This window comes from Carettochelys insculpta, chromosome 2 (assembly GCF_033958435.1).
Source record: "Carettochelys insculpta isolate YL-2023 chromosome 2, ASM3395843v1, whole genome shotgun sequence".
Classification (NCBI taxonomy): domain Eukaryota; kingdom Metazoa; phylum Chordata; order Testudines; family Carettochelyidae; genus Carettochelys; species Carettochelys insculpta.
The window spans coordinates 139,996,504-140,068,592 of NC_134138.1; positions in this window are offsets into that span (position 1 = coordinate 139,996,504).

Below are 72,089 nucleotides of genomic sequence, written 5' to 3' on the forward strand. Positions count from 1 at the left end.
GTGGTTGTTAGCTGAAGAAATAGGAGGTAAATTCAGACTAGAAATAAGGTGCAGATTTTTAACAGTGAGAGTAATAAATCATTGGAACAACTAACCTAGGGGTCCAGTGTGTTCTCCATCATTTGAAGTCTTTAAATCTTTAAATTAAAGACTAGACGTGTTTCTTAAAGATATGCTACAGCTGGAACAGCAGTTACAGGCTTGATCCAGAAATTAATGGGTAAGGATTGCCCAAGGCTAGGTAGATTAATGCAAGAGGTCAGGTTATATCAACCTTCAATATATGACTATATGAATAACTTATAATGTTCTTTTTGCATGAAAATAGATTTTTATTTCCTAGAAAAACCTGTTCTTTCAACCAGCTTAATTTTTAATCAAACGTAATATAAAATTTCATAATATTGCAGGCCGATTTTTGGACATTAACTATCTACCATGACCTCTGGAGAGATTTCAGTGAATAGTACTGAGTTCCCAGTAAAGTTAGAAGAACTTTTGAGATTCTAGTGGTGAAATCCGCACAGAAATCAACCAAACAATTGCCAGGAATTCATGCCAAGACTTAAGTACATAGTGGCTGTGTGTTCACTTTTCCCCTTCTTTGAGGGCGGCATGATAATCAGATTGATAGGAGATTACTAATGAAGTGCTGTGATGCATATGGGCTAATTCTCCCACACTGCAACTTCAAAGTGTCAGCTTTGGGGAGTAAAGGCACTTTGAAGTAGTGCCAGCATTTGGAAGTGCCCACGGCTATGCAGCATGCCGGTGCTACAAAGTTTGACACTTCAAAGTTGCCGCGGGGGAGAATATGCCGAATGAAGTTCTGCATATGCCTCCCAGCACTTCATTAGTAATCTTCCATCACCCTGATTACCATGCCCCCTTCGAAGAAGGGGGGCAAGTGCAGATGTAGCCAATATGTTATTCAGCAGACTACAAAGATGCAACATACCTATAAAACATTATTGGTACCTAGTGATAGTGATGTGAACCAGATAAATCAATAGTAAGGGAAATTTTGAACTCAAAGTTTCAATAACAATGTATATAGTTTGGATGCATTAAGGTTCTTCCAAGGATTCATTAAAATAATTCTCTCAACTGTGACTAACTTTTTATGTATGGAACATTCACTGTTTTAGAAGGTGGAGCATATTCTGCTGACCTTAAGCAAAAAAGTAGCCTCAGTGAAGTCTGAAGGACAATTCACAGAGGTAATAAAATCTGGCCAAGTGGATGTATCATCTAAATGCACATGAAATTTCCTGGCTTCTTTTGAATTTGTATGTGCACTGTAGAAATAAAATATTGATTAATTAAAAAATATAAATGTAACATACAAGATTTGGAGGTTTCTGTATGCCCCATATAACCAATCAGAATCTAATTTTATGAAATAATAGGTCCATCATGCAAGATAATCTGTTTTTCTCACTCACTGAAATTTGTTCAAATTGAGGATTCTCAGCACATACAAGGAAGGGCTTACTACCACACAGGATTTAATTTTAATACAGTAAAGTCCTTCTCAGATCTGAATATTGTGGTTTATTGTGGAACTTTTACTTGGGTCAGTGGGCATTTGCTCAAAGCCATTCTATTAGTAAGAATTGCACTTATCCAAAATCTAACTCTTAATATTACTATACTATGGATGTCTTCCTGTATTTCTGTTTGTATACTGTCCGAGTAAGGTTGCTTAGCAATGTTATAATTATCTGCTATAGGCCAATAATTTTAGTTTGGTACTTGGGTTGCTAGGTTAATTAAAGAAAAAAGTAAGATTCCACCTCCCTGCACTCCTCAGTATCAAGAAGTTGCTGTATCTAGGATATAAAATTACACTGAGATATTCCTAGTCTGAAATGGGTTGTAAATCAACCTCCTGTAATGTGAATATTTTATAGCAGGCATTTGCAAACTAAAAGCCTGACATTTATATAGTAATACATGCATAATTTCCCTCTCGTATGTCACAATCTTGAGATGAAAGTAATTTTAAAACACAAGGTCATAGAAATATCTGCCAATGTCACTAAAATAAATAAATAAAATAAATTACTAACTACATAATAAAAGGGAAAGGCTAAGAACAATCACAGGAAACAATCTTCTGTTCTGGAAAACATTTCACATCAATGTTCATCTTCACATAGCAGCAGGGAAAGAAGGGGTAATAATCCCTGTTGTAAGATAAAGATAAATTCAAGGTAGACAAATTGTTTCATTGATTTACTGATTCCTATTGTTCACTGGTCAACAAAACAGTTGGAACCATTCTTGCGGGACTGTGATATTTCCTGTACCTGATAAATGATACGACCAAGACATCCTCATTCTCAGCAGGAAAAACAGTGAAAAAATTGTCGGCATGATCTACATACAAGTTGTCAACAGCATCTGGCTTGCTGTGCAGAAGAATGATGGGCAACAGATGTTTTGAGAAGTGTTGCCATCTGCCCTATCTCACTATATATACCTTGTGAAGCAATATGTTTGAATGGCTACAACAGATATAGCTCTTCTACAAACACAATAACTTTCTCCATTTCAACATTACTTTGAGTTCTTGTTAGAGAATAGTTATTTCCATCCTCATGGAAAACGAAGGGAGAACAACTTAGTCTGAATATTGAAGAATGAGCTTTTATGGCTTGGTCAGCAGTGACTGTGTCCCCTTAGCTTGGTTAAACCTCCTTTCAGATTCTAAACATCTTTTGACTTTTATAGTGAACACAACTTGCAGAATACGTAATATTAGCGAGAAGAGCCATTTTTTTCAAATTCAGTTACAAAATCAATGTTTCAAGAGCTGAAGTGCATGTGAGTATGAGAAAGTCCTTAGTAAATAACTTCAAACTGTACTTTTTGACACCCCTATTTGAAAGAACAGCACACACATTGATTTGTACCAGTTAGTTAAGTTACCACCATCTGCAGGCTTAACCCTCCTCAGCTCCAAACCACTCCCCATTCCCAGGATTAACCTGCCTCAGTCCCAGACTGTGCCCCCCTCATCCCCAGGATTAACCTGCCTCAGCACATGCTACTCCTCTGCAGCCGCCACCTCCCCTCTGCTGCTCCCCGCTGCCTCCTCCTCCTCTGCAGAGCTGCATGGTTCTGGCAGGGGCAGGCTCAGTTGAGCCTCCCCCGTGGCTTTTCTGTGGGCTTAGCACTAGCACTTCCCTCCCATGAAGTGTGGGCAGCTCCCTGCCCTGCTGCAGCTTTCTTCTCCCCACAGCACCTGGCTGCTCAGAGACTCTGGATGCTGGCGCCACTTAAACAAGCAAACAAATTAAAAAAAAAACTAATACTCGGTTTAACAGTGGACAAATGAATTTATTTATTTATTTATTTGTTTGTTTTTGTTTAAGTAGCGGCAGCATCTGGAGCTGTAAGTGGAGTCAGCAGCAGCAGCACTCAGAGCCACAAGTGGCTCTTTAAGGAACCGCATGCATCTCCAGAGCTGCAGCTTGCTGATCCCTGGACTAAATGGTACGTCCAAATTGTGTCTAATTCTGGAACTGACTCCTAAGAGTCGAATGACATTGTGGTTAATACAGAATATCTAACTGCATTGTCAGTGGGCTCTGTTAAGTTTGCTTGTTTCTGTTTTCAGAAGAAATTCCTTTTTCTTTTCACCCCAATCAAGTGTTCCAAACATTCAGCATTGTTATAATCTATTTAAAGGTAGAAATGCCCACACTTTGTGTGTATATTGCTACCGAGTGAGATAAACAACAAACTTCAAGGACAACTTACATATTGAGTCATACATCTGGACACGCAGCTCCTATTTTTCAATTATAATGCGAAAGACACAAGGGGAAGGAACCACCTAGCATGATTGGCTCCTCACTTTATTTAATTATCTCTTTAACCCCTACCTTTATTTAAAATTCCTCTGAGAAACTAATTCATAATACTTTTTTTACCGTGTAACAGTTACGCAGTTCTGTGCATTAACAGCCTTCTGTGATTATTGCAGCTTTAATGTCTTCAAATAAAAATGATTGAACATTAAATAAAAAAGCCCACAAAGCCAGGATATGCTCTTTAAAGTACAGATTTAGGTCATCTGTATGGCCTGATGATTTTGGCAATATGTTTGACGCTCAATAAAAGGTTTAATACTTTGCCTGGACTTCCGCAAAATAAAGAATGGTCAAATGATCTGTAACATGAACTATTTACAGTTAAAAAACTGTATGGAGTTCAAAGGTGGTGTGTTTTGTTTTGTCCCTCCTTCAGTAGGCATACCCATAACACCACATCTTCAAAACAGTCTTCAAGACATGCAGAAAGGCAATGGTATATGACTGTTATTGATTGATAGATCATTTTATAAAAATAAGATTAAAAAGTGCAATAGATGCCTCCTAAAGTCACAAAGAGGTTTGATCTAGTATGCCAAGTTCTGCTTTAATGAATTTTTGGTGTTGTTTGTTTTCACTAGGAACAGAAATAGTAGATTAGGGATGATCTACCTTCCTGACTAGTAGAATGCATGAATAAAGCTAATCATCCTTTTCCCTTCATCCAAAAGGACAATTTTAATTTTATAGGTTCCAAAAGTCAGAAGGAAACTAACTGTAAAAGGAAATAATGATGCAGGTTGAGTATGGTTTTGGTGGGGAACAACAAAATTATTGTAAAATAAAGATAAAATTGTCTTGAGGATGGTAATCCTAGATGAGAGCTGTTTATTCAAATTTATGAAAATGTTGCTTATGTGCAATATATGAGCATAACCTTCTTCATATTACATTAGCTAGCCCATATAGCAGCAAGCAAAGTGAAGAGCATGTCATCAAAAAAAAAAACCGAATACAAAATGATCATCCTCATATGTCTGAAGTGATATTTAAGTAATAACTAATCACTAGAAATGGAAAAGCACCTGACATCTACTTAGATTTCAATCTGTGGGCAGGTTCCTTTACGGGCTGTGTATTGGCTGTATGTCAACCACATAGGATTGTGCCAAGGAAGGTCAGCCAATTACAGGTCACCCGTATGGGATACAATCTGAAGACCTCTAGAAAATGATTTTTTTGAGTGTTGGGAAGACTCAGCCTGTTTTGTGAAACAGTTCTGCATAATTCATTTCAAGAAGTTTTAAAATTAAATACAGAGTGGTATATGGGGAAGATAGAAAAATGTGTGTGCTATTATTGAACATAATGACACAGGAAGATTATTGATGGTTCTATAATGTAAAGTAAAATGATGCACAGAGTGAACAATGTTTAACGAAGGAATTTTTTATTGGGGCATTCTTATTGCTTGTTTTTTCTTTATAGTGGAATCAAGCAAACTTTGAAGATAAATTTAATTTAATCTTTACCACCAGATTCTCACATTAGAGATCAAAGCTCTTCTTTCTCTAGCATCGAATTCAATTTGCGTTGCAAAAATACATATAAAAGTAACATTTGGACTCAGAGAATTTTTAATAAAACAGGTAGCTAATATTTCAGCACCACAAAATTGGAGACCAGATTGCAAATTATGTCTTGGCTCATTTTCGTTTTAATTAAAAGTATCTGAACAGCAGATATTTTCCTTAAGCTATGTACACAATATCTCTCAAAAATGTGCATGATTCCATTTTCATTTTACTTATCGTTTTCTCTCAAAATTTAAGGTGTATATTGGTGAAGAGATAAAACTGCGAGAGAGACAGCTGCAAGTACACCAGCAATGACCTTTGAAGTTAATTTTGAAGTTGGGGCTATTTCAAAGTAGCATGCAGGGGGAGGGATAGCTCAGTGGCTTAACCATTAGCCTGCTAAACCCAGGGTTGTGAGTTCCATGTGTGTTTAGGGATCTGGGGCAAATAGTTTAAAAAACAAAAAAGAGATGGTGCTCGGTCCTGCCTGGGGAAGGAGTGGGAGCGTTGAATATGCCCCAGCCCTCATATACCAGGCTCCCACAGGGCCATTGGACAGGAGGTAAGTGAGGTGGGGCCAGTCAAATGTGCCCCAGCCCCTCAGGTTGGGACACAGGACTCATGGGCAATTGCCATCCAGGAGCCATTCCAGTCCTTTCTGGGACCAGCCTGTAGCTGTGAAGGGACAGGAGTCTGCCTCCACATCCCTGGTGGGCCTGATGTCCCTGATGATCAAGGGACAAGGAGGTGGCTGCCAAATGTGTGATCATGCAGGAGATGACTGCTGTGCTCCAGAATTAGCTGGTGATGGAGCAGGAGGTGTGGGTGGTTGACAGCCTCAAAACCCTAATCCAGGCTGTTGCCACCAGTCTTGTCCAACCTCCTACTCTCTCACCAACCCTCCATGCAGCAGTCCACCACCTGCCTCAAGCAGCCCACTGGTTCATGGCCTGAAGTGCTCCCCACAGCCTGTGGGATGGCTGAGCCTACAGCACCCCCATGGTCCTGGCCCTACACCAGGGGCAGTAGAGACATTCCCAGCCCTCAACTCCAGTGGATGGAAGAGCCCTCCCTCACCTCAGACCCCACCTCCAAGTTCGTTCCCTACTCCAGCCCCATGCATCCCTCATGTTTATAATTTCCCCCTTGTAAATAGGTTCAAACATTGTTTAGTTGCTGTTTTTTTAATACAAAAAATGTTTATTATGATAAACCTCAGTAAAAGTTACTGTTCTAACCCTAATCCTGAGTCCCTAGTGCACAGGGGGGGTGAGGGAGTAGTAGGAGGTAGTAGGGTGTGTGTGTGTGGTGGGTGTGTGTTGTGGGGGTTCAGGAAGTGTTGGGAGCCTACAGGCAAAGGCCTCACACAGGACCTCCCAGACCCTCACACCATCCCTTCAGGCCTGGTGGCACAGAGCAGCAGGCAGCTGCTCATAACTGGCCCCAGGGTTCTCAGCCCAGCCCTGCATAAAGGGCTTCTGTCTGCTCTCCACGATATTGTGGAAAGCACAGCAGGTGGCAGCCACTGTGGGCACATTTGGGAGAATGACTTCCTGCCTCTGAGGAGGCAGCAAAACATCCCCTTTAACCTCCCAAATGCCTGCTGAATGGTGGTCCAAGCATGATTGAGGTGACTGTTAAAAAGGTCTTGGGATGGGATGGTGCGTCCTGTGTAGGGCCGCATGATCCATAGATGCAGTGGGTATGCAGAGTCAGCCACTATACTGGGGGGGCATAGTGATGTCCCCTGGCGGGAATGTCTGTGAGGGAAAATAGATGCCCTTGTCCATCTGGCATCCCAGCCACAAATTGTGAAACACTGAGGCTTCATAGGCCTTGCCCAACCATCCCACACAGGCCAATGAAGTAGCCCCATGCATCGACCAGGGCATAGAGAACCATGAAGTGGTACCCCTTCCTATTCACAGAGATGCCTGTGCTGTGGTCTGCGGCCCAGATTGTGATGTGTGTTCTATCCATCATGCTGAAACAGTTTGGGAACTCCAAATCTGCAAATCTGGTGAGGGCAACATCCAGGTCCCTGATGCTGATGACACGGTGGGGGAGCATGTTATTTATTGCTCGGATGACCTGCATGGGGCGTAAGACAGACTTGTCCATGAATACCAGGCTGGATGGCCCCCTTTCTCCCCTTCCAGGCAGGGCTGCCTTCCCTGCTTCCCTTGCCCAGTAGCCCCCTCCCCATGGTGGCTCTGTGGTCTGAGCCAGGCTTATTTTGAGCAGGACTGCCCCGATGGTGGCCTTGCCCACCCCAACTGATGGACCATGGACTGGGGGCTGTCTGGGGTGGCCAGCTTCCACTGTGCTATTGTCACCCTCTTATGTGACTTAGACAAATAGGAAGACTGGGCTGCAAGAAATCCGATGAGGTTAAATAAGGACAAGTGCAGAATCCTTCACTTGGGCCGGAAGAATCCCGAGCATTGTTACAGGCTGGGGTCCGACTGGCTCGGTAGCAGTTCTGCAGAAAAGGACCTGGGAGTTATAGTGGATGAGAAGCTGGACATGAGTCAACAGTGTGCCATTGTAGCCAAGAAAGCTAATGGCATATTCGGTTGCATCAAGAGGAGCATTGTCAGTAGATCCAAAGAAGTGATTGTTCCTCTTTGTTCGGCTTTGGTGAGGCTGCATCTGGAGTACAGTATCCAGTTCTGGGCCCCCGATTATAGAAAGGATGTGGATACACTGGAGAGGGTCCAGCGGAGGGCAACCAAAATAAATAGGGGGCTGGAGCATATGACTTATAAAGGAAGGTTGAGGGAATTGGGACTGTTTAGTCTGTAGAAGAGAAGACTGAAGAGGGACTTGATAACAGCCTTCAACTTACTGAAGGGAGGTTGCAAAGAGGCAGGAGAGAGGCTGTTCACAGTGGTCACAGATGGCAGAACATGGAACAATGGTCTCAAGTTGCAGTTTGGAAGGTCCAGGTTGAACATTAGGAAAAACTTTTTTCACTAGGAGGGTGGTGAAGCATTGGAATGGTCTACCCAGGGAAGTAGTGGAGTCTCCATCCCTGGAGGTGTTTAAGTCTCACCTTGACAAAGCCCTAGCTGGGCTGATCTGATGGGTTTGGTCCCTCTTAGAGCAGGCGGCTGGACTCAATGGCTTTTTTAGGTCTCTTCCAGCTCTATTGTTCTATGATTCTATGATTCTGCACAGGGAGCACAGGCCACATTCTTGTGCTGTGGTGCTGGAAGACTGGGGTGAGCCAGTGGCAGAGCTCCTGCAAAGTCTGCCTAGTCATGATGGAGTTTCTCAACCACCACTTGTAGTCCCAGTCCCCCAGGAGTAGTAGTAGCAGTTTCACCATTCTGTGCTGGTTGGGAAGGCCCATCAGCTCTGGATCACCAGGGGTCAGGGACAATGCAGCAGAACCCAGCCCAGAGCCCTCAGGATGTGGCCGATGTGACCGGCCCTGCCACGCTGCTGGAACACAGCAGCAAGCGCCATGGCCAGCAGGCTGGCCACAGTGAAGAGAAGATCTCCTTGGGAGAGCAGCTGGCAGGGCATCTTGTTCCTGGCTAGATCTACTCCCTAGTATATGGTCTGTCCTGCTGTCTGCAGCCTGGCAGCCCTGAGCTTGTGCAGGTGGGGGGTGTTGGAAGGGGCTCTTTAAGGGACCAGCTGGATGAAAGCCAAGAAGAGCTTGCCAGCCATGTGACCCCCATCTGCATAGTTTCTTGGCCTACTATTTTGAAATACAGGCTATAGATATGTAGAGGTTTCCTTTCAAAACACAGGGCACTATTTTGAAATAAGGGCTGGGGGCTTTGTGTGTGTGGACACACAACTTCTAAGTCTGTTATTTCAAAGTTGGACTTCGAAATAAACAACTTTGAAGCTACTGTGCAGTGTAGACATGGCCTATCAATAGCATGGCCCTTACATTTCCTGTGTAGGGCACTGAGGGGGGAAATCACAATTTCCTGGTGGGGTGCTGTGTGCATCACAAAATTAGCTCACTATAGCTCAGGCTGCACGATGTCTGCAGCAATACTCCAGCAGCCACTCCCTAAGCCAGAAGCCATGCTGCAGGCAGCCAGACTCCCCTGGATCCTCCAGGATATCCCCCTCAAGAGGTTTTAGGACCCACTCCAGGCTTCAAAAAAGCTGGTGCCATCCTGGTTTGGCACCAAACTGAAAGAACTCCTTGCCCTCTGAGGCTGTCCTTCTGGACCTTGCAGCAAAGCACCACAATGCCCTGGGCTATTCCAACCTTGTAGGAACCCTAGCAGAGACCAGGTACCCCTCCCACTCCCTGGAACAGGTGTGGGCTAAGGTAAAGGAGTTCTGCCATACCTGGGATGTGAGGTGGAGATGGAGGGAGTGACAGTCACTTGCCCCTATTATAATCATAGAATCCTAAAGCTGGAAGGGACCTCAGGAGGTCATCAAGTCCAGCTCCCTGCTTCAAGCAGGATCAACCCCACCTAAGCCACCCCAGCCAGGACTTTGTCAAGCCAGGACTTAAAACCTCTAGGAATGTAGATCCCAACAACACTCTAGGCAACGCATTCCAGTGCTTCAACACTCTCCTGGTGAAGTAGTTTTTTTCTAATATCCAACCTACTCCTCTTCTTCTGTAACTTCAGATAATTGTTTCTTGTTCTGTTATGTGTCACCACTGAGAACAGTTTCTCTCCATCCTCTTTAGAGCTCCCCTTCAGGAAGATGAAGGCTGCTATTAAATCACCCCTCAGTCTCTTCTTCTGTAACCTAAATAAGCCCAGGTCTCTCAGCCTCTCCTCATAGGTTATGTGCTCCTGCCCCTTAATCATTTTTGCTGCCTTCTGCTGAACCTGCTTCAGCACATCCACATCCTTCCCATATGGGTGGAGCCCAAAACTGGACTCAATATTCCAGATATGGCTTCTCCAGTGCCAAATAGAGAGGAACAGCAACCTTTCTAGATCTGCTTGAAATGCTCCTCATAATGCATCCCAATATGCCATCAGCCTTCTTGGCTACAAGGGCACACTGTTTACTCATACCCAGTCTTTCATTCACCATAATCCCTAGGTCCCTTTCTGCTGTACAGCTGCTTATCCAGTCAGTCCTCAGCTTATAATAGTGGTTGGGATTCTTCCATCCAAAGTACAGGACTCTACACTTCTCCTTGTTCCGTATCAGATTTCTTTTGGCACAATCTGCTAATTTATCCAGGTCACTTTGGCTCCTATCTCTATCCTCCAATGCATCTACCTCTCCCCCAGCTTGGTGTCATCCACAAACTTGCTGAGGGTGCAATCCAGTCCCTCATCCAGATAATTAAGGAAGATGTTGAACAACACTGGCCCCAGAGCCGAGTCTTGGGACACTCCACCTGAAACCAACCGCCATCCAAATATTGAGCCATTGACCACTACCTGTTCGGCCTGAGCATCAAGCCGGCTTTCTCTCCATTTTATAGTCCATGTATCCAATCCATACTTGCTTAATTTATGGGCAAGAATGTTATGGGAAGCTGTATCAAAAGCTTTGCTGAAGACGAGGTATACACATCTGCTGGGTGAAGACAGCACCCCCTACATGGCCATTCTTGACACCAGGTAGGAGGCCCACCCACTCCAGCAGAAGCAGGAGCTGGAGCCAGGGCAGACGGCTGCTACTCTGGAGCCTCAGGGGAAGGCTGAGTCTGACCCCAACTCAACTGAGGCGACCCTCATAATTGCTCAGGTCCCTTGAGCACAGTAATTTCCAGGGCATCACTTGAACTGTTCAGGGAACCAACAGGTGAGTATCCCATGGGAACACACCTTGGGTCAGGAGTGGGGGACAGCTGCCTCTGCCATGGTGGGGTGTAGGCCAGCCACAGAGGCAGCACCCTCCCCAGTGGACAGTGCTATGGGCCACAAGTGTGTACATGGGGAAGGCTGCCCTGCATCTGGCTCACTCACTGGCCATGCTGGGACTCCTGCACACTCAGGCCTCAGGCACCCTCTGGACTAGTAGATCATCAGACTGGTGGTCCGGGGGCGTGGGGAGAGGGCAGAATGGTTGGCCCTGTCCCATGCAGCAGGGCCCGCCTTGTATGGCATACAAGGCTGTGCAGCACTGCTTGCGGTGAGTGGGGGGGGTTGAGCCATTGGGGGCTGTGTTGTGAGAAGGACTCACTGTGTTCCCCTTTCTCCTTACATCTGACTCGTCAGAAGGCCAAGCCAGGCCCCCTGACCCCACATGCTGCCATGGTCAGCCAGCCCCATTGCAGGACTGGTGCCAGCCAGCTTCGGAGCATCCCTCAAGAGGTTGTTGACACCACCACCCAATGGGCAGTGCTGCTTCTGCAGGGCCTGCTTCAGGGTGGATAACAATGTCCTGGGGGTCTACACGAACACCTTGTATCAGCAAAATGAGGTCATGAACTGGTGAGTGCCAGGTGAGGAGGTGTTGTGGGTGTGGGAGTAGGAGTGATGGATGAGGTCCTGGGCTGAACTGATGGCCAACCTGGCCACAGTCACCAGCGTCCAGTGGGCCTGATCAGCCAAGCCACCCGTGGTCACTCCCCACCCCTCCCGCTGCCCCCACTCTGTCTGTCCTTCCCCTGGTCCTTCATCTGGTGGGGTGGATTATGACTGCAGCTGCCCCCAGGTTCCTCTGCCATGCCTACCTCCTGTCCTTCAAGCCCCCTGCCATGCCAACTGATCTGGTCCTTCAAGAACCTCCACACCATACCCACTGAGCCCATCCTTTAAGCCCCCCTGCCATACATGCCAAGCCTGAGCCTGCAGAACCCTCTCACCACCATACCTCCCTGTGCACCCAGCCCCAGCCCAGACCAGCCCTGATGGGGACCCCAAACCTGGAGTAGGAGGGTATCCCACAGCTGCCATGGCGCAGGGCTCCCCACCCCTCACAGGGCTAATGCCCCCCCATGTACAAAGGTCCCCCCACTGTATATAATTACCTTGTCTTGTACAATATAAATAGTTTTTGTTCACAAATATTTATTTCTTCATATATTCTTAAGTTAAGTTGTTCAGTGAAATGTTACTGGTTTAGCACTCTGGTTTATATGCTGGGCACACATTGGTCTGGGGCATGGATTGCACCAAAGCAGTACAGGAAACCCAGTCTTGATGAAGCCAGCCACATCTCTGACACAGCAGGCTATCAGTAACTTCCTCAAGAGCAGGGAGTTACTGATAGCCTCACTGACTTGCAAGAAGAGGGGACTGAATGCATATGTGACAGACTGCGAGAAGTGGGGCTTGGGTTCTGAAGGGATCTCCAGCCCCCACCCAGCCTCCACGTAGCCCTTCCCAGGCAGCAGGTCTGTGTGATGGTGGGACAACATGGTCTGTCAGGAATAGGGCTCCACCTTTAAGCCCTATGCACACCCCAAGGATCTCCCCCTCTCCCTCCGTGTGAGTCCCAGAGATGAAGAGTGCCTTACCTGCATAAGCACAGCCCAGACGGTGGACCTGCCCACCCTGAATTGATTCCTGACAGCTGTCTGGGGTGGTGAATTTCAGTAATGGGATGGCCATTTGTTGTTCATGTGATGGACACCTGGATGAAGCAGCAAGCCAGGGACAGAGCTAAAGAAATATTGCTTTGCACATTCTAAAGTTCTGCACACATCACTGATCATTCCACTTGCCCATGATGAGGTGGTTCCACCAGCTGGGTGGTGTGCAGGCAGCCAAAACAGGTGGACGACAGCTGCTGCAAAGATCTTCATCAGATGCTGCAGCTCTTCCTGAGCCCAGGGCATGACAGGGGGCTGGACTGGTTCCATGAAATGCAGCACAGGGGCCTCCCTTGGGCTGTGTATTCTCCCTGTATGAGCAGCTGTGTAGACATATCATTACTGAATACCTCATGGCTGTGTCCCAATTTGTTTTGAGAATAAGGGAATTTTGAAATCAGCAGTTTCGAAGTGTGATTGGCTGCCATTATGCTAATTAACCTGTTCTGAAGTGCCTCATTAACACACCCCTTCTGAAAGGGAAGGGCGTGTGTAGACACCACCTTCATGAATGACTTTTCTGAAATTACCCTCATTCAGTTTATGCTCTCTTTGGGTTAAGCTGGGCCCATAATAGGTGGAAAATGACTGAAGAGCTGATTGCATTCCGAGAAATGGAAGTACATTTAGAAACTGTGGGATGCAAAAGATTGAAAGAGGGTATGGATAGATTAGAATGAAGGAAAAAAGTGAGAGAGATGGGTACAATAAAGGGATGAGAGATAAATACTCCTAAAATTTTCATCTAAATTGTGATCCATTTTCAGCAGCTAGCCACATTTTCAGTGACTTATCCAAACTGAGTTTCCAGAATGCTTGTCATATACTTGCCATTACCTTGAACACATGTTCCAAAGGTAAAAGACCTGTCATCTAATTTCAATGTCAATTTCTCCCTAGAGAGAAATGAAGACACCGAGTTTAGAGATTTTCTTAGTCAGACACAAATTTGTTTTCATCTAATGTGTTCATATAATAGTTGAAATAAAGAAATTTCAGTGCAACCCAGGATTATGTTTCAAAATACTATGTGATGCTTTTCAGCACGTGTCAAAATGAGGCCATGAATCACAGCACCATACTAAAACCCTGTGATCTGACAGGATTTTATATGGATATGGAAGCCATTTTATGTATCTGTTGAATCTGTTGGCATCAAATATTGTGCCAAGGGAGCTGTGTGAGGTGTCTAATGAAAGTTGATAATGTCCTGAATTTCTGTATGCTACTTACACGTCTGTGCCACATTTGTATGTAAAGTTATAGATGTTGCCAGTGTAGATGTATTAGAAATGTTTCAGTGCTGAGATTCACAATGACAGATGGGTTTCCATCTCAGCAAGAACTATGGTCTAAGCAGGGGCCCAGATGGCCAATACACATTTTGTGAAAGTGGGAATTTTCCTCCTGGGGCTGCAATGAGTGGCAATATAGCACAGTGACCCACTGGATCAGGTGGTAAGCCAAGACCTATAGGAAAAGAATGGAATTTTTCCTCTGCATAGGGAAAAAAAGCCCTGTAAGATGGGCCCTGGCAGGGACCCTCTTTGTTCTTCAGTCTTCATGAGTTAAACCTACTGGACTGGGGGTCTAGCCTACTGAAGGATGCTTACAAAGAATTTCAAGAATCAGCATATAACACCACTGGCCTGCACCAAAAGCTATAATTGGTTTATGTAAAGTATTGTTTTAAAATATTTTCTCTCTCACCCTGTTCTTTTTTTTTTTTAATAAATCTTTAGATATATAGATCTAAAGGATTTGAGCGAACATATTGGTTTTGGGTAAGATCCAAGTATATATTGACAGGGTCAGTGGCTGGACCCTTTGGGGCCCAGAAAAGTCTGTTTGAAGTTGGTGAAACAGGTTTTAAAAGCTCTCACCTAAGTTTGGGGTTGTTGTTCTGGGCTGGTATAGCAGTCGGGAAGTCTGTGGCTTTGCTTGCGTCGCTTCTGGCTTGCCAGTGGGGCTGGCAGAGGCATTTTGCAGCTGATTGGAGTTGCCTTAGTGAGAAGGAAATACCAGCCTGAGGTTGTAAGTAGAACAGATTTTAAACAGTTACCCTGGATTGATTTTTCTAGCTGTGCCCATAAACCACATCCTATAACAACCCCTAGAAGATCCCTTGAAAGAAAGAAAGAAAGAAAGAAAGAAAGATAAAAAGAGAAGAGAAGAGATTTTCAATGTTTTTTTTTCCAAATCTTTCTCCAGATCCTGCAGAATAAATGTTAAAAGCTTTACTTTAAAACCCTTATTTTAGACAAGGTTGGCCTCCATGATTTTTTGGTCAAAGACAAAGTTACTAGGATCACGTCTACCTATGACTGCAGTCTCAAATAAAAAAATGTGAATGCAGTCTTCAGCTTTAAATATTTGGATTTTATACTCCAAGAATAGTCCCTCCAACTATCATATGGCCTTTTTAACCACCAGATTGCATCTGCTATAGACTGTTTTTAAGCTTATTTTGAATCAATATAAACTTGGCATGATATTTAAGCTCAGGATCTATTCAAGCTGTATCTTCTCCACAGCCTTCAACTTACTGAAGAGAGGTTGCTTGTGTATCTTCTTGTTGTTTTTGAATATACACACTAAATTGGCTACCTCTCTGATACTGGGCAAAGTAGGACACTTTTCACACAACTAGACAATGTCACAACATTAGACATGAAGTGCAATGCCTTAATTCACAATACAGCAGTTTAAAATCTACAGACTACTGGGGCCATCATTGATAGCTGGCTTCTTATGCTTTTCTGACATGTTGCTGGGGCTCATCCCAGCAGGTGGTGGACAGATCTGGACTCTAATGGCAGAACGTTAGATGTTTGGAATTTCTCTAGGCAGAGGCTAGGAAGGTTGTTGCCCCAGATGAGGGAAAGGAGGCAGGGGCCTATTGATTTCTTCCCTGGGGCCCAGAGTTGCTGTTGGTGGGCTTGTCTGCAGGATTTTTCAAGAGTATAGTTCTCCTGAGCTGTGTCTACACTAGCCCTTTCCTTTTGGAAGGGTCATGGTAACAAGTGAGGTTGGAAGATGCTAATGAGGTGCTGCCATGAATATGCAGTGCCTCATTAGCATAATTGCAGCTGCAATGATTTGAAAGTGCCGCTTTCGAATTGCGCACCACCTATGTAGACCAGGGCCTTTCAAAAGGTCCCCCCCATCTTTGAAACCCCCTTCTTCCTAATATCAGATAGGAAGAAAGGGCTTTCAAAGACCTGGGGTGGGGGTCCTTTGAAAAGGCCCCCATCTACACAGGCAGCATGCAATTCGAAAGCAGCTTTTTCAAATCACCACGGCCACTATTATGCTAATGAGGCGCTACATATTTAAGGCAGCACCTCATTAACATCTTCCAACCTCACTCATTACCACGTGGAAGGGGCTAGAGTAGACATAGCTCTGATGATATATAATATATGGGATAAAATACTACCAACTGAAGAAAGGAGGCAGGCCAAAGGCTGACCCCTGTTTCACAGTGCCTCAATTCTGTTCCATTGCTGGAATTTTGGCCTACCAAACCCAGTGGCAGAACAGATGTGGACCAAATGGTAAACAAGCACTACAGTCAACCATTCTGATATGCATCAAAGAAGATGATGACAACAAAATAAAACCACTAAAACTGGTCTTGATTATATTCATTTGGAATAAGATATAAGAAAATGAATATTTATATGGACCAAACTTCATCTTCCAACCTCTCTGCTTATCTGTTAGATTCAATCCCTATGTCTGTTGTGTTTCAATTATCAGTGACCAAGCCAAACAGAAAATAAACACTGAGATGCACTTCCAGTTGGGCACTTGGACTATCAATTTGCAAATAGGCCTCATAAGCCTTTAGCACATAAAGTATATACAGGGTGAACTACAGGGAATCCAAATAGAAGTTTACCGGTGAATTTGAAATTGAAGACAAGTAGAAGGTTCATTTACATTTCAATCTGGAGAAGTAAACAAGATAAAATCACATCTTTCAGGAATGATAACATTACCGGTGACAGCATGTACAGATTGGATAAACATGGCACACAGATCAGAAAAAAAAAAGCATGAACAGTGGCAAACACTGAATCAAGATGAAAAGACCAAAGAGACTCTGTCCTGAAAAACAGATAATTAAAATGTCGTAGCATTCTTCCATCAAAATAGCTCTCACACTTAAAGACCACAACATTTTCAGTTTTATTATACAGAACAATGTTTTCATCGCTTTATTACTTAGAGTGCATTAGTAGCACCAGGGGAATGTTGTTATTTTTAGGAATGTTATACAAGTTCTATCTATTATTACAAAAATTGATTTCATTTAAAATGTCATCTTTCTTTTTCCTGTATTTCTGACCAAGCTGACTTTCAGATGTATCACCACCCTGTTAAACAAGAAAGAAAAAAAAAAAAAGGCAGCTTGTGAGGTGGGAACTGACATAAAATGTAAAAGTTTGATTACTACTGAATTGCCAACAAGATGTGATGCATATTCCTGTAAGACGACCCATAGAAAATATTAGCTAGTTTTTATTTGTATGCATCTTGGATTCCTCATCGTAAATGAATGTCTAAACTCCCACAAATATATTATGTTGTTATGTTTTTGTTTTTTTCTTAGGTACCTTTTTAGTTAATACAAACTCAGAATGTAATAAAGCTAAGTTTTTAGTTTGGGGGGAGAACTGGCTGTAGACTAGTATGAATCTGAATAGTTGCAGAAGGGTTTCATTTTAGTGGAGATTTGTAGGGATGAAAGAAATATTTTGGGATCAACTGGAGCCACAACCAGCTCTTGGAAGCAAACTTGAAACAAGACGTGTGATTTGGTGGCAACCATTTCTCTGCTGAACTATATCCATTTTCTCCCTTCATCCCATAATTGCTGAAATACAAATACCAGAAAAAAATACAACAATTTGATTACATTCAACTATCACCACATCCCTAACCTAACCCAAGTTTTCCTTTCATTGTCATGCTCTAATGCTGTGACTCATGAGAGTTTAGCTATTTTCAAGACAGGTTGAACTCTCTACTCCGGCCTCCAGAACCTTGCTGGTGCCCAAAGAAAGAACTTGCTGACCCATGGGAGGTCAATATTGTCTATTGACATTGCAGCATTATCAACACGTCCACTGTTCATTGGACTCTTAGAAGACATTTAGAGATAAACTACAGCAAAATGAGAGCCAGGACTGGTGGCTGTAAACAAGCTTCATGAAACCCCTGAAAACTTGGCCACATCCATGAGAAGTGGTCCTCTGGCAAACTAAAATCATGATGTATTATGGATGTTGCTGAATGAGACAGTGCCGAATTAGAGAGGTTCAACCTGTACCTTTTGTCTTTCCATTGATATTCAAAGTATATAACCTTTAGGTTTTGTCTCAGCCTCTTTGAACAAACCCAGTTCTTAATCTGTCTGTCATTGAGTGTTCCACTAAGAGTAGCACACTGTTATGTGCTGGGAGCCCCAGACCTGATGTGAATGAAGTTCAGTGCAAGAGCTCCTTGCATGCATGAAGATATTGCCTGGTTCTGCTCCTCTAATAAAACAGTATTTATTGTGACTTGTAACTGTGTGCGCGCGCGTGTGTGTGTGTGTGTGAGCACGTGTGCATGTGCACTATGCCTAAATTAACCTTTTCTTAGACAGTGTATGGCTACGTCTACACGTGAAGCCAACATCGAAATAGCTTATTTCGATGTAGCAACATCGAAATAGGCTATTTCGATGAATAACGTCTACACGTCCTCCAGGGCCGGCAACGTCGATGTTCAACTTCGACGTTGCGCGGCACCACATCGAAATAGGCGCTGCGAGGGTACATCTACACGCCAAAGTAGCACACATCGAAATAAGGGTGCCAGGCACAGCTGCAGACAGGGTCACAGGGCGGACTCAACAGCAAGCCGCTCCCTTAAAGGGCCCCTCCCAGACACAGTTGCACTAAACAACACAAGACACACAGAGCTGACAACTGGTTGCAGACCCTGTGCCTGCAGCATGGATCCCCAGCTGCCGCAGAAGCAGCCAGAAGCCCTGGGCTAAGGGCTGCTGCCCACGGTGACCATAGAGCCCCGCAGGGGCTGGAGAGAGAGCATCTCTCAACCCCCCAGCTGATGGCTGCCATGGAAGACCCGGCAATTTCGACGTTGCGGGACGCGGATCGTCTACACGGTCCCTACTTCGATGCTGAACGTCGAAGTAGGGCGCTATTCCGATCCCCTCATGAGGTTAGCGACTTCGACGTCTCGCCGCCTAACGTCGAAGTTAACTTCGAAATAGTGCCCGACGCGTGTAGCCGCGACGGGCGCTATTTCGAAGTTAGTGCCGCTACTTCGAAGTAGCGTGCACGTGTAGACACAGCTTATTTGTTTTAAGTGATGTTAGACATTGGACTAAAATCTTTACCTTTACCCTATCTCCTCTTATTTTTCTGAGCAATGTTTAGTATAATTTCACCATATAAGACACAACTCTGTTACCTTTTTCCTTGCTAATCTGCATGAACTCCTATTTAGTCTGTGAGAACAACAAGAAGCCTTGTGGCACCTTATAGACTAACAGGTATTTTGGAGCATAAGGTTTTATGGGCAAAGACCCGCTTCATCAGATGAAGCAGGTCTTTGCCCACGAAAGCTTATGCTCCAAAATATCTGTTAGTCTATAAAGTGCCACAAGACTTCTTGTTCTCGAAGCTACAGACTAACATGGCTACCTCTCTGATATTTAGTCTGTGTCCTATTTCACCTCCTCCCTTGCAAATCCCTGTATATCACCTACAATGTTGATTGCCCCAACCAATTTAGAGTTTTTTGCAAATTCCATGTTAGTCTTTTTCTTCCTCCAGCCATACAATAAGATCATTGGCTTTACCTCTGATAAATTTAGGACTCAGATTTTATTCTTGCCTACATAACTTATGCATTTGATAATAGTAGCCTCTGACAAAATTTTCTAAGACATTTTACCAGTTTAGAATATATATATATCTCAAACAGATATATCTATATCTATCTCAAACAGTCATGTCTCACTCTTACTTTTTCAAAGAAGTTAATCAGATTCATTAAGTGTGACCTGGCTTTTATTAAATTATGGTTGCAGTTTTTGACCTCTGTTTTCCTAACTATTCTTCTATTCTAACCATAATTGATAAATAAAAGCTTTCCAAGTACAGACAAGTTCAGCTGTCCTTCACTGATATTAAAATGTCAATATCAAATTATTTTTCCTTCAGTCTCTAGGCAACTGCTGTATAAAATAATGAGGTAAGCTGAAATCCCACAGTGCTGGAAACTTTATTTTGTCTTCCATATATTAGTAGATGATGGGAAGTTTTTATATTTAAGGTGTATTTGGAGCAGATGGGTTACAGATGGGTTAATACAACACCTCTTGTTTTCTTAAAACTCAAGTGTGGGAAATTATTTCAGTTGCGGTTCAGCAAAAACCAAGGTTTTGTCTATACTGATAAGTTTTGTCAAGGAAAAAAAAAAGGATAAAAAATTCCAGTTCCATGAGAGAATTATGTCTTTTCCCCTTTTTGTGTTGTTAACAAGTATGCAGTGTGGACAGCTTGAGGAGTTTTCTTCTATGTTTGGCTTCCAGGGAGAGGCCCACAATTCCCAGTCCTCTGCTCGGACCAGCTATCCACTTTGCCCACTTTCAAACCCCATAAAACTTGAATTCCATTTCCTTCTGCCTTGGCACCTGTACCATCACCCGTTGGCTGGCTGAGTGTGCAGTGGTTGAATGGCATCTTCCCTGGTGCCCACATATGGTCATCACATCAAATATTCTCCTGAATAGACCACCACAGAATCATTGGCAATGACCTCACCTCTACTACCAAGAGCCCTGTGGATACTTTAGAGGGCAGGAGGCAGTACACAGAGCACCTAACCCAGAAGATGAAATTATAGATGAGGAAAAGTAGATGAGGACCACGGGGCTCCCCCAGGGGCTGCTGAGTATGTCTGGCAGCCAGGAACTGCCAGACACACTCCACTGCTGATGGACATTGTCAGTCTGAACAAGTGCTTTCCATGGACCAGGAAGCAGTGAAGGAGACACAGGGTAAGAGACTGTGGCTTTTGGAGTATAGGGCTGCTGCCATAGAAAAGTGGCTGTGTTTCTGTGAGTTGCACATGTCCATTTGTAGTTAATCAATATGGCCAAGTAGGGTGTTGATGTTCACTCTGAATGACCTAATTGGAATCCTGCAGTGAGAAGCTACTGAAACTTCTCCCGAGGTATTTGTAAATTTTCTCTCAAAGATTCCCTAGCAGTGAAGTTTTGTCCCCTCTCCCATTGTGGGACACTTGTCTGTACCAATCACTTGTGCAGGAACCAAAGCAGAACATAGGATCACAATCAGTATTTCCACATCTGCCACAACAACACTGTGCTCTGGAAAGAAAGCCTCACCTGAAGCTTTATGTACAGGCCAGTATTCCTGAAGTGTTGTGTCATTCACCTTTTCAGGCCGCTGGTCTTTGAAATATCCACAGTGAACCACAAACACCTGCAGCATCACTGAGAAGTGTTCCTTCCTTTGATGTACCCCAAGGCAAGATGGGTGGGTGCAAAAACTGAACGTGTATGCCACCTATTGTCCCCTACCCTCACCAGTTGGGAAACCCTACTTCTGCAAAGTCAGCCACTATGCCATGCACATTTCCCAGAGTCAAGGTCCTCCATACTGAAATGTGATTTATTGCTCTTCACAGCACCAATGACAGACTTCCCAATTACAAATTGATTTGCAACACATCAGCATGAATCAGGAATCACGAGCTTCCATACAGCAATTGCCACTCGTTTCCTCTACCATGAGAGCAGCTCTCACTCAAGCGTCCTTTCACTGCAAGAGAGAACCCAGGTCAGCGCACAGCTACAGGAAAGTTGCAGTTGCTTTAGACATCCTAAAGTTCTGAAGCCGCTGTTCTTCATCCCACACCTACATGACAATGTGATCCCACTAATCACTGCTGCATTCCCTCGTACTGTTACAAATGGCTGCCTGTAAAGGGTTAAACCCAGAGAGAGTGGGTTTTCTGGACAACCAAGTGAACCAATGGGAAGGGGCATTTTTTGTTTTGTTTTTGTTTCTTTGTTTGTTTGTTTTTAACTGAAGCAGTTACCTGTTGAGGAATCTTTCTTTTGTGTGGCTGGAGGTGGTAGACACTGAGATGTTTAATCCTGAGCAGGCCTAACAATTTCAGTAAATATCCAGGCAACAAGAAAATAAGGGCTATAAATATGTAAGTAGAAAGGAAATATTTAATCAAACATGATCAGGTTATTTACATTTTAGGTTTGGTGCAGGACTTAGGCTGGCTGATGAACCCACCCCTGTACACTGTAACTTTTAAACTGAATGCCAGGGAAGTAATTCTCTATGTTTTCTCCTACCTTTTTTAAATTGCTTTGTAACACCTAGCAACTGAGTGTGCTTTATTACATAAAACTTTTGTTTTGGTTAATGCAACACCTCTTGTTTTAAGAAAAGGATTTGATTCCTGTGGCCTAAAGGAAGGTCTGCATATGTATGCTTAAGACTGAAAGGCCAGCTATCAGATTGCATCTTGAATTTCTTCCTTTTTGTTTTCAATATCTCTCATAAGGAAGGGTTAGGAGCTTGGCATTACCCTGCAGGGGTATATCCTAAGTGTGTCTGCCTGGGTTTTAAAGAGGAGTTTTCTCACTTGAGTGGTGGCAGCTACCTCCCAGGATCAGGGAATCTATGACCTTGTGAAGCTGTTAAGCAGAAGATTGTAGAGGCAAGGTATTTTTAAAGTCTCTTGTGGGCCCTGACCTTCTGTACTCAGAGTGCTAGAGTTGGGATCAGCCATGACAAGTCCAAAAGCACCAATCTACCCTGTACAGCTCCTTTGTAACTGCCAAATGCTATGACAGGTTTCAGTAATTTCAAGATGATCTCCACTGCAGCCCATGAGGATGATCTTCATTGCTGTGCATGAGGGTGAAGGAGGAGCACCTGTGTCAAGAAACTGGGGAGCTGGGTCAGGGAAAGCGTATAGGTCTGATCTGGAGAAGATATGTCAGAGGCTGGGATGCAGGTGTGCGGAGGTTTTGGGTGGTGATCTGGGCCAGGAGGGGGTGGTGACCTGGGGAAGAAGTTGGAGAGTGTGTGGGATGCCAGAGGCAGGCTCTGGCCAGGAGGTGCTTAGCTAGGCAGCTCCCAGCCAGCAGACCAACATGTTTCCAAGGCAGACTCTATGCCTTCTGCAAACTCATCCTGCTCCAAGTGGCTGGAGGATCCTCCATGTGCCTGTCTCTGCCCCATGTCCCTTGCATGGCGGGAGGGGAGGAAGACTTCACATGGTTTCAGGCCAATGGGAGCTGCAGTGATGGTCTGGGGCAGAGGCAGAGCATGAAGTCTCCTGTCCCCCCAGTTATTCTAGATTTGAAAAAAACAACACAGGCGTTCCAACAAATCTTTCTGGGACCTTGTCTTAACCTACAGTGTTCCATTACCAGATATTATACGGGCTGCCTGGCTTGCTGAAGTGTGATTGTGTTGCTTTCTAGTACCTTAATACTACTAATCCCTCTCTTTCCTAGTGAAATCATCCAAGTCATAAAGAAAACAATCACCCAGTGATGTTCGAGCTTAGGTCTACAGAAAGATTATGTGAACTTTATATAGCCCCTTTGAGTTGACAAAAGGCAATTTAAGAGGAAATGCAGTTGCGAGGAAACTGTAATCACCAAGTGTCATGATAATTCATGGTTTAATTTTAAATGAGGAATGTTGATTAATGAAAATACTTGAGAGGATGAGAAAAGATATCCAAGGAATGTATATGGTATGAAAACTAGGTGAAATGTGAAATTTAAATACCGTTTAGCTCATATAGTGAAGGAATAAAAATGAGCTGATATAAAGATTAAAGATCTGGATAGTTGTTTTACCTAGCTAGTACTCAAGCAAGTTTGCTGGAAAAGAGCTGACTCAAGTAATTTTCATAGTTTAGAGTACTGCACTAAATACATAAGTGTGTAAGTAAAGAGGGTGGAATTACTTTTCATGAAGACCGGACAAATTCAAAATACTCTTTGCAAAGATGTAACATAATAACAAGAAATACACAGACAGTTCAAAATTAACCATGGAGGGTATTAATAATACACAATGAGCCTCCTGGAAGATTTGACATGGAGTTGTATGTAGCCAAACAGAAGGTCATAAGAAAAAAATGTTCCAAAATATGTTAATTTCATAATTGTCTGAAATTCTCAAAATGCAACTGGACATTCTCACTCTTCATGGGTTTCTTTGGAAAGACACACGACTCCATCTGCACAACTCAGTATTTTAGATAAATGAAGATCTGTGCTTAGACTGGTCTGTATTAGCATTTAGAAGAGTGAACCAAGTCAGTCAGCAGACCATCAAAACTAAATAAAAGTACAATTCATTCTTTTAACTTAGTATGCACAATCTTACAGTCACCTTTATTTTACATTCTGTCATTTCTTATCTAAATATAGAGTCTACTTTGAATAAAAATACATCAAATTGTAAGAAGTCTTGAGTATGGAAGAGTAAGGAAACTGAAATTCAACACATTTCTCAAACCTTGCCAGAATAGTGAAGTCTACCTGTGCCTCAAGATAAAGACTAAGGAGTATAATGTGATCAAAAATGACAGTTTCTAAACCAACTTAGTAATTAGCGATGTCTACGTTGCTGAAACTGGCATAAGTTCACTAAATTTCAGGAAAAAAATAGACTTTACACATTTAGTAGAATAAAAAAGCACATATAACCCTCCTAATATAAGTTACTGAGCGAGAGTTATCTGCCTGTACGAGAGGAAATATTCTGTATCTGCCATCTAAATTGGAGAACCGACGCAAGTTTCATCACTTACAGCAACCATGTGGGTTTGTGACATTTTCTGGGAAACGTTTTGTTCTAATACCAATTAATTGATTAAGGCTATGTCTACAAGGGCAGCTTCTATTGACAGAAGTCGCTGCTGACAGAGGTACCTTGACAAAACATGTCGACAGACAGGCTGTGCACAGGTACAAGAGGCTCACCACTCTGTCGACAGGGAGCATCTGCACTGCACTAAGATCTGTCAACAGAGAAAGCCTCTTAACCCCAGAAGCACAGTGCACATGGAGGGCAAACCCTTCCAGGACAGCCGGCTCCGCGTGCCCTGAAAGGCCTCCCCCACAGCCACAGTCCCTGCATGTGGTGAGCCTTGCAGAGCCCTGCTGGCACAGCCAAGCCCTTACAGGGATCACAGCCTCAGATCCCATTGGTGACACCCCAGCAGCATGCCAGGGCAGCTCCTAAGCTGTCCCTGGAGCGATGGGCAGCTACTGCTTCCTCTGCCTCTGATCCTCATGGGGGTCTTCCATTACATAGAAAAGGCTAGGAAAAAAGATTTTTGTCTTCTCTTTTCACTACACAGGAAACACCAACACACAGAATGGCAGCAACACCCTGAAAATCTTACCATAGAATCATAGAATGCTAGGGCTGGAAGGGACCTCAGGAGGTCATTTAGTCCAGACCCCTGCCTAAAGCAGGACCAACCTGAACTAAATCGTTCCAGCCATGACTATGTCAAGCCGGGACTTAAAAACCTCCAGGAATGGAGATTCCACCACCTCTTTTGGAAACGAATTCCAGTCCTTCATCACCCTCAGGGTGAAATAGTTTTCCTAATATCCAACCTACACCTCTCCCTCTGTCACTTCAGACCATTGCTCCTTGTTCTGTCATCTGTCAACATTGAGAACAGTCTCTCCTTCCTCTTTAGATCCCCATTAGGTAGTTGAAGGCTGCTATCAAATGTCCCCTCAGTCTTCTCTTTTGCAAATTAATTAAGCCCAAATCTCTCAGCCTTTCCTCTTAGGTCATGTGTTCCAGCTCCTTAATCATTTTTATTGCTCCTGCCAAACCCTCTCCAATGCATCCACATTCCTTCTATACTGGGGTGGGGAGGAGAGGGCAAAACTTAACGTAGTACCCCACATGAGGCCACACCATAGCTGAGTAGAGGGGGACAGGGGAAAAATAATTTCTCTACATCTGCTGGAAATGCTTCTCCTAATGAACCCCAATATGCCATTAGACTTCTTGGCTAAAAGGGCACACTGTTGACTCATACAGCATCTCATCTACTGTAATCTCCAGGTCCTTTTCTGCTGCATTGCTACTTAGCCAGTCAGTCCCCAGCATGTAACAATGCTCGGGATTCTTCCATCTCAAGTGCAGGAATGTACACTTCTCTTTGTTGAGCCCCATCACATTTCTTTTGGCCCAATCCTCCAATTTGTCTCAGTCACTCTGAACTCTATCCCTACCCTCCCATGTATCTACCTGACCCCCTGCCTTAGTGTCACCTGCAAATTTGCTGAGGGTGCAATCCATCCCCTCATCCAGGTCATTAATAAAGATGTTGAACAGTACTGATCCTTGGGGCACTTCACTTGAAACCGACCACCAACCAGACACTGAGCCATTGATTACTACCCATTGGACCTGTCTGCCAAGCCCGTTTTCTATTCATCTTACAGTCCCTGTATCCAACCCATATTTCCTTAACTCATGGGCAAGAACATTATGGGAGACTCTACCAAAAGCTTTGCTAAAGTCAAGATATATCCCATCTATTGATTTTCCCATGTCCAAACAGGCTGTTACCTCAGCACAGAAGCTAATCAGACTGGTCAGGCATGACTTGCCCTTGGTGGATGCATGTTGACTGCTCTTGATTACTTTCCCCTCTTCCAAGTGCTCCAAAATGGATTCCTTCAGGATTTTCCTGGAGACTTCCCCCAGTGGCAGCAAGCCCCTGAAAATATTTGTGTGAGGGGCCAGTTGAAGTAGTCTCCCCCACATGAGGTGGAAAGGCCCTGAAACTCTTAGCTGCTGGGGGAGATTTGCCCCAACATCTGCAAGCCCATGAAATTCTTTCCTGCTCTTGAAGCCCTAACTACACGCAAGCCAAGACATGGTTCTGCTTGGCAGCGTGGTCAGCACTTAACAGCAGGCACATCATTTCATTAGGTCAGGGGCTAGCATGTGATGTGGTTGAATGAAGGAAAGACCCTGACTGTGAGGCACCTGTGGGAGAGGGAAGGGGACAGCCATTTCCACCTTGCTGAATAGACCTTGTCAGCTCTGGTCCTCCCTCTTACTGGGCCCCCCACTCTTTAAAGACCCCTCTGAAACCCCCTCCCCACTCATGCATCTGAAGTGGGCCTTTGCCCATGAAAGTTTATGCTCCAAAATAGCTGTTAGTCTATAAGGTGCCACAAGACTTTTCGTTGTACTGAGAAGAAGTTTCTCAACCTCTTATGCAGGCGATACCTCCACAACAGCTTTGTTGCCATGTCATGTGGCGAGGCAGAGGCTGTTTCCAGGCAGCGCAGAAAAAAGTTCCAAGTGTAGAGACAGAGCCATGAACTCCATACTGGAGCTATTTGTAATGGGTAGGTGCACTCACAGCACTAATAGCAAAGAAAGAAAGACTTTTCTTATGGGGCTCTCATAGAAACATGACCCCACAGCCACAGGCTTCCCGGTCCCAATTTGAATGTCATGGTCTTCCTGTTACCTAATTCCTGTGCACCTGGATAGCAGCAGCCAGAGTGGAGCAGTGTGGGTTACATAGAAGTCATCTCTGGAGGCGCATAAATTCGATTTTAAGACATGGTGCTTCCACGTTGGCCTTTATTTGAACTTGACTCTATACCTAGCAGGTACTGACGATAGTATGATATGGATATTGGTGATCCCTTAATTGAGCTAATGGTATTTAAAGTGAAGATGAAGACAATCACTTGGTAATATACAGCTCACTGCCTTAAATTTGAATTGACCTTGTAGTGTAGATGTAGCCTAAGAGTGTGGACACTGAACAAAAATGCTGTTTATCATGCATTACAAGGACTGCTTCCCTTCCTTTGATGCTCGTAACAATCTCAAGCAGGACAATTAACATCTCCTCATCCCTCACCCCTTTCCTTCAACCCTATTTTTTGTCAATTTTTCTTGCAATTTTTTTTTTGTTTGTTCCTCTGTACTGTAAATGTCTGTATTGGAAATGAAATTTATGTGATCTCACAAAAGCTCATCACTGAATTAAATCATTTTGTTAGTTTTAAAAGTGCTACATTTCTGCTGCCTTGTTTTGCTGTTTCCAGTGTTATTGTAGCTAAGCTGGTCCCAGGATATGAAAAGAAAGGTAGATAACTTTTTATGGGACCAATTTCTGCAAGTGGAAAGTGCATAATTTTGACTGAAATTCTTAGGATCTGTCATGAATGAACGCAGGTAAAGGCAAAAGCTTTAAAGAGGGTTCTCTGAAGAGGACGGTCAGGTAAGCTGATGAGAGGAAGAGAAACTCTTGTGAACTGAGAACAACTGCAGTCTGTGAGGGGTCTTTGTGTGCTTGATGCAGAGGAGACAGAAAGAAATGCTTGCTTCTAAGCAGCTGTAATAAATACAGTAAATCTCCTGGACATCTCAAAATTAGTGATAGATATGTAGGCAGAAAGGATATGTTCAGTTACATGTGATTAGGTTATGGTTATTTTGAAACTGGTGCGAACTTTTTCTGATTCTCTGGTTAATTTTTTTTGTTTTGTTTTGTTTTGTTTTTTCCTGTATTCTGTAATTTCTAAGCCACATCCCAGGGAGGTAATTCTCTGTGCTGCAACTGGAACATTTGAGGTTTTTTTTCTCTCATTATTTAAATAAATTACTTTTTTAAGGCAATGATTTGATCCCTGCGTCCTAGAGAAGGGTCTGCATATATTCATGCATTAGGCTGAAAAGTCAGTTATTGGATTACAACTCTTTGTTTCCAAGCCCTCTTCTCAGGGAGCGTTAACAGCTTGGGGTTTGCCCAATAGGGATACATCCCAAGTGTGTCTCCCTGGGTTAAAGTTGTTCCCTCCCACCCAATTGGGTGGATGTTGGTGACTACTCCCCAGGGTCAGGGAATCAGTGACCCTGGGGAGCATCTTAAGCAGAACCTTTACAGGAAAGGTATCTTTAAGGTTTGGCGGGCCCCCACATTCTGCACTCAGAGCATCAGAGTGGGTAGGCAGGCCCAAAAGAGTCTGTGGAAGAAATCAGTGTCTGAGAGAAGAGCTATGCTAGAAGTGCTGCATCAGCATAAGCGCACCAATGCAGATGTACCACTGTAGCACATTGGTGAATATGCTCTTTGATGAGCAGAGAGCGCTTCCCCATAGCCATAATCATTCCACTTTTGTAAGAGAAGGAAGCTGTGTAGACTGGAGTGTGTCTCCCCCCAAGATGGACAACATAGAAGTCACAATGTTGCTCTGGTGCTGTAAGCGTCTTTTTGTCATCTCTGAGCAACTGAAGTTGGATTGATTTAAGCAGTAGTGTAGCGCCCTAAGCTAAATACAATGTGTGACAGAAAATTAAGTATAAGCATATTATAAGTATATTATAGAATGCCACTTGAGATGAAATGAGCAATTAGGAAACCAAATATTGAATCAGTTGCTGTATCTGCTCATATAGTTCTTTAACTGACCATACTGAAGTATCTGGGGCTGAAAAAACAGTATTTTACTTTGAATTTGTGTTTTTGATCCTGAACTAATTCATTTTTTCTCTCATATGTAAACTGTTGCTTGTTTCACCAAATACGTGTTCAAAAATCAGGACTTTACTATAAATTTAACAATAATCGTCCACAATAAATACATAATCTTTGCACTTGTGATTCCCCTTTTATAATTTTGTTAAAACCCCTGACCAAATTTTTCCAGTCTAACACAATACAAATTCTCTGTGGACACAGTAGCCGTGTCTACACGAGTCGGCTACTTTGAAGTAGCTGTGCCAACTTCAAAATAGCGCCAGCCACGTCTACACGTGGCGAGCGCTATTTCGAAGTCTAAATCGACATAAGGCGGCGAGATGTCGAAGTCACTATCCCCCATCAGTTGATGGGAATAGCGCCCTACTTCGATGTTGAACGTCGAAGTAGGGCACATGTAGCCGATCCGCATCCCGCAACATCGAAAGAGCGAGGTCCATGTTAGCCGGTGGCCAGGTAATGTGCGGTGAGGTACTCCCCTGGGTCCTAAGCAACCCAGTTTTTTACTGTTAGAGCAGGCAGCTCCTAGCACTCTCACCCACGGCCAGGCTGTAGTAACCAAACGGTTAAAGTTCTTTTTGTTGTGCCGGCTGTGTTGCAGTAACAAAAGGGTTAACAAAATGGTTAGGCTCAGAGCTTAACTAGTTACAAGTTTATTTAAGCTACAGTTATAAGCATGGGGTTACAAAAGGCTATTGTTTACTTCTTATATGCTAGCAAAGTACAGGTGTTAACAAGTTACGTTACAATCCAATACAAAGATATCTGTTACCATCTAACACAATGATATCTTGACACAATGACATCTAGTTACAGAGCTCTAATTCTTTAGCTGTGCACAAAAAGTCGGAGACCTTGCATGGGTGTATCTTACCCTCTCTGCGTCTCTCGATACCAGCGTAGCCAAGCCGGATCAGTCACTCAATTCCGCGGAAAGAAGAATACGAGGTTGGGCGTCCCCAGTTGTGGACCTCGGGAGGCAATCACCTGACCTGACCAGCAGGAAGTTGATTGAATGCACTCAAAGTTAGAGTTCTGCTGGATCCGTCTTTTATACCCCTTTTGGGTTATGTATTCTCTTTCTTATCTATGGTGCCAGATCATACTGGTCTGTCTTTGTGACACCAGTTTGTTACAAGGGCATTTCTTACTTAGTTTGCACTTGTAAGACAAGAGATAAGCACTTTAGGAGTACAGGACATTCTTTTGTGCGGGTGGGGCACGTCCCCTTCTGGGTGATTGTGTGTGTGCATCATATTGATCAATGCCAGCTGGGGTGATTTCTGAGGGTCCCCCCCCCCTCATGTTGACAGTCTGGCCTGTTAGCCTTCTAGCTGTACTTTCTGCTTCTCAGGGTCACGATAAGCTAGCATATCTGGGCCTCAATGAGGGCATCAAAGACTGTGCTGTCAGCAGCCGTTTCCGTGCCCTGTGTGCTCCTCAGTGGGCGGGGGGGGGGGGCAATGAGCAAGCTGGCTTGTAAGGGGGAGACTTTGTCTGGCTACATTCCACCCTCTGATGCACCACACTACATCCCAGAACGCAAGGTGGTGGTGATGCCAGCACCTTTTGCCCTCCTTGGGGGAAGTCTAAAAGTGCCCAATGATCCAATCAGTATGTGGGGAATCGCGGAACCGGCTAGGATCACTTGTCAGCTCCATGTATTGGATTTGCATGGAGGAGATAGCCACATCAGTCAGTCTCCTAACGATGCACAGTGTTATGCAAAACACAACTACTATGATAAGAACAATCAAAATAGTGGTTACAATAGAATGCAGGAATGGAGTAAGAGAAAATTCTAATTGTTGAGCTAACCATTTTAACCATGAGATCTTTCCATTCTTAGTTACAGCATGTAAGATTTTAACTGCATCTTTGATGGCAGATACATCCCGTTTAATCTGTTCTGAGTGTTTACCTAAAAGCAGCAAGATTGGTTAATTACAGCACAAACTCTTCCTTGTTGGGCCAGGACTATATACTTTGAGACCCACCCATCCCTTGCTGACACTCAGACAGAGAACAATTAGACAGGAAGGCAGATGGGAATTATGGTCTAATCCAGAAAGTTCAAATCAGTTACCTCTACCCACACCAGCGTGGCTAGGAGGATGGGACAGAAGGGCCCAGCTTAACCTTGGAGCTTCCTCGCACACGATGGCTTCCACTCCGAGGAATTACAAGCAAGACATTCAGTTCCACCCTCCCAGCACCCGGGATAACAAGGTTATCAGGGACCAAATCCCAGCAAGCCTCATCCCGTTACAGGGTACAATAACAAAACTAGAACCAGAACTAGATTCCTTATCCATGTAGGAGTTCACCCTATCACAGCATGAACCCCAGGGGCTGCGGCGAAGGTAGGAGTGGACGTCGCTGTCATCAAAAGAGACTGGTTCCGTGCCCTGTGTGCTCCTCATTGGGGGGGGGGGGGCAACGAGCAAGCTGGCTTGTAAGGGGGAGACTTTGTCTGGCTACAGTCCACCATGGCGGCCATCAGCTGAGGGGTTGAGAGACGCTCTCTCCAGCTCCTGAGCTCTATGGTCACCGCGTGCAGCAGCCCCTTAAAGCTCCCCGCCCCCTGCGTTCCTGTTCAGGAAGCTGAGAGCGTGTGCAGGCGGCAGCACAGCCACGAGGCCAGCCTGCACGTCTCTCTGCAGCCCCAACCCACCACCCCCACAGCGATGGCAGCCAGCCAACCCCCCAAGCGCCCCCAGGGCACCCCCACAAGGGGATCCAGGGCTCCCAGTCTGGCAGCCAGCCTGGGAAGAGGCAACGGGGCCCCTCCTGGATGGAGGCTGAGATCTGGGACCTGCTGGGGCTCTGGGGCGAGGAGGAGGTGCTCCAGGTAATGGGGAGCAAGAGGCGGAATGCGGATGCATTTGCTCAGCTGGCCGAGGGCCTGGCTGCCTGGGGTCACCCTGCCTGCACTCCTGACCATGTCAGGAGTAAGGTTAAGGAGCTGCGGCAGAGTTACACCCGGGCCCGGGATGTGGCCAGCTGATCTGGGGCTGCCCCTGCCACTTGCCCCTTTTACAGGGAGCTCAGGTCCATCCTGGGTCCCTGGTACACCTCCTCCCCCCCGGCCACTCTTGACACCTTGGCCGACAAGCCCCAGCAGGCCTCGGAGACGGAGTCCGCCCCAGAGCAAGCCCTGCACCCCAGGGGCCCCCCCAGAAGCCCATCCCTGGGATGCCGGAGGAGGAGGAGGAGGGGGAATCCTCCAGCAATGGGGGGCTCCGGATCACCCTCCCGTCCCGGAGCTCCAGCAGGGCGTCCGCCCAGATGGTGTCCCCCGGCCGTGGGAGCGGACTGTCAGGTATGTACCCCCCCGGTGCACACCCCTGGGGTTAAGGGGCGGGGACAAGAGACATGACCAGCGCCCTGCACATGCCCGGATGACCATGGCCCCAAGGACAGCAGTGGCATGTCCCTCAGAAGAGTGCATCAGCCCCTGCCCCCCAGCAGGACAGCGCCATGCCCCATCCCTGGGGATGGGGGGAGTGGAACCTAGGGTCTCCTGGGGTGGGAGTTGGACACCCATCATCATCATCAGCATCTCCTGGGGACAGGGATGGGGAACCAGCAGCAGAGGGGTGGGGGGACAAGGTCCACGGGTCGGGGCCCACACTGACGGCTGTCTCCACTCTTCTTCCCTCCTGTGTTCCGCAGCTGCACCATCGGAAGGCCTGGAGACCACCGGTGAGGTGTCAGTGGTCCTGGAGAGCCCACCAGGGCCATCCCAGCAGGCCAGCCCCTCGGCGGAGCACCGACCAGCCACAGGACGGGGCCGACGGTGGAGCCACCACCAGAGGACAGCCACACACCCCCAGCTGCTCGCGACCCTCCGGCATCAGCTGGAGGTGTCGGAGCGGTGCCTGCGGGTGGAGGAGCAGCGGCTGGAGCTCCAAGAGTGAGCACTGGCCTGGCACCAGGAGGCATGGGGGGCCTTCATGCTCACATTCGAGCGCATAGCAGAATACCTGGCCCCCCATGCCACTCCACCCGCCACTCCGACCACCCCTCCGACCGCTGTCCCACCGCCGTTCGCCACCCTGGGGCCTGCCGCCGAGGGGGACCCGGGGCCTGCAGACACCCGCTGGCCATAGCTGCCGGTTCGCCCGGCCCCCACCCAGCCTCGGCAAGGGCTCTGGCCGAGGCGAGGGTCGTGCCCTCCAATCCTGGGCACTGGACAGTAGGGGTGCAGGGCCGAGGATGTGGGCCCCCCCTCCCCCTTTGTACATATCCCCCATTATTTGTATATAGTTTGTATTGGACCCCTTTTCTGTTATGATACCTGCCACCACATGTAAATAGTTCCCCCCTTTTGTTCTGTATATATATACTGTATTAATAAGACATTTCACTGTTTGCTTTCAAAAAACAGGTCCATTTATATGCAAGAAAAGTAGGCGGGGTGTGCTCTTGGGTGCTCTGTGGTGTGGGCATGGGGGCAGGTAGTGTCATGGAGGATGGGGGTGTGTGCAGTGGGTGGCCTGCCAGCATTCACCCCGCGGCCTGGTCGAAATGGGCCCGCAGGGCCTCCTGGACCCGGATCCCCTCGGGGTCCACCTGGCTACTGGGGGCAGCGGGTGGCTGCACGTCGGCCCTGCCAGCCTCCAGAGCCCAGCCCTGGAAGAAGGCCTCTCCCTGGCTCTCCACCAGGTTGTGGAGGGCGCTGCACATGCCGGCAACCTGGGGGATGCTGGGGAGGCCTGCATCCAGGCGGGTGAGGTAACACCTCCAGCGCCTGTTGAGGCGGCCGAAAGTGCACTTGACCACCTGGCGCGCATGGTTCAAGCACATGTTGAACTGCTTGTGGCTGGCTGTGAGATGGCCCGTGTAAGGGTGCATGAGCCAGGGCTGGAGGGGGTACGCCGCGTCTGTGACGACGCAGAGGGGCATGGTGGTGTCCCCCACAGGGATCTCCTGCTCCGGGATGTAGGTCCCCACCTCCAGCCAGTGGCACAGGCCTGATTTTCTGAATACCCGGGTGTCGTGGGTGCTGCCAAGCCATCCAACATAAATGTCCAGGAAGCGGCCCCGGCTGTCCACCAAGGCCTGGAGGACCACCGAATGGTAGCCCTTCCTGTTGAGGAAGCGTCCTCCGCTGTGCTCCGGGGCATGGATGGGGATATGGGTCCCATCCAGAGCCCCAAAGCAATTTGGGAAGCCCAGGCTTGCAAACCCCGCAATGGCAGCATCCGGGTCCCCAAGCCGCATGAGCCTGTGGAGGAGCAGGGCGTTCATTGCGCAGACAACCTGCAGGGGAAGGACGTGAGAGAGCACCAGTGAGGTGTATGCAGGGTGTGTCTGGCCCTCCACCCCAGGGCTCCCCCCTCCCAGGGCTCCCCTTCCAAGGGCTCCTCCCCCCTCGCTGGGTCCTCTTACCTTCATGAGGACAGCCCCGATGGTGGCCTTGCCCACACCAAACTGCTGCACTACTGATCAGTAGCTGTCTGGAGTGGCCAGCTTCCAGACAGCGATGCCGACCCATTTCTCGACCATGAGGGCACGTCTCATGGAGGTGTCCTGGTTCTGTAAGGCAGGGGTGAGCCACTGGCAGAGCTCCAGGAATGTCTGACGGCTCATGTGGAAATTCTGGAGCCAGTGGTCATTGTCCCACTCGCTGAGCACCAGCCGCTCCCACCAGTCGGTGCTCGTGGGGTAGTTCCACAGCTGGCGGTGTGTGCAGCGGCGGGGTTGGGGGGGTTGGAGGGCAGCAAGGTCTGGGGCTGCTTCCTCATCCCCTGGGGGCAGCTCCTCTTCCGCAAATAAAAGGTGATCATCTGCCTCCTGCATAGCATTGAGCAGGGCAAGCACTGCTCCTGCAGGGGCGGCTGTGTGGACCTCTGGCTGCTGCTGCTGCTGCTGCTGCTGCTGCTGCTGCTGGGGGTCCATACTGCTTTGACGAGGTGTGCGTGCTTGTGGCTCTGTAGACCGTGTGCTGTGCAGGCTGAGTGTGTCTGGGAGGGGCCCTTTAAGGGAGTGGCTAGCTGTTGCCCCGCAAGTGCTAGTCCGCTCTGTGACCCTGTCTGCAGTTGTTCCTGGCACCCTTATTTCGAAGTGGGCCGCTTTGGCATGTAGACACTCCCCTGCAGCGCCTACTTCGATGTAGTGCTGCCCAACATTGACGCTCAACGTCAACGGCACCAGCCCTGGAGGACGTGTAGATGCTATTCATCGAAATAGCTTATTTCAGTTTCGCTACATTGAAATAAGCTATTTCGATGTAGTGTCCCTGTGTAGACGTAGCTAGTGTCTGTGGGATCATGACTTGTAACACAGCAGAATAATTGTTGAAGGTTACTAGTCGGCCTTCTTTACATGGTGAGCAACACTCACACTCAACTGTATGACTGGGAACATAGGGCTACCGCGAGTGACTGAACTGCCAAACCCTGCCCCCAACCTGTAAACCCAGACGGCATTCTTTTGAAGCTATTCCATGATTCTTTTCAGCTATATTTATTTACACAGCCATGTTCCACATTAAATAAATAACTTTAACATAGCAATGATGCACTTTCTGGCATGTATAATATGTGATACTTCCATTTATAAGTCTGTCTATCCCCTGGGACCACTGAGGAAGGCTCCAGTAACAGGGAGCTCCAAATAGACCTCCCTTCCTGTTGCTCCCGCTGGGTGTCCGCCTGACGGGTGTCCCCCAACCATGGGAATGAACCTTCAGATATGTACCTCACAAGCTCACACTCCTGGGTTAGGGGCGGGGGCATGGGACATGACCGGGGGCCTCCCACATTCACAGCTGACCCCGGCCCACCATGGCCCAGCTGGACCATGGCCCTGGGACAGTGGCATGACCCCCAGGGCCCATCAGCACCCACTCCCATGGACAATGCCGTGTCCCATCCTCAAGGAGAGGGGCAGGGGGCTGAACACCCAAAGGGGACCACCCACAGGTACACTGCACCCATGGCCGGGGGACAGGGGACCGGATCTGGTATTCACAGGAGGGCAGGTGGGCGTGGGATATGTGTCAGGGCCCAGTACTAATGGCTGTCCTCTCTCTTCCCACCTCCCCCATCCCAATGTCTGCAGCAGACCATCCAAGAGCCATGACAGTGCAGTGGTCTCCCTTGTACTGGACAGCCCAACAGGGATATGACAGTGCGGCAGCCAGCTGGAGCAGGGACCACCACCGGGACTGTCCCACCACTGCTGCAGCCAGCCATGAGAGGCTGCCGACACCCAGGTCCTCGCCACCCTCCAGTGCCAGGTGGAGGTGGCAGAGCATCACCTCCAATTGGAGAAGCAGGCATTGGCCTGCCACCAGGAGGCCTGTGAGTTCTTCATGCAGACATTCGACTGCATTGTGAGAACCCTGGAGCGGATAGCAGACCAGCTGCTACTTCCTGCTGCTCCACCTGCTATTCCTCCTGGCAGGCCCCCTGCACCAGAACCTGCTGGAGAGGACTGTGGGGCTCCAGAGCCAGCCCGGCCATATTTACCAGTCCTCCCAGCCCCCAGCCCCCCTCAAATGGGACCCCAGATTACAGTGGGGTGGTGATCCGTAACCAGCAGGGGTTGTGCCCCTTCACACTGGATGTGGTGCAGTGTGGAACTAAGGACTGGGCCATCCTGGCCCCTCTCCTCTGTAGCTAGTTCCCCCCAACCTCTATTGTAAACAGTTATGTCCCCTGCAGTTTAAGTAGCGTTTCCCCCATATACATAATTTCTCCAAGGACATTTGTTGCATTAAGGAATGGGTTTACATGTTTGGTTTGTAAATAATATAATCCCAGATTTATTTTTCAAAACCCCAGTGTGTTGTATGATTTTTAGGGGGGCAGTGTGCAGGTGGTGAGAGCAGTGTGTAGTTGGTGGGGACAGTGTGTGGCAAACCTGCCTGGGATGGCCAGGGTGGTGCTTAATTCACCCCCTAGTCAGAATAAACACGCAGGGCCTCTTGGACCCTGACATCCTCATGGTGGGCCTGACGGCTAGGACCAGAAGCTGGCTGTGGGTTGGCTGTGCTGGCTTCCACAGCCCACCGCTGCACGAACACCTCCCCCTTGCTCTCCACCATGTTGTGGAGCATGCAGCACATGCCCACAACCTGGGGAATGTTTGGGAGGCCCATGTTGAGGCGGGTCAGGAGGTAGAGCCAGCTTCACTTGAAGCAGCCAAGAGCCCGCTTCACAACCTGGCGGGTGTGATTCAAATGGCCATTGAACCTATCCTGGCTGGCATTGAGGTGGCCTGTGTAGGGCTGCATAAGCCAGGGCGGGAGAGGGTAGGCTGCATCTGCCATGAGGTGGAGGGCCAAGGTGGTATACCCCAGAGGGAGATCCCTCTGGGGGATGTAGGTCGCCAACTCCATCCGGAAGCACAGGCCCAAGCTCCTGAACACATGGATGTTGTGGATGCAGGCTGTCCAGCCAAAATATATGTCTTGGAAGCAGCCCTAGCTGTTCACCATGGCCTGGAGGACCACCGAGTGGTGGCCTTTCCTGTTTATAAACCATCCCTTGCTGTGGTCCAGGACATGGATGGGGATGTGGGTCCCATCCAGAACCTCGAAGCTGTTGGGGAACCCCATGCCAATGAACTCTGTGATGGCTGTGTCCAAGCCCATGATCCACAGGAGACTGTGGAGCAGTAGGGCGTTCAGCACATGGACCACCTGCAGGGAGGGGACATAGGTGTACATGAGGTTGTGCAGGGTGTGCCCAGCACCCCGTCCCCAGACACCCCTCCACGGGCACCCCCCTCCCTAACCCTCCCCCCGGGACCCCTCCCCTGACCCCTTCCATGAACCCCCAACCACCAATGGTTTCCCCACCCAGGCCTCCTTACCTCCATGACAATGGCCCCAACAGTGGTCTTGCCCACACCAAACGGGTGTCTGATGGATTGGTAGCAGTCTGGAGTGGCCAGCTTCCAGACAGCGATGTTGACCCTTTTCTGCATAGTGAGGGAGTGCCACATGTGGGTGTGGTGGTGCCCCAGGGAAGGGGTGAGCCACTGGCACAGCTCCAGGAAGGTCTGTTGCCATGTGTGGAAATTCTGAAGCCAATGATCATCATCCCACTCCACCATGAGCAGGCACTCCCACCACTCTGAGGTGGTGAGGTAGCTCCAGAGCTGGCAGAGCACACAGTCGGGGGGACCAGGAGGGTCCCATAGTCTGGGGCAACTCCTTTATCTCCCAAGCAGGGATTCCCTTTCAGGAGCTGCTGGGTGGCCTCCTGAACAGCACCAAGCAGAGTGGCTCCTGCCTCAGTGACAGCCTCAAGAGCTTCTGGCTGTAGTTGCTGCTGCTGGTGGTCCATGGCTGAGTGCACTGGGTCTGCAAGTCTGGTGTCAACTCCGCAGGCCTCATGCTGTGCAGGTCGAGTGTGTTTGGGAGGGGCCCTTTAAAGGAGCAGCTAGCTGTTGCCATGGAAGGACTATTCCACCCTGTGACCCTACCCACAGGATTTTTTGGCCCCTTATTTCTAAAGGAGCCACTCTTTTGTGTAGACACTCTCCCAGGGGACCCTTTTTGATGTTGCCTATCTCTACGTCAACCTTGAACATTGATGGCGTCATCCCCAGAGGACGTATAAACACTACATATCAAAGTAGCTTATTTGGATATCTCTACTTCAAAATGTGCTACTTCGACATAGTAGTGTTCTACTGTAGGCATAGCTGTGATGACTCTGAATGTGCCTTTACCCTCTCCTTACACACTATTGTAAAAATATGTGGAAAATATGCTTTATAAGATCATAACTCAGTTGTGAGCAACTGATGCAAGGTTATAATTTCAATTTGCCAGCCATAAAGGAATTAGTTTCCCTGCCTGGGAGTTATTTCAACAGTTCTTTGGAAAACAATTAGAATGTATTTTTATATTGCAAAAACATACCCATCAATCAAGCAAGGGGTGGAGGCAAACTATCACAGCAAAGGAAGAGATTAATGGATCACATCTAATAGTTTCAGAGTGGTAGCTGGGCTAGTCTGTAGCTTCACAAAAAATAGCAGTGCTATAGCACCTTAAAGACTAACTTTTTTTGTTTTTTTTTTGTTTTTTTTTTAAAAAAAAAAGATTACATAATGAGCTTTCTCAGGTAAGTCCCACTTCTTCAGATTTTCAAATTGGAGTAGACAATTAGAATACAGGGTTTATACAGCGGGGAGGGGGGGGGCCGGGGGGGGGGGGGGGCGGGGATGTATTCAGTTGTACCAGAGGGGCAGGAAGTAAATAATTAACATTTAAACAGACAATTCCAGCATGTCAAGAAGCAGCAGGAAATTTCATTTAGTAGACTTCATATTGTTTTCCTCATGGCTTGGACATAGACTTTCATATGGCAGTATCCCTCAGATGAATTCATTTCAAAGAGTCATTTGACTGCAAAGAAATCCCAAGTTTCACCTGTGAACACAAAGTTTAATCTTTAAACTTGACCATACTTAAAAATCTCTCTCTTTGGGAAAGAAATAAACTTGCTTTGTTTTTCATCTCAATGAAGACCACGTCATACTTGAACTGAACTGTTTGGTAACTCACGTTAATGTAGCAATCTTCTAGCTAGTGACTTTTCAGAGGCACAACAAATCTTAACATCCCCCTGATTATTTCAGGACAGGGGCATTTGAGAACACAAGTTATTAGGTAAAATTGAGACTGGGGAGAATGTGGACTCATATTTGCAGTTGTTAAAATAGGGTGGTAGAGGCAAGTGGAAGTCTGTGGTATTCAGTGTTGGACCTGAGCTGCCCAGTACATAGTCATAGGGTGCATACTTGTTCTCAGCCTTTGGGTATAATTGGAAGGCACTGAGAGGCACTCTGGGTTATAGGTTAAAATGTGACAACTCTTCACCAGTACGGATTACATTATAGAATGTGACACTCCTCTAATCCAGCTGCACTAAAATTGTTCCATTTAAAATCATTCAGAGAAGTTTACAAACACAAATGGTATATATAATGGAGAAGGGTGCAGGAATGGGCTAGGGGTGGGAGGAAGGGTGCAGGAACAGACTGAGGGTGGGGAAGTCTAGATGAGAGGGAGGGTGCAGGAGTAGGGTGTGGGTGCAGGGGTTTGGTAGTGAGGGTGCAAGAGCGAGGTAGGGGATGTTGGAGGATGGCACAGGGGATATCTAGGTATCAGGGGGGTGCTTATCTGGTGCAGCACCACACTGCTGCCAGGCATCACCCCCATTGCTCTGGCTGGAACTGAGGCCAATCAAAGCAGTGGGGGGAAGACTCTCCAAGCAGTACTGTGCTTCCATTCTCCCAGCCTGGGGAAGGGGGTGTGGCACCATGTGGAGCCACTTTCTGCTGCCTCCTGACAGCCAGAGTCCATGGACTGGATAGGGCCCAGCTTGCCTGACTGAAGCCTTCAAGTCTCAGGGCTGCACACCTCTCTGCAGCAGCCTGAATGCTGGGGAAGGGAGCGCAGGCCTGGATCTAGGCTAGCCACCAGATGGATCCAAGCTGAGGATTCCCCACTATTATTACTATTGCTTTTGCATTATATTAATTTGATTTTGATTTTTAAATGGCCTGCAATTGTTTCATTTTAGTACACAAACTATGTATTTATTAATCATTAAGAAAACCCAGCCTTCCCATTCAAGTTATAGTGTAGAGTTCTGGTATTTTATTTCTATCTGAAAGATTGTGTTATTGAAAGAACACTATGTGACTGAGTGCTGAGAATTAGAAGACAACCAGTTATTCTGTCAAATTATAATGTCATTATAATTTGGCAGAATAACTGGTTGTTAGCCATTGCCCACAGGTCAATTACATTGTCTTTGGTGAAATATATAATTTTTTTTCCAAGCTACATTTTACTGGGCAGCAGCTTGAAATCCATTTCTTGTGATGAAATGTCAGTACCTTTTTCAGGCCTTCAAAAATAGAAACAAAGATGGAATTGCTTTTAAGGAAATAGTCACTTAAAATATACTGAAGAAGCATCCCCCTTTATAACAAGGCATTAAAAAGTTACATGATGTTGTGTGCTGTTCTTTGTCTTTTTATTCTACTTCATTCAAAATTACTACCATTTAACTGAAGAGTAATTCAGAGAACTAGTGAAGGCTTCATAATGTCTTTCTCTTGAGAGAAATTCTGCAGTTTGAAACTCAAATAGCTGACACTTCTGACATCAGAAAAAAGACATAATAAAATGTAATCTTTTTTAGTCTAGAATGTATGAAACAGAATAATTACAAGCAATTTGACAAAATAGCAGATGGTCTGCATGTACTAAAACTTGGGCCTTACTGTTTTCTGTGCACTGAAATTTAGATGGGGTTAATACAGGCACACAGGTGATGGGGGAAATATTTATTTGAAGTGAATTGCATTGATCAGAGTAATGGAAGTGGGATATGGAGGCTTTCAGCAGAGGTCCCTGGTTCAAAACTGCCCTATTTATTACTGACAAAAAGCCATTAGCAGCTGAAGGGGTTTTGTGAAGTCAGATCTCTCTTTCAATTCATTTCCTTGTAAATGAGTATTTCACAGTAACTACGATAGTTACGAGGGACTTTCAGAAAACAAATTTTTTTGGAAACAAATGTTTGAAAGGTGGTGTCAGGAAATAAATCGCTGGAGCACAGAATATCTTTCTGATGACTAGTACAATAAAAGTAATTTCACTTAGGCTGGGTCTACACGTTCCCCTTCCTTTCAAAAGGGGCATGTTAATGAGCAGGTTTGAGATATGCTAATGAGGAACTGCAATGAATATGCAGCACCTCATTAGCATACTGGTGGCTGTGGCAATTCGAAAGTGGAGACGGGACCTTCCGAAAGGACCCACTCCCCCAGTTTTCGAAAGCCCTTCTTCCGATCACCAGATAGGATATTTCGAACCTGCTCATTAACATGCCTCTTTTGAAAGGAAGGGGAATGTGTAGACCCAGCCTTAATATTTTCAAACCCATATACACAAATGCAGTACTACTGGTTAGATCACAAATCCCAAAGACTGGAATAGTTTTGAGTGGTCAACAAGTGTCTGGTCGCCAGGCTTCCATCAGCTGCTGGGGAGTTTAATGAAGACATTTCCTCCTTATTTATGCTTGTATTAATTAGCTTACAATCACCAATAGCCATTAAGCAAGAAGGTTCAAGCTGCTAACTTTGCAGATGTGTTTTTGCAATGTCCACACATCTTGTGAGCCCCCCCACACACACACAGACATACACACCAGAAGTCAAGTACAAATTTCCTGTTTTGCAAAACCACATGCATCAGAAATCCCAACAGAATGGCATGGTGTCATGCTCAATTCTGGTGAGTGCCTCCTCTTCCCACCCGCCTCATCTTGTTAAGATTTTTATAAAGGTATTATAGTGGCTTTTGGCAACAAGCATGATAACTGGTATTCAAGTGGCTGGAAATGGCCTAGATATTTTTCTGGGTTGTCCCCACACTGTCACAGTTTATATATCTATCTACACCTTCAAACAGAGAAAGACCAAGGACTGAATTGGCATAGACACTAGATAAGGGGCTATCCTCAGACAGATCACTTGTGTAATCTGGCCTGGGAGCACTGGCAGGCCAGGGCCCTGTCCATTACCATCGCCAAAACTCTGCCCCTTCCTGCCATCTCCCATTTCCCTTTCCCCTGTGACACCCTGCCACCAAGGGACATGATTTCAGGGATAGTGATAGGGAGAGGGGAGACCTGATGTGAGGTGGCAACAGTGATTGAGCCCCCTGTACTCTGATGGGGGTGCAAGCCATGAGAAGCAGGTGGAATTGAAAGATGGTAACAAGCAGGGATCTCCCAGACCACCAGTACTCTTAGGACAAACTGCACAACTGCTGTGGCCAGGGATAACCCATGGGTCAGAAATTTGAGACCTGACATTACACTATTTTTTCACAATCATTGTTCTCATTATTGAGCTGACTTTCAGCTTTACTTTGTCTGACACATCAAGTGGAAAGTACAAGGGGAGGAACAAACACATTATTAAAGAATAAGGTGATATGTAAGGTGTGTATCATAGATTGTCTTTATTTGTAAATGGCAGGTACCTTGACTTAACTCTCTTTCTGGTCTAGGGGACAGCGTCACAATCCAGGCACTGACTGAGCTGGTCCATTGTTAAGGGCTACATATGCATACCATAGAGTCTGATAATAACCATCACTGTATCTCATTTAACAATAAACCTGGCTTAAACCTTCATGACTTATCTGATTTTGTGACCTTTGGGGGATCTCTTGAAGTCTACCACTATAGCCTTCGGTACACGACTAATGTGTTTTACAGTGGGAGCTAACATGGTATATAGCAGGAAGGTAGGCACGCGCAGCCAAAAGTTGATCATCATTGCTGGAACAGGAGACCTGTCAGGACACCATACTGGTGACCTTCCAGACTATTATACTGACCCCGATCGCTGGTCTGGGAAACAAGTGAGCTGTCCAATGTCACAACTGCGATCTAACATAACAGAAAACCACGAGCTGGGCAAGCCTTTTAATCCCTCCCTTAAGTTCCCTAGATTAGTAAGGTGTAGGAGTGGTGGATTGTTAGCAAAAGAAGTCCATATGAATTCAAAATATGTAGTGGGGAAGAAGCACACAATGTAATTTGTGAGGCCAGGGTAGAGACAATAGCCTTAAAATGTAGAATATTGCAAACTGTCATTATGGCTGTTTAATGGTTAATACAAGATGCCACAAAATTGGCAGGGCAAGCAGAGGTGAGAGAAACTGAACACACAGAGTCCTGGAACGCTTCTGCTTTTCATGTAGGTTGGCTAGGTATCCAGAGACAAGAAGCACAGAAACAGAATGAAACATTAGTATCAACTGTAAACAAAAAACAAACAAAAATGAAAACCCAAACTAAACCAAACCAAACCAAACCAAACAAAAGCCTACAAAAAGGAGATGTGCCATCCCTTCTGAAAAATATTGGTGTTCAGCAGCAGGCTTCAGGTACCTACCATGGTGCACCTAAGTCAGAAATCTAACAATGTGACCTTAGTGAAATTAAAAGATAAAGTGAGGTCCACTGCAGTGCAGCCATGTCTGTGTAACAAAAGCCAGGTTCTGGTAAAACTTAAATCAAGTCCTAAACTGGTACCTGTCAGAATGGGAGAGGTAAGTGCCCAGGAGGAAGAAGTAGCAGGACTGGTAAATCAGATGAACGAAAATTTTGAACAGTTGACAGAGAATATTTGGAGATAGTAGCTGTGGCTCAATCTCAGTGAAGTGAATAAGAAAAGTATTTGAAAATGAAAAAAAAAGATCAAGAGGGTTAACACTTAGAACTGATGTATTAACTCATGGACCTGCCCAACACCACTTAACTGTCTCAGAAAAAGGGGACTTCCACAATCCATTTGGCATGTGGACAAAAGCAACAGACATAAAGGGAACAAATTCAGGTTTTGCCAACCAACAACTCCCTCTTTCGTCTCATAGCTAGGATAAAAACCCAGGGTGTGGGTTCTCAACTGCTTTGACTCCCCAAGTCACATGCCACACTCAGACAAAAATATACCCTTCTTCCTAAAACATTTTCACAATGGGATGTTTTTAACCCTTTATTTTCTTTTTCAGTTTGCTAAATTTGCTGCTGCCTGTACCACTTTTATAGAGTTCATCTCTCTTGGCTCAGGTCTTCCTACCTTTCTAGACTGCTTTCAACCACTTCTTTCTCCCACTGCTACTCACTTCTGCTCTCTTTGTTTTAAAAAGTACAAAGTTATAGTTTTTACAGAAGCCTATGAAAGATGAAACAATTAATAAAAAGAGCAGAACGAGAAACAAAGAAAAACCAAAGTAAAAACTTCATGCTAAATAAATCCAAAAAGTCCTGGCTGGGATAATTTAGATATGGTTGGTCCTGCTTTTGCCAGGGGGTTGTACTCTATGGATGCCTGAGGTCCCTTCCAGCCCTAGGATTCTATGATTCTATGATTTTAAACCTTCAGGAATGCAACAGCTGTAATTACTCCCAACATTCTTGAAGATACAGTGGCTGAGGAACAAAATGCACACTCTGCTTCTAATTCTAAACACGAACATAACATTTGAAACCTGGTCTTTTCTTATTAGCACTAAGCAGAGTGTTAAGGTTAAAATAAAATAATATAATGGCTTTTAGTATTAATACAAAGTTTTTTAAAAAAGGTAATCACTTGTTTAGTTAAATATTTAACACTTTTGTTTATTTTTTCCTCTTTGTTTCTTATTTTGTATTTACAAACAGAATCCTGTCAACTTATTTTTTGTAAGTTCCTGTTGTATGTCTTATAGTTTGTCCTGTCTTGTATGTTGTTTCTTGCATGACTTCCTTTTATTGTTTTTATTTTGCTGCAACAAAAGCCAATTTTATATCCATTTTAAAGAAAAAGAATAGTACCACACTATTTTAATATTATGGTTGGGGTACAATCATGAAGTTCAAAAAGATTTCTGATATGAATATATGTACACATATTTCTACCTTAACAAACACAATTTCAAACAAAAACCATGTTAACGATCATTTATTTTTATTATTCAAAGAAAAATGTAAGGGAAAACCTGAACAAGAAGGTAAATGTGATGTTAAAAATGTTAATTTTTATTTTTTTATAAATTTGTTTGCATTTTTAAATCTAGTTATAAGAATGCCATAGCAATAATGGTTAAAAAGTAACAATTAAGTATAAAATTAACCAAAATATATCAATACATTTCCATTTTGCTCACAAACTTCCACCTGTGTTCCCAAAAACAATCGTGTCAGAAAATTGTAATTCCTCAAAGTAACTGTATAAACCTGCATTTATATTTCATGTTGGTTTTATTTCCAATATTTAAAATTCATTTTCAATTAATTTTTCTTCTCTTTTAAAGTCTGTAAAAGGGAGGTTCAGTTTGTTAACCTTTGTGCATCTAAACAGCTAACAAAGTGCACCTGATATCACAAGCAAATTAAGCCTACAAAGCTTGGTAAGTATTTGCTCAGAGTGGGAAAGCAATATACCTGCTCAGAGAAAATGTAAGCATCTAATTTAGCAGTTATATTATACTATATTATATTATATTATATTATATTATGTATTATAAAATATTATTAATGAACCTCATGGGAAGATAAATATACATTCAATAATTTCAAAGGTGCAGCTTGGATTGTATGAGACTTGGTCCCACCACATTGTAATCACAATACATTAACTCATGTCTTAAGTCTTGGGTTACTATAACTAGAGAAATGTAAAATAAGCAAAAAACTTTATACTGTTGACTGAAAGGCTACGTCTACACTAGAAGCATCTGTCAACAGTAACATCTCTTGACAAAGCTGTGTCAACAGAAACTCTGTTGACAGAGTGCATCTACATACAAAAGCAGATCAACCTGCTCTGTCAACAGAGCAGCCAGACTCCCTTGCCCTCTGTGGACAGAATGGCTGACCATAAGCTCTGCAAACAGAGCTGCTTGGAGTACCGGAAGCCCTGTCTGTTGACAGAAGTGTCTGCACTGCACTTCTGTCAACAGAATTCTATGAACAGAAGTGTTATTCCTCAAATATTTGAGCCGTGTCTACACTAGACAGCCTTGTCGACTGAAAAGGCCTTCTGTTGACATAACTCAGGAGGATCTACACACTTGAAGCATTCTGTCTACAGAATCTCAACAGAACTCTGCATTTCCTCGAGTGCTGTCGACAGAAGTGCAGTGTAGATACTTTTGTTGACAGAAAGGGCTTCCAGTTGCTGGGCAGTGCTGTTTGCAGAGCTGCCATTCTGCTTTCTGTCACCAGTGGGCAGTTCTCTGTTGACAGAGCAAGTTGTTTGTAAATGCAATCTGTTGATAGATGTTCTGTTGAGATCCTCTGCTCGGGATCAATGGGGGCTGGGGTGCCTCTTCCGCTTGCTCTCTTTCTGCTTGCCTAGGGACATGTAGCTGGCACTCAGCGGCTGCGTCTACACGTGCACGCTACTTCGAAGTAGCGGCAGTAACTTCGAAATAGCGCCCGTCACGTCTACACGTGTTGGGCGCTATTTCGAAGTTGAAATCGACGTTAGGCGGCGAGACGTCGAAGTCGCTAACCCCATGAGGGGATGGGAATAGCGTCCTACTTCGACGTTCAACATCGAAGTAGGGACGTGTAGACGATCCGCGTCCCGCAACATCGAAATAGCGGGGTCCTCCATGGCGGCCATCAGCTGGGGGGTTGAGAGATACTCTCTCTCCAGCCCTTGCGGGGCTCTGTGGTCACCGTGGGCAGCAGCCCTTAGCCCAGGGCTTCTGGCTGCTGCTGCTGCAGCTGGGGGTCCGTGCTGCATATACAGGGTCTGCAACTAGTTGTTGGCTCTGTGTATCTTGCACTGTTTAATGAAAGTGTGTCTGGGAGGGGCCCTTTAAGGGAGCGACTTGCTGTTGAGTCCGCCCCGTGACCCTGTCTGCAGCTGTGCCTGGCTCCCTTATTTCGATGTGTGCTACTTTGACGTGTAGACGTTCCCTCGCTGTGCCTATTTCGATGTTGGGCTGCGCAACGTCGAAGTTGAACATCGACGTTGCCAGCCCTGGAGGACGTGTAGACGTTATTCGTCGAAATAGACTATTTCGATGTCGCAACATCGAAATAAGCTATTTCCAAGTTGGGTGCACGTGTAGACGTAGCCAGCGTGTGCAGGCTGAGGCTCGGGGTGAGGGGCCCTTTAAAGGGATAGCAGGAAGTGGCCCTAGAAGGGCTCATGTGCCATGAGACCCTGCCCACAGTGCTTTGTGCCCCTGTACTTTCAAAAGAGCGACCTGAGCCATGTGGACACTCTCTTTCGAAAGTGTGGTGGGAGCCATTTGAAAGGGCAGGTCAGACCTTCACTCCCCATTTGCCTGTGTGGACTCTCCCTTTTGGATGGCTGTCTTTCAACGTTTAGTTTCAAAAGCTGTCCTTTCAAAATGGAGCTATAGTATAGGCACAGCCTCTGTGTGTAGATACTCCCTGAGTTACGTCAACAAAACTCTCTAGTGTAGACACAGCCAAGATGTTTAAGTTTGCACCCTACAGACCACAGACACCAGAAGGTAACAGTATACAAATGAAGAAATGCTCAGGTAATAAGAAAAGAAAAATAAAGTACTTTATAAATAACAGACAGGTCATATACCCCTCAATATACCATATTTAAATTTAAATTTGCAATCTGCTAAAATCACAGGAAATTAATTTAACTTTGACTACTATATAAAAGCAACTGTATTATTGACATATTACTGTATTATTGTTGCAGCTGTATTAGGGTTGTACATTTGTTTGCAATGTGCAACATTGCTAACCTGTTTAGCCAAGAGGTAAAATAATTAACAAATAGACAACAGCAGACAACATGAAAACAAAAACTGTGGTAATTAAAATAGGTTCATGGCAACCACAAATTGGTTAACAAATTCCCTGTTAGCACCAATTAGAATTTGGGGCAGTGACACTGCATCCTGACTCAGGCACATGCTATTCAAAACAATCTTGTTTGGTGCCTTGGTGCCAATACTAAATCCTGACACATCAATATTTGGTGTTACTTGGTTACTCTCCATTCAGTAGGTTATCTCAAAGACAACATCCACAAGAAACAACAGATCTATGTCAACTACCAGCATATCATAAAGCAGTGTAACTAATGGAACAGAGAAGATAGCACTCCTGTTTCCTGCCCAGCACAGATTATACTAGAGGATGACAACCAGCATCAAGGGTAAACTATAAGATGAATGTACATTATAGTGTAGTAACCAATTAAAAGACAATTCTATATAAAGCCCTCACTTGAATATCACTACTCCAAATTTCTGTTTTACTTATCATATATATTGTCATGTGGTATGCAATGGAACCACTAAAGAACCACTACATGTGTGCAGATGAAATATTATCATCATTTATGAATCAGGAGGACTGTGAGGAAACCGCAACAGTGAACTTCTGAACTATCACAATTTTGACAACCACCGTGTGGCACATCTACTGTGAACCAGACCTATGTTCACTAAAATACTGTTACTGAAAATACTATATCATATTACAGGTTGCATTTCCCCAGTTCAGCACCCTCGGGACCTCAGGGTCCTCACTAGGGATTTTGTTGGACCAGGGAGGTTAATGCCCTCTGGTCCCTGTTCACCCCAGCTGGCCCTCTGGCTGTGGCTCCTCTTGCAGGGAATCCAGTGATCTAGCCCTGTTTCCCTGTTTGGGGTTCCTGGGGGAAGATGTGTCCAGCCCCAGCTTTACTGTCTCCCTGTTGGACTGCCAGGTTGTTGACCTCCTGCCCCAGGCCTCCTGTCCAGTAACATTCATGGTCCAGCCATATGAGGGATGTTGCTGGAGCAGAGAGTGCTTAATTTGGAGGTGCAACTAATTAAATTATGCTAATTGAGTTGGAGATGACAAATGCCACATCCAATTGAAACTGCAAGGAAAATATAAGTAGACAGATTTGGCCAAATGTGAATTTGCCCAAAATACGAAAGTTTGACATGCCTCTTGTTGAAAGGGAAAATGTCATGAGATTTTTAACATGGACAAGGTTTGAGCAGAATCACATTTGAAAACCCACTTCTGAACAACAAAGACCCTTGTCTGAAAGCATGCTGATTACAAATTTCAGAGAGGGGAATCCCATATAGAAACACCTGCAGTCAATAGGACTGTTTGCACCGTTCATCCCTAGTGTTAACCAGGCGGCCCTGCCAACTCCCAGAACAACTAATACCATTTCAAACTTGCTGTAAACATGTGATAAAAAGTAAATGATGAACTATAGAGCTTTAGATCTTTCCCAAGATTATGTTTAATTTGGAATTTTACTTGACAGTCTCTCCCTAGAAGCTCAGAAGGAAGATCACCTTAAAATATCAATACTGTTTTCATTCAGTCTGTCAGTTGTGGATCTTTTCCCTCTAATAATTTGTCTAAAATATCATGCAGCCTGTGATATTATTCTTTGAAGTTACATCAAGCAAAAATAGATTAAAGTCTAGTTGGAATTTATCACTGACAACACTTCTGTGACTCTGGACCATCAATCCTTCATGATGGCTAGATACCAGAACAAAGTAATCACAAATTATATACTGTCACTCCAACTAAAGTGGGAATGCCAAATGAGCTGATGAAGCATATTGCTGTGGAGTCTATATCTTTCCATGAAGTACAATTAAGGCTGAGTTCCTGCAATTTATAATCTACTGGTGATCAAGATCAGATTCAAAAGGACTAAACGAATTTGGAGAATCTTTACATATCCTCCTTCATAAAAAAATTCTGGAACAGACTAAATATTCTCAAAAACAACAAGACATTCTGTGGCTCCTTATAGACTTACAGATATTTTGGAGCTTAAGCTTTCATGGGCAAAGACTCGCTTCATTTTATGGACCTCTCGTTATTTTTGACGATACAGACTAACTCGGCTACCTGTCTCTGATAAATATTCTCAATATCCTCAAACTACCACTTATTTAAAAGGGGAATTTAGGGTGGCTCAGCATCTTGTGGGAGGAGGCCCAAAAATAAAAGGCAAATTGGGTGAAATTAATCCCAGGCAAACTGAAATTCAGGAGTCTCAGAAAGGTAGCCATGTTAGTCTGTAGCTTCAAAAAAAAGCAGTCCTGTAGCATAAATTGCATTCTCTTATTTTCATTTTTGGGCCTATCTTGAAGTAGGTGATTTCTGCATAGTTGTTGAGCTCTGTCAATATATTTCTTTACTTCTCCATGTGAGTAATTAAGTTTTAAGAATGCTTGATACAGATCTTGTAGGTGGTGTCTCCGTTGGTGGAATTGGAACAGATAGGGGGACATCTTATGGGCTGGTGTAGACAATGGATCATATGATATGCCTTGGATGGAAGCTGAAGGCATGTAGGTAAGCATAATGGTCAGTGGGTTTCTGGTATAGAGTGGTATTTATGTGACCATTGTTGATTTTTACTGTCGTGTCCAGGAAATGGATCTCTTGTCTGGAATGGTTCAGACTGAGGTTGATGGTGGAGAGAAAATCATTGAAATCCCTGTGAAATTCTTCAAGAGTCTCCTTACCATGTGTCCCTAGGATGCAAATATCATCATTGTTGCATAAGTAGAGGAAGGCTGCTAGGGGACAGGAGCTGAGGAAGTGTTGTTTTAGGTCAGGTATAAAAGTGTCAGCATATCATGTGGTTGTGAGGGTGCCCACAGTAAAGCTGCTAAATTTAAAGTACAAACTTTTGCCAAATTGGAAATAGTTGCGCGGTGAGGACAATATCACAAGAGCTCAGCCACCATATATGCTGTGGCATCATCAGGGATAGTGTTCCTGACAACCTGTAATTCATCCTCATGTGAAATATTGGTGTATAGTGTTTATACATCCATGGTGGTGAGAATGGTGTTTTTGGACAGATTACTGATGTTCTATAGTTTCCTCTGGAAATCAGTGGTGTCTCAGAGATAGCTAGGAGTGCTAGTAACATAGGGTTTGAGGAGGGACTCAACATAGCAGGATAGATAGTACTGTTGTATGAGTGCCAATACCTAAGATGATTGAACATCCAGGCTTTCCAGGTTTATGGATCTTGAGAAGGAGATAGAATACTCCTGGACAGAACTCAGGGCCAGAAAACACACAGACACACCCCCAGTCAGGAGTGTTCTATCTGCTTCCCAAAATACATAAACCTGGAAAACCTGGATGTCCTATCATCTCCGGTATTGACACCCTCACAGTAGGCTTATCTCCCGCCCTCTATGCTATATAAGTCACAGATTTTATTTGTCTACTCCAATCATCTGAGGAGGTGGGCCTTCGCTATGAAAGCTCATTACCCAGTAAATCTGTTAGTTTCTAAGGTGCTACAATCCTGCTTGTTATTTGATTCAGGCCAGTATATATTTTTCAATTTAACCAAAAATTACTCACTTAGCTGTATTGCTAACTGGGGGTGTTCCTAGACTGGTAATGATTCTTGTGGCAGTTAAGCACTATCTTTTACTTTGTGTTTGCCTTTTATCCTATGATTAAACAGTATGTTTTTTCTATTTCACCTAAACTGTGAAGAATCTGCTTTAAAATACACTGTACAATGTTTCCTGTTTTTCTTTGTTTTTAAAGGTCCTAAGAAATCACTAAACCATCCACACAGTAGTCTTCCCTTTACCCAGTATCTCTCACTGAGCTCATTCCTTGGCATTACTACATCTTCCACAACTGTTCTATTCATAAATTTATAACATAGGGAGCTGCTTGGCTTACTTCCATTGACTATCGATTAATTGAATCAACTCAGTATTTTGAATCACTTTTCTGCCCCATTTTTTAGAAACAGTGAGTTTAGTTAAACTCAACAATGCTGACTTTTCACATGGCTCACGAACCAGTGATTCAAGAAGTCAGCATATGCCAATCATTGCTACAGGTAAACTCCAGTTCTAAGTGCTAGAGGAAAATAAAGTACGCGAAGATCAAACAGTGTCTTAAGCTGTTAGCAAATGCTGATTTTAAGTCAACCATCGTACTAGAGCAGTGTAATAGGGTGGGGCTTCTGGGCACAGCTAGACAAATCAATTCAGGTACCGCTGCTTACAATCTGGGCGACTTACAGCCCCAGGCTGGGATTTCCTTTTCACTAAGACAAGTCCAACCAGCCTCAACAGTACCTCTGCCAGTCCCACTGGCCAGCCAGAAGCCACACGAGCAAACCTACAGACTTCTCAGCTGCTCTAGCAGCCCAGACCAACCCCCAACTTAAGATGAAAAGCTCTTAAGCCTATTTCACCCAACACCACACAGATTCTTCCAGACCCCAAAGGGCCCCAGCCCCAGTCCCTGGTCAATATATACTTAGATCTTACACAAACAACACACTCACCAATTCTTTAGATATAATATTTAAAGAGTTTTAAATACCAAAGAAATAACAGGGTAAGAGAGGAGAATTGTTAAAGCAATACTTTACATGCATCAGTCTTAACTATTGATGCAGGCCAGAGATGTTATTTGCTGATTCTTGAAACTCTCTGAAAGTTCATTTCAGGTTACATAGATTCAGTTGTCAAAGCATTGTAGATCCTGCCCACTGGGGTGCATATGCTGGCACATGGACTGGTAGAGACCAAAAGAAAAAGGATCCAAGGTGGACAGTGCTAAGTCCATACTATTGTTCTCTCTTGTGGTGTCTCTTCTCTTTTTTGTCTGGGGTCAAACCCTTTCTTCTTCCCATAGTCACTTGAGGGTCTGCTCCCACCTGACTCAGGTGGGCTGTTGTGGCAAACTGCCATTGGATGAATCCCAGGAGACAGTCTCAGATTTCTGAACTGGACCTGTTCCTTTGTTTTAGCCAGATTACTTGACCATTGGGTCCCATCCCATTGACACATCCTAAACATCTAGAATGTGTATTTGGTGTTTGAGCACCTGGCTTCCACCCTATTGTGTAGCCCAGTGTCGTGGCTGGGATGTGAAGCTTAGCACTGAAACATTTTCTAACACAGCTACATAGCTAAAATCTATAACTTTACCTATATGCATAATACAGACACACGAGTAGCATAAATAGATTCAGGGTATCATCAGCTTTCATTTGACACCTCACATGGCACCCCTACCACAATATTTGGGGCCAATAGACACACTGGGCATTAAAATACTGGGTTTCCAGAAGCAATATAAAAATCCAGTCACATGACAAGCAGTTTTACATAATGCGAGCATATGCTGTTTTCAGGGACTAGGACACACAGTGTGCATACATGTAAGTAGGTTTTGTTTATGCATTGCCATAATAGGTCCCTACATATCTTGTATGGCTCTGTCCATTTACAACTGGTAAAACTGACAACACCCTCTCTCTAAAGCCCTTATCCATTCATCATATGCTATCTTCTCTGGTTTTACATCCTTCCTATATTTCCAATTGAATATTTTCACTCAACTCCACTAAAACAATTAGTTAAAAAAACCCAGCCACTTTCAATTTTCTAATAGCATGGGTGTATCTTATTACGAAGAAATAAAGAACATGATTTAACACAAATAAATTGAGCATTTGACACTGCTGTGAGTGTTTTACCATGAAAATGTCCCCTGCTCATATTTAGATCATTACAGGAAGAACCTGGAAGCAATTCTGCTTGCCAACTTGTAAACAGTTACGCTTGGGGAATAGCAGGCAATGCTTATTGCTGGTGATCTTTGTTTGCTTAACTTTATCACTTTTACATTCATTTTTCAAATTTGTTTCAGTACTAATAGTAAATGAAAGTATATGCTACATTCTTTGAGTTATAAGTTTTGTTATGAGAATATACTACATAATGACAAATAACCCATTTCATTATTAACAGTATAATAATATCTATCACTTCATGTCTGATACATTCTGTTTTTATAAGTAGCCAAACTTGTAAATGAAATGAAAATCAAAACATCAATAGTAAGTTTCTTACCCTTCGCTGCTTATTATAAATTACTATCATATTTGTAATGCAGTCCTCTTTTTAATCAGTCTCATAGGAGATTATTTTTTAAATCTGTCATTATACACTCTAGAGCTATATGTATACTAGTGACTTTAAAAAAAAGGTAGAGTGTGTACACCTCAAATGCATTCTTTCAAAAGTAAATTGGCAGAATTCAGCACTTTTTTGGTGGCCTTTTTCAAAAGTTTTTTTATAGGCATGTACATGCTCTGGGGGCACTTTATTCATCAGAGTGATGCCCGAGGGTGCCAGCCAGTTGGAGCTGGGAGACACCCTGGCCTGTGCAGGCACAGCTCTATGCTCTCCTTCTCCAGTTGCCCTTAAGGGTACAGGGAGCCCTGGCAACCTCTTGGCAGGAAGTGGAGAGTGCATGTGACTCACAGGCAACACCTGCGCCCCTCCTAGCTTTCACATATACAACTGGGGAGCAGAAAACCATCATGGCAGACAGCCAGCAGTTGCAAGATTACCAGAGCTCCCTAGGACGCCACTGGAGTGGTCCCAGGACCCTCCCCCCACCATCTCACAAAATGCCAGGCTCTGTCTTGGATGCAGCCTGAGCTCGGGGAACTCATGGGCTTCTGAGGAGAGAATTACGTGTTCCTTGACATCTCCACAAAGTGGAGGAATGCCCCTTGCTAACAGCAGGTTTGGCAGCACATGGACACCCTGCCTGGATCCTGTAGCAGGTCCAGGCAAAAGCAAAAGAGATGCACCAGAGCTATTCTTGGGCCAGGGATGCAGTGAGGTAGGGAGAGGACCCTCCACCTGCCCCTTCTACAAGGAACTTCAGGCCTCCTCAGGGGACACTTAGGCTCCTTGCTCCTCATCCCTCCACCTGTGCCAGTCTGGTCTGGTAGTCAAAGGTTGACAGTCCTGCTGTCCTAACCATCTGAAGCAAATACTTACCATCAATATCTTATTCCATTCATCACCCAGTGTGAAACAGTACAGATTCTGGAAACATTTTTGTTAGTTTGTTTTATTTAGGTTATTTGTTAAAAGTCAGGCTAGGTGAAGGAATGTGATTTGATTCTTTTCCAGAAATATGGAAGTAAGAAGAGAGGTTAGGTGTAAGAAAGGAGAAAGTCTGACAAAGAGAATTTTGAGTTATTATTCATTCTCTTCTTGTGAACCAAACCACCCATCAGAACTGCCAAGAAAAAAGAAAATCCTTCCAGGGACAGGGAGAACTTCTATTTCAAAATGAGCAACAAATTATCAGAGTCTTTCCACTGGAAAGCTGCTGTGAATGACTAACTGCTGCCTTCTGCTCATTACCACTATCAAAAGATGAATTGACTTTCTTTGTATTCTCTGGTAACTGAAGTTTCCGTTTTGCCTTTTCTATTTTTAAGCAGTAGTTACAGATGAAGAGAAAATGTGCCGCAGTAATAGAGCCACATCAGGAAATCTCCTTCTCAGCTGCTGCTCAGGAACATTAGAAATACAGCATAACAGAATGTTGCTTGTCCCATAACATTTTTAAGTGACTGTGCTTCAGATGCAAATTTTTTCATTACTTTGAATCATATTACATTTTGCAAATACCATGCTTCACATTATTCCCCCCAAAACAATTTCCTGATAAAATAAAATGATGTGGTACGATGGCATGCATATATTAGAAAATACCTTAAAACAGATTTACAAGTTTATTTCATTTTACTTGCTATTTAAGGATTCATTTTTAATGGTTAGTTTACTGGTTCAGCCTTTCCAATGCAATGAGCCAGAATAGACGAGAGCTAAAAACTGTGTGATTTTGTTGTTGTGCCAAACATGATGGAAACATGTATATTTATAAAACAACAGCAGTTCATTGACTGGTCCTCTTTTCAGCATTTTGACCAGAGGAAAACCTCAGCATTGATATAAACAGTTCTCTGCAGAATTATTTGTAAATTTGCAGTGAAGCTAATTTTTCCTGACAAGGGGGAATGAGACATATAATCAAGCCCTTGGTGACTCCCATTCACTGAAGATCCCCTGCTACCATTCCCAAGATAAGGGGTATTAATCACAAAACTGCACTGAGGATAACTTCATCCTGCACTCCTAAATTTCCACAACACTTCTACTAAAAAAAATTATTGATTTATTATTCTAAATTGTTTCACATTGATGCTTGTCACAGGGTAGTGGAACCTAAATCATATTCCAGAAGTACCTATATTGTACATCAGTGGAAAGAGATGCAGGTATGGAACAGTTCTGCCCTCATATCATCCATGGCATCCTTATTGCCACTAAGAGAGCTGCATAGTTGTTGCACAGTCTCAGCTATAAAACTAAGCACCTGGCTCAAGTAGTCTGACTAGACACGGGACAGATGTTTAAGAGGAGATGAATAACTTCTTCCCTTCCCTGTGCTGTAACATGGTTTTGCAGATATAGCTCCAGCCCAGTGGAAATGTTAAAAAAACACAGGTAGATTTAGGCAGGGGCACCAGAAGGAAAAGAGAAGGATCCATGTGCAATAGTACTGATGAGGGTCCGGCTTTGGTCTCCCCAGACTGCTCCTGCTTTATCTTTTGCTATCCTCATTAAAGGTGCCATTGAGAATGGTCAACCACACATAGACATGTGGATCTGCCTACATCCAGGTCTTTTTTCCCTGAAAGATGGTCCCCTGCAACCATGGACAAGGGGATTAGATCTGTCCAAAATGCAAAATTTGGCCCCATAAGCCATTTAACTCAGTGCTATATGTAACAAATAAACCAACTTAAGAACAGAATGAATTAAAAACACCATTGTGCGGGGTATATTTTGAATGAATGACACTAATGTTTCATTATTTGTGCCCACAGGACATTCCTACAATGTTAAATGCATGGAAAAATACAGTTTTCTTTCAGAGTCACAGTGGAAAGTGCTATACTAATGGAAGAATCAAGAAACTGCAAATTATTTGATAGTTAATAAAAGCCAGTAAATGCTCTCTTAAACAGAATTACAGCCAGCATGGATTTAGGCTAGTAAGCTTAGAATAAATGAAGAGAAATAGTGAACACACAGATAAAATTAGAAGAGTTACTGAAATTAAATACAGGTTGCACCTCCCTGGTCAAGCACCTCATGACCTCAGTGGTCCTGAACAAGGGATTTTATCAGACCAGGGGAGGTTAATGCCCCCATGCCTAGCTGCTGTCCCACTGTTCCTCTGGCCATGGCTCCCTGCCTCTCCAGCCACAGCTTGCCACCACAGTCGGTCCCCTGGCCCCAGCCCCAGCATTCCGGCCACATAGGGCTGCCGGGGGATTGCGGCACTCTGTCCCTGGTCCCCCATGGGGTGCTTCCAGGGGCCTCCACTGCTCTGGCTCTAGCCTCACTGTCCCCTGTAGGGCTGCCTGCTGATTGCCCTTCTGCCCTGGTCCTGTTGGATGAGGAATGTTGCCAGACCAGAGAATGCAAGTACAAGAGTTACAGCCTGTAACTCATCTGTTATCTCCATCCTGACAAGATAGCGAATGTGAGAGAAGTATAGAATTACTAACTACTTTCTCAAACACCATTTACTATTGAGAGTTTATCATAGGCTACTTGCAGTTTTGTTCTAGATGCACAACTAACTGCAAATGATTTAATGGACTAATTGGGTGGGGAGGGTTTCTATTAAACCCAAAAGTCTTCTAAATACAAGGGTGTACTGCCCACCTGCCTCCTCCAGGATCCTCCAGCCCCCTATCTTCAAGTAACCCCTCCTAAAACAAAATGCTGGTGACTCACTGTAGCTGCCACTGTTGGAGGAGCTGCTGGAAGAACCGCCACAGCCCACTGTGCACAGCTGAAGCAGCTGGCTCAGTGCTGTGCAGGGCTGGAGCAGCTGGCTCGCTGCAGGGTTGGAGCTGCCAGCCTGTCGAGCACCTGGAGGAGCTGTTGCCAATGCCAGAGCCACCATGTGCTCCTCTTACCCCGGTGGGAGGTGTGGGGTGGCATTTAGTATTCTCTGGGCTCCAATTAAGTGGACTTGGGGAACAATGTTGGGCCTGGTGGATGTCCATTTTTCCCAAAATCTGTTAAATCATGATATGTAATATAAAGAATTTACTGTTCCACATTGACAATAAATGCTACCTTGAAGATTGCTGAATGTTATTTGCAAGGTGCTGATGACCCTCTAAGTCCATTGACGTCATAAACTGGGTTTAACATATGGTAGGAGGAATGTGGTGTCATGGAATCATAGACTCATAGAATCCTACGGCTGGAAGGGACCTCAGGAGGTCACTGAGTCCAGCCCCCTGCCTAAAGCAGGATCAACCCCAACTAAATCATCTCAGCCAGGACTTCGTCAAGCTGGGACTTAAAAACCTCTAGGGATGGAGATTCCACCACCTCGCTAGATAACTCATTCCAGTGTCTCCTCACTCTCCTGGTGAAACAGTATTTTTTCCTAATATCTAACCTCTACCTCCCCCTCTGTAACTTCAGACCATTGCTCCTTGCTCTGCCATCAGTCACTGCTGAGAACAACTTTTCTCCATCCTCTTTAGAGCCCCACTTCAGGAAGTTGAAGGTTGCTATCAGATCACCCATCTCTCTTCTCTTCTGTAAATTAAATCATGTACTCCAGCCCCCTAATTGTTTTTGTTGACCTTCACTGGACCTGCTTCAATGTATCCACATCCTTGTCCTGCAGAGCCACTTCCCAACTGGCTAACCAGTTAAGTTATATAATAAGTATCTTCAAAAAACTGTTTATGAACAATACTCATTGCACAAAACTGGCAGGAACTGCTGGACATGTCACACTGGTCAGAAAAGTTAATAATTTATGCAACACATTCAAATGCTAAATTTAATCCCACTTTAATTTAGCTGATTTCATTCAACAAAGCCTGAAGCATGTGTCTCTGACTTGAATTCAAATGCAACTAAATGTTATTTAGTCAAGTAGAAGTGTGATCATCATTATTATACTCTAACACAGACTAAGTTGCATTGTTTAATACCTTTTCTTTTTCTTAGCCATAGGACAAGTTATTTTCTTCTAAATTATCCAAAAATCTTGAAACCTAGGTTGCCCAAACACTTGCATTATAAAAGGAAAGAAGAAAGGCTATACCCCGGTAGATCTGTGGTCCTTTTAATTCAGTACCTTGTCTGGTACCACCTGTGTCACTTCAGAGAAAGGTAAAAGAAATTCTGCAGTGGACAGTTATGGGCTAAAGACAGTTGGGCAGTGGATGCTAACCCCTAAGTAATTTAGACAGAGGTTGGCCCTTTTCCAATTGGTTATAACTTTTTTTCAAATTTTCAGTTTTCAGGTTTGTATTTTCTCGGTTTGAGATTTGAAAAAGAATGAATTTTTATGAAACATTGAAGGAAATATGAATATTGACTTGTCTGCAAAACACAGCACAATAAAATGCTCTAGAGATGTGAGAGTTGTAGAGCTCTGTAACATTTTGTGCTTTGAGTACCCTTGTATTTCTGTTAAAGTAAACTGGATATCTTTTAAAGCATGCCAGAACAGTCTACAGTGGGCATAAAGAATGAAACATTTTAGGCTACATGTACACTAGACAGTTTTGTTGAAAAAACACTGATGTTTTGTTGGCAAAACTCGCAGAGTGTCAGTATTACAAATGTGTTCTCCCAGCAATAAATCAAGCAGCAAGAACACCCAAATCATCACCCTGGACTCAGTGCCCTGCAGAAGCCCACCTCCAAGGCATTCTAGGACCTGTTTGAGGGACCCTCTGGTAAGCATCCCACATGTCACACACTCCAGGGAGTAGGGGGCAGGTGCAGACAAAGCATACTGTGAACCTTGCCAGGCTAGCTTGGGTGGCTCCTCGCACTGCAGGCTCAGCAATCATGTGCAAGGCAGTGTGTCGCACACACACTCAGGAGGCAGCCACCAGGCATTGGAGGCCAGACCAACCACGTAGGCATGGCCTGACCCGAGACACACTGAGGAGCATGGATCCTGGCACGAAGGCATGCCCACAGGCACGAGTCAACACCTGTTTCGTCCAACAGCACTGCAAGCTGCCTATGTTGTGGGTGTGGAGGGGAATGGGCAGCCAGGCTGCGCCCAGATCACCCACCACCCATGCTGGGATCTCTCTGTGGCCGGGCACCCCCTTTGCTTCTAGCCTGTCAAGAAGGTGGGCAGCAATGGTCAGCCTGGTCCTGGAGGCACTGCGCAGTCCCCAGGGGGCAGGACCTACTGTGAAAGGCACATATGTCTGCGCTCCCAGGATATCCCCATACCTTGGCCTGGAGGGTGCTGGTTGCTGCCAACAGTGGAGGGCAGGGTCTCAGAAGATGCATTGCTTAAATGACTCACCATCTCCCCTTTTTGTCTTCCCTACAGCTGGACATGCACCCAGTGAGGGCCAAGCCAGCCCGACCTCCCTACCAGGGCCAGCTAGCCCCAAGGCATGATCAAAATGAACTGGCACTCCCTACCAGCAAGAGGGCAGGCCCAAGGCCAGAGGAGACATTTCCCTACAGAAGAGGACCTCCAGAGACCCCACACTGTTGCTCTCCAGAAGATGACTGACTTCCTGGAACACAGGCTGCAGGATGACCAGGAGTGGTGTGCATTGGATCAGGAATGGTGGGTGTGAGCCCATGACCAACTGCTGTCCTGCTTTGATGTTGCCTTGGTGTCTGGTGGGACCCGTTGGCCCAGCCATCTGCGGCTGCTGACCCCACTCCCATGCTCCCCCCCACACCCACTCTATCTACCGCCCTGCCCCTTCAGGCCACCCCAGAGGACGTTCTGGACCTACTCCAGTGAGCAATGGCCAGGGCTGCCACCTCTTCTTCCCAGGTTCCCCCTGCTCCCCATCTCCCTAGTCTCCCTGCTAACCCAGACCCCATCACAGCCCCTTCCACCTCCAAACCTCTAAGTGCTCCCAGCCTGAACCTGCAGCAGGAGGGGATCCTGAACCCGTGGTGGGAGAGGATCACAAAATCTATGATGCTTGGCTTCCTCTTCCCCACAGGGTAGCGGCCTCCAACCTCCTCGTTGGCTTGATGTCCACCTCTGTCCCAACCCCTCCCCACTGTACATCGTTAAAATTTGTTGCACAATGTAAATAGTATTTGATGACAACAGTTATATTATACATTTTTCTATGTTCAAGTAAAAAAGTTCCTAATTCATTACCCTCACTTTCCTTTTTATTAGGGAGAGGTTGTGGAGAGGTGAGGGAACAAATGCAGGGGTTGCAGTGGGAACAGGGTAGGGGTGTGGGCCTGAGACCCCTAGCGGAGGTGCCCTGGGGTGGGTCACTGAGGGCCATGGGAGTTGTTCTCTTTTAGGGCCTTCCAGATCTCCTTCCATCCCTATGGGCTTGCAGACTGCAGCTGTGCTCAGGTGTTCATACCCACAACCAGGGTCTGCCCCACAGCATGGGAGGAAGGCCTACACCTTCCACTGTACAATATTGTGGAGGGCACAGCACACCACCACAATCTGGGGAATGTTGTGCTCCCCCACATCTAGGTGGGTGAGGAGGCACCTGAAGAGTGCATTCAGGCATCCAAAGGTAAACTTGACCTGCATCCATATCTGGTTGAGTCAGGCATTAAACAGTTCCTGGTTTGGCATCACACACAATGCAAAGTGACATGGTCATGCCCCCAACTGACAGCTCACATTGGGGGATGTAGGTGCCCACCTCCATTCCTTGGCACAGGCTGGAATTATGGAATACCAATATGTCTTGCGCCTGGCCTAACCACCTGATATATATGTTGAGGAACTGTCCATGGTGGTCAACCATGGCCTGCAGCATAATGAAGTAATACCCCTTTCTGTTGATGAACCTGGACCTGGCCTTTTGGTGAAGCAGTTTTTCCTAATATCCATCCTACACCTCTCCCTCTGCCACTTCAGACCATTGTTCCTTGTTCTGCCATCTGTCACCTTTGAGAACAATTTCCCTCCATCCTCTTCAGAGCACTCCTTCAGGAAGTTGAAGGCTGCTATTCAACCCCCCCCGGCCTTCTCTTCGGTAAACTAAATAAGCCCAAATTCTTTAGCCTGTCATCATAGGTTATGTGCTCCAACCTCCTAATCATTTTGTTGCCCTCTGTTGAAGATGATGCAGCACATCCACATCCTTCTTTTTTTGGATGGTCCAAAACTGGACACAATATTCCAGATGTGGCCTCACCAGTACCAAATGGGCGGGAACAACCACTTCTCTAGATCTGCTCAAAATGCACCCTAATGCACCCTAATAGTCCATTAGCCTTCTTGGCTACAAGGGCATATTGTTTGCCCATATCCAGCCTTTCGTCCACCATAACCCCTGGGTCCCTTTCCGCTGTACTGCTGCGTAGCCCATCAGTTCCCAGCCCATAACTATGCTTGGGATTATTCCATCTTGACTGCAGGACTCTACACATCTTCTTGTTGAACTGTATCAGATTTATCTGGTCCAATTCTCCAATTTATCGAGGCCACCCAGGATCCTATCTCTACCCTCCAACATATCTGCCTCTCCCCCTAGCTTAGTGTCATCTCCAAACTTGCTGAGGCTGCAATCCAGTCTCTCATCCAGGTCATTAATAAACATGTTGAACAACACCAGCCCCAGAATCAAGCATTGGCCCACTCCAGTTGAAACTGACCACCATCCAGATATTGAGCCATTGACCACTACCCCTTGGGGTCGACCATCAAGCCAGCTTTTTGTCCATTTTATTGTCTATGCATCCAATCCATACTTCCTCAATATATGGGCAAGAATGTTGTGGGAGACTGTGTCAAAAGCTTTGCTGGAGTCAAGGTATGTCACATTCACTGACTTTCCCATGTCCACAGAGCCTGTTACCTCGTCATAGAAGTTAATCAGATTGGTCAGGCAGGACATGCCCTTGGTGAATCCATGTTGACTACTCTTGATCACTTTCCCCTCTTCCAAGGGCTCCAAAATGGATTGCTTGAGGATCCCCTCCATTATTTTCCCAGAGACTGAGGTAAGGCTGACCGGTCTATAGTTCCCTGGATTGTCCTTCTTTCCTTTTTTAAAGATGGGCACTATGTTTGCCTTTTTCCAGTCATCTGGGATCTCTCCCGATCTCCAAGAGTCTTCAAAGATAATCATAGAATCATAGAATACTACAACTGGAAGGGACCTCGAGAGTGTCGCGGGGAATTATTAACCTCTCACGGCCCACTCTGAGCCTCCCGGTTAGCGCGACTGGATTGCAAGGCTCCCCGCTCTAGTTGTCGGGATCCTCGAGGACCTGGGGTGTACCGGAGAGACGGCAGAGGCCTGGCGACGTTAGACTGCCCTGCCCCTCTGCAGACTGCCCCACCCCCTACTGGCAAGAGGACCAGGGGTTGTGCATGTACCCTCCTGCTGTAAGTTGTAACCACCCTGACAGGCAGTGGCTAAGCTCCAGGGGCGAAGGTGGAACAAGGAGGAGGCTTAGGGGTAAACGTATTATACTATTTATTAACAGAGCCAACAACAGGCAAAGAAACAACAAAATGTATAAAATAAACACATGAAACAGTTCATATTATCAATGTCCTATAAATACCTTAAACACTTACTATTATCAATAATAAATCCATAAAGGCAACCTGTGTAGTTTTCTTTATTTGACCAGAAGGCAAAGTTAAAAAGGTTAAGGATGGACTTTTAAGGTAAAAGGTAAAGGAAGTTTTAATCGTTTAGCTCCAAGCGGGGGAAGGGTGCTATGCCTTCCCCTTTGCGCTCAGGCCAGGTCGCTACTCCGGCCTATTGGGGACCTTAAGGCTCTGCCTCTGAGGCCCCCTACTAATTGGTTGTTTGCCACGGCCCCACCCAGATAGCACTTGGAGATTGTGGAAAGGTAAAGGTGCAGGATTCACAGTGAAACCGGGAGGCTATGCCTTCACCGTAGTGACCTTCCTGCTTGATGGTAAGTATAACTAACTTACTAACTAACTAGTTCTATAACTAAGTATCTATACTATAATCATAAACTATTAATTCAAGTAAACTATTAATTCAAGTGTACAGCTTGGTTATTATTTAAAGATGGGCGATCAAGCCTGGCCCTAGGGTCGAGCCCCGGGTGCAGCCCTTCCCTGGCCCTGGAAAGGGCGCGGCTGAGGTGCGACCCCAACCCCCCTTTAGGGGACCCCGTACCCAAAAGTGCTGTAATGGATTAAGCGTCTGGTTTGGGAGAAGGTCCTGGGCTATGCCACAGGCCAGTAGAAAGTTTACGTGTCACGTCCAGTGATAGAGGTCCTGTTCAGGTAAGTACGTCCTGTCCAGTAAGTGGTCCTTGAAGGCACAGCAGGTGCAGACGCTGGGGAGCGGTGGTGGTATTGATGGCGGGTCCCTGGTTATGTCACCGGGTACGCAGTACCCCCACCGGAGTGAGGGCAAGTTCTCCACCCGGTGACTTGGACAAAAGACCCGCTTGCTGCTCCCCGATGCAATGCGTTGCTTGTGGGCATTGAGGCGCACTGGGGCGCTGGCGCCGCTTCCTTGCCGGTGGGCACCTGAGGTGGGCTGAGGCTGCGGTGTCCCTCAGCTCCCCGCTGGCACCGCCTGATGGGCAGGCGCCGCAGTGATTTTTCAGCTCTGGTGCCACCTGAGGGGCAGATGCCGCAGTCATGTCAGCTCTCTTCGGCTAGGTAAGCCTGGCCTCGGAGCTCAGCGAACGCCACTAGGTGGCCACGCTTCTCCGTATGAGGTAACAGGGTCCTTGCCTGATTCCCTCAGGGCTGCTGAATGGGCTGAGGCTCCTGGATTTATAGAGGAATCTCATGAATATTCATCACATGATTAGCATACTCAGGGTTCTATGCAGGTGCTTTCAAACAGGTCCTCTTCTTGGCTGAAGGTGCTGGAAGTTTTCACCTGGGGCCAATCAGAGGGCTCCATTTTGAACCTGCTGTCATGAATAATTCATGAGTTCAGGTTACCAGGGAAACCAACTGACTCAGAGTGACCGTTGCAGGGGCTGCTAAATGGAAGCCTGTGTAACTTTAGATTTTCCCTGCACCTTTATGGATGTTTAATGGCCAAAGGCTTGTTTCCCCTGGCCTACAGGGACAATAATGCCCAAGGGATAAAATCCCTGACAGAGAGGACCTCAAGTCCAGCCCCCTGCCCTAATGGCAGGACCAAAAACTGTCTAAACCATCCCTGATAGACATCTGTCTAACCTGTTCTTAAATATCTCCAGTGATGGAGATTCCACAGCCTTCCTTGCAATTTATTCCACTGTTTGACCACCCTGATAGTTAAGAACTTTTTCCCAATGTTCAACCTGACCTCCATTGCTGCAGTTTAAGTCCATTGCCTCTTGTTCTATCCTCAGAGGCCAAAAAGAACAAGTTTTCTCCTTCCTACTTATGACACCCTTCTAGTTACCTGAAAACTGCTATCATGTCACCCCCTCAATCTTCTCTTTTCTAAACTAAACAAGCCCATTTCTTCCAGCCTTTCTTCATTGGTCATGTTTTCTAGACCTTTAATCATTCTTGTTGCTCTTTTCTGGACCCTGTCTAATTTCTCCACATATTACTTGAACTGCAGTGCCCAGAACTGGACACAATACTCCAGCTGAGGCCTAATCAGCGCAGAATAGAGTGGAAGAATGACTTCCCATGTCTTGTTCACAACACACGTGTTAATACACCCCAGACTCATGTTTGTTCTTTTTTAACAGCATCACACTGTTGACTCATATTTAGCTTGTGGTCCACTATAATCCCTAGATCCCTTTCTGCTGTAGTCATTCCTAGACAGTATCTCCCCATTCTGTATGTGTGAAACTGATTGTTCCTTCCCAAGTGGAGCACTTTGCATTTGTCCTTCCTAAACTTCATACTGTTTACCTCAGACCATTTCTTCAATTTATCCAGACCATTTTGAATTATGACCCTGTCCTCCAAAGCCAAATGGCCAAAGGATTAGCAAAGAGATCTACCGATTCCCTCAATACTCTTGGGTGCACTAAATCCAGACCCATGGATTTGTGTACATCTAGTTTTTCTAAGTAGCTCTTAACTCGCTCCTTCCCCACCAATGGCTGCCCTCCACCTTCCCATAGTGCATTGTCTAGCACTGTAGTGTAGGAGCTATCTTTGTCTATGAAGACAAAGGAAAAAAAAAAGTACTTCAGCTTTTCTCACATCATCTGTCACTAGGTAACTCTCATCCAGTAATGGCCCCACACCTTCCCTGATAACCTTCTTATCGTTAACATGCCTTCTTGTTGCCCTTCACATCCCCTGCCAGCTGCAGTTCCAGTTCTGCTTTTGCTTTCCTGATTACTGCCCAGCATTCTCCTTTCAAAATCAAAATCAAAATAAAATGTAAGATACACTTTAAGAAAAGAAGAGATGTGGCAAGGCTATGTGAGGAAGAAGCAGGAAATGCATACAGAGCAGCACTTGAAGAGAAGATTAAGAATATCACCACAGAGAAAGACCTAGATAAAAGAGTCGCAGGGATAGTCATCGCTGTAGAAGAGGCAATTGAGCAGACTGTTCCAGAAGAAGAAAAGATCAAGAAGAAGTGGATTACCCAGGAGACGCTGAAGTTGGTTCAAGAGAAGAGAGTGTTGAAGATCAGAAGAAATGTCTCTGAGATGGCAGAACAGTAATATAGGGTGAAATGCAATGAGGTAAGGAAAGCAGCGAGAAAGGATAAAGAGAAATGGTTAGACGAACAGTGTGAAGATATAGAGAGGTATTACAGTGAATGTAAGATCACGGAGGTATATAAGACAATTAGGAATATTAATAGGAAATGACAACCAAAGTGGATGGCAATCAAAGATGAAAACAAAGAAGTGCTCATGAACAGGGAGAAGATTGTGCAGCGATGGACGAGATATTGCACTGACCCATACAAAGCACAATTGGATCAGCATGTCTCAGAGAGACTGACTGAAGAACTGAAAGAGATATCTCCCCCGAGCATTGAGATCGAGACCAATATTTCGAAGGACAAAGTAGAGAAAGGAGTGAAACAACTAAAGAACAACAAAAACCCTGGAAATGATAAGATCACAGGAGAGTTGATCAAGTATGGCAGAGAAAGCATGATTCAGGAAATACACTGGCTATGTAATATAGCATGGAAAGAAAGGAAGGTGCCTAAGGAATGCACAAGATCTGTGCTAGTGCCAATACCCAAGAAAGGAAGTATATTGGAGTGCAAGAATTACAGATCAATTGCCCTAATGAGTCATCTAGTCAAGGTGTTGATGACGATACCGACTGAGAGACTAAGATCACAGATAGAAGAACATATAGCAGACGAGCAAGCGGGGTTCAGAAAAGATGGAGGTACCATACAGCAGATATTGGCACTAAGACTGATATGGAAAAAGCTCAATGAAAGAACAAGAACATATACACTTGCTTCATCGATTTTCAAAAGGCATTTGACAGTACAGATCAGAAAGTGACTTGGGCGGTATTGGAGTCATATGGAGTGGATTGCAGACTGATATGGTTGTTGAAGTATATCAATGACAATGTGGAAGCAGCAGTAGAAGTATGAGACAAGGAGACCCAATATCACCAAGTATCTTCAGCGCACATATGAAGAGAGTGATAGACAAGATCAAGGAAGAGGCAGAAGGGATATCTGTGCACAGGAAAAGTATTAACAACTTGAGGTTCTTGGATGATATAGTTATCGTTGAGGAAGATGAGGAGAAGCTAGCAAAAATGGTGCAGCTGTTGAACAAAGAAGGGAAGCAGTACGGACTGATTATGAACATCGATACAACAAAAACAATGTGGTATTTGTAGATAAGGAAATAGGAAGGAAGATCAGTGTGGATGATACTGAACTAGAAAATGTAGAGAAGTTCACATATCTGGGGAGCAACATAACATGATCTAGACTGTAAGAAGGAAATAGAGACTAGAATAGCAAAAGCAAGAGCGAGTTTGAAGGCAATGAATTAGATCTGGAAAAGCAAAGCAATTAGCTTAAGAACCAAGCTGAGTGTCTTGAAAATGTCTGTATTCAGCAGCATGTTGTATGGATGTGAGACAGGTGATAAAAGATTCAAAAAAGAAGAATATTAGCTTTTGAAAGAAGTTGTTATAAAAAGATTTTGCAAATAGGCTGGATGCAGAAGGTCACCAATGAGGAATTTTATAGAAAGATGCAGCTGAAAGAGAACCTGCTGCAGAAAGTAACTATTAGGGTACATATGCAGAATGAACAATGAATGAAAAATCAAGACCCTGGTATTCGGCATACTGGGCGGTTCAAATAGGAGAGGCATACCCTACAGGGAATGGATATATAATATAGTAGATTGGTGCAGAGCTAGTCTGCAGAAACTAAGCCACTCTGCACTGGACAGGGAAAGATGGAAGAAAATGGTGCAAGAGGCATCAGACACCAACTGGTGCTGAGCCTATGGTTATTGATGATGATGATGATGATTGTCTAGCCATAGATTTATACTCTTCCTTTGTCAACTGTCCATGTTTCCATTTCTCATATGCATCCTTTTTGAGATTAAGCTGAGTAAGGTTTTCCCCATTAAGCCAAGCTGGTTGCCTACTATATTTGCATTTCTTACTATCCAGCAGGATGGTTTGTTCCTGTGCCTTCAGTAAGATTTCTTTAGAATACTGCCAGTTCTTTTGAACTCTTTTCCCCTTCATCTTCATTTCCCAAGGGATCCTGCCCATCAGTTCCATCAGGTATTTGAAGTCTGCACTTTTGAAATCCAGGGTCTGTATGTTACTGCTCACCTTTCTTCCTCTTTTCTGGATCCTGAAATCTAGCATCTCATAGTCGCTGAAGCCCAGATTGCCACCTGCTTCTATTTATCCTACTAGTTCTTCCCTGTTTGTGAGCAGCAGGTCAATTTGTACATGGTCCCTGGTCGGTTCCTTCAGCACTTGTAGCAAGAAGTTATCCCCAGTGTTCTCCAAAAACTTCCTGGATTGTCTACGTGCTGCTGGATTGGTGTCCCAACAAATGTCAGGGTGGTTAAAGTCTCCCATGAGAACCAGGGCTTGTGATTTGAAAGCTTCTGTTAATTGTCTGAAGAAGTCCTCATCTACCTCATCTCCCTGATCTGGCGGTCTATAGCATGCAAAGCTATTAAACCTATTGAAATCTGAATCTGTGCAATGCGGTAAAAGACACAGGAAGGATTTCATAATCACTGCCATATTATCAGCCAGTTCCACCAGTCAGCACTGGTGCTGTGCCTCCAGACCTGCCTGAGCACCGTGGGGACAAGCACAGTTGGCCCTGTGAAGCAGCAAGGGAGTGCTTCTTGATGGTGATTTCTGGTCATCCTGCCTGGGAAGCAGGAGAATGGCCATGAAGATGTTCAGCAGAAGTTGAAGCACCTCTGAGTGATTCCAGTGCAAGCCCAGGTGCTGCTCTGGCACCACAGCTAACTGGAAATCAAAAAGTCTCTCTCAGCAAGTGTGTGAACCTTGTGCTAGCTGTGTTGTCCCTCAACAAGGTTATCAAGCCTCAGCATGGGCAGGGAATGGGCATCATGGGGGTCCTTTAAGGGCATACCTCACTGGGGGTCCCAGAAGGGCTTCTTGAATACGTGATACTGTGCGATAGGGTTCTGGGGTCATTCTGTTTAGACAGTGGCCATTTTGAATTAATTTCTTTATGGTCAGCTCAGCGATCATATATAGCCACGAAATAATAGCTCCAACATGGTGTGGTGGTTTCTTCCTTTCACAGGATATAGCAAAAGAGGCAGAGATTTTTCTGAGCCCTGGAGCCAGCTTCTGCCCCACCACACCCCATGATGGCTAGGCGGTCAGGGTCATTCTTATAAGAGAGTCTGAGAAACATTTTTTTTCTGCAGTTCACATTTGTACGGGGGCAGCCCCCCTACTCCTGCAGGTGCCATGTAGTCAGGGGTCTAACCCCCTCCAAATCATATCATGTGGCTAGCCCTGACTCAGTAAAATGACATGCCTGTGGTGCAGGGAAGACCATGCTTCCAGACATCACCATGTCCTGTCTTGCACGTGGTGAAGGTTCCAATGGTGGGAAAGATTTATGGGGGCTGGCCGTCACTGGAGGAAAGTCTGTCCCTGCAGCAAAGAGTCTTCCCCATGGCAAAGATTTTCGGCAGCTGGCTGTTGCTGGGAGTAGCTGGGGAGCCTGGATGGCCCATCATAGGCAACCCAAGATGGGGATCTCGGTCTTTGCTACATTTTCAGTAGGGCAGCATGTGCTGTGGGGCTGGCAGAATGCCCCTGAAGGGACCATCTTAACTGGTCCCTCAACTACATTCCACACCTCTCAATGTATGGGTGGCTGGCTGGCTCCATAGACATAGATATTTGCAGCTGGCCTCCTGCTGGAGAAAGCCCCTGAAGGGACGATGTCAACAGGTTTCTCAACTGCAACCTCCACCCCTCAATGTATGTGGGGCAGCCAGCACCCACAATCATTGATATTTGCGGCTGAGCTGGAGAAAGCCCCTGAAGAGACTTGTTCCCTGAAGGGACCATCTGAACTGGTTCTTCAGCTACAGCCCCCATCCCTCAATGTGTGTGAGAGGGCCAGCCCCCACAGTCACCTGGCCTCTCAGCTTCCACCCCCACCCTATAGACTGAAACATCGTACCAAAGCAAGCTTTGGAAATTTGGCTCCCTTTCAAGAAAGCACTCTTTGTTTTCAGACAACTGAATTGTTTCCATTATTATTTGCAGTTCAACCAGTGACTCTATAGCATTTGATTTTACATGGGATTAACAGTTTGTCCATAGCTTTCTTTCAACCAGTAATTCTTGGGAAACCAAGATGTGTCTTACTATACTGTGGTTTCAATGGGGCTTGTGGGGGGGAGTAGCTGAGGGCTGAGTTGAGAAGGCACAGTCACCTGGGTGATCCCAGGACACAGAGTCATTCTGGCTCCTGGGAATGACAGCATGAAAGGCTAGTTGGTTGATCAGGCAAAACTCTTACCTAAAGGGAATAATGTAAATGTGTTATTTCAATGGGGGAGGAGCAGCTGAGAAGCCAGTTCAGTCTCCTAAAGCCAGCCTATTTGGTTTTCTTTGGTCAGGGATTCCCTACTTTTACTTTTTTCCTTTTGAAAAATGGCTGTTTGCTTTCCAGAGGAGGGGAATATGGGCAATGCAATGTGGCAAGATGACA